Source organism: Diplotaxodon limnothrissa, linkage group LG3 (genome assembly GCF_057381915.1).
Source record: "Diplotaxodon limnothrissa isolate DT_005_m linkage group LG3, D_limnothrissa_male_GT1.1, whole genome shotgun sequence".
NCBI classification, from domain to species: domain Eukaryota; kingdom Metazoa; phylum Chordata; class Actinopteri; order Cichliformes; family Cichlidae; genus Diplotaxodon; species Diplotaxodon limnothrissa.
The window spans coordinates 6,449,163-6,521,251 of NC_140598.1; the positions used below are offsets into that span (position 1 = coordinate 6,449,163).

General features: G+C 41.7%; 3 protein-coding genes across 4 annotated transcripts in view; 2 read left to right on the forward strand and 1 right to left on the reverse strand.

Annotated features, from left to right (window-relative positions):
- Positions 1 to 18,501: 18,501 nt before the first annotated feature.
- On the forward strand, positions 18,502 to 19,899 carry LOC146634336 (phospholipase D1-like). Its single transcript, XM_085350424.1, has 3 exons — positions 18,502 to 18,723; positions 19,014 to 19,262; positions 19,686 to 19,899. The coding sequence occupies exons 1-3, from the start codon at positions 18,502 to 18,504 to the stop codon at positions 19,737 to 19,739; spliced, it is 525 nt and encodes a 174-aa protein (XP_085206550.1). The 3' UTR covers positions 19,740 to 19,899.
- A 23,952-nt stretch (positions 19,900 to 43,851) lies between these two features.
- LOC146634337 (general transcription factor II-I repeat domain-containing protein 2-like) lies at positions 43,852 to 44,595 on the forward strand. The gene has a single exon (XM_085349885.1). The coding sequence runs from the start codon at positions 43,852 to 43,854 to the stop codon at positions 44,593 to 44,595; it is 744 nt and encodes a 247-aa protein (XP_085206011.1).
- A 3,754-nt stretch (positions 44,596 to 48,349) lies between these two features.
- The window catches only part of LOC146634338 (protein NLRC3-like), a 31,412-nt gene continuing 7,672 nt past the window's right edge, over positions 48,350 to 72,089 (reverse strand). Inside the window, exons 6-7 of one of the 2 annotated variants that reach the window (XM_085350426.1) lie at positions 53,971 to 54,141; positions 48,350 to 48,542 (exon numbers count right to left, since the gene is read on the reverse strand). In XM_085350426.1, the coding sequence (XP_085206552.1) occupies positions 48,350 to 48,542; positions 53,971 to 54,141 (364 nt within the window). Of the gene's footprint in view, positions 48,543 to 53,608; positions 54,142 to 72,089 lie in introns of those variants that run through there. The other variant, XM_085350427.1, reaches the window with a different exon arrangement.

The following is a 72,089-nucleotide window of genomic DNA, read 5'->3' on the forward strand; positions in this document are numbered from 1 at the left end:
TTGAAGGATTCCCTAAAAAAACACCAACTCATCCACAGTGGAGTTAAAGCGTACAGCTGTGATCAGTGTGGCAGAGCTTTTACTCACAGTAGCCACTTACAGAGTCATCTAGTTACCCACTCTGGAATTAAGGCATACAGCTGTGACATCTGTGGAAAAACTTTCAGCCAGAGAGGGTACCGAAATACACACCTACGTACACACATGGAAGGAAACTACAGCTGTGACCAGTGTGACAAGAGCTTCAGGAATCTCAGTTCATACTCTGCACACAAACGATCCCACGTTACTAATAAACTGTTTCACTGTTACCAATGTGCCCAAACATTCACCTCATTGTCTGCTCTGTGCAAACATCAGCGCGATCACTTAAACTTGTGTTGAATCAGAATCAGAAAGGGTTTTATTGCCAAATGTTGAGCAGGTTTACAACATTAGGAAATTGCTGCGGTGCTTCAGTGCAAACATACTGTCAGATAGCGCTTAAATAGACATGAAAAAATAAAAATAAGAATTAAAAGTGCTACGTAGATAGATATATACATGATATATACATGAGTGCAGGTGGTGATCAGTGCCAAACATGGGATGATGTAGTGAACACAGCGTAGGGTCATGTGTTAGGGGTGGGAACAGTCATACGGTCATTGTTCATGAGTCCGACAGCAGAGGGGAAGAAACTGTTCTTATGGCGAGAGGTTCTGGTGCGAATGGACCGGAGCCTCCTGCCTGAGGGGAGCAGGTCAAACAGACTGTGTCCAGGGTGAGAAGGGTCAGCTGAGATCCGAGCTGCACGCCCCAGTGTCCTGGAGCGTGCAACCAGTTGAACTGAACTGGTTGCTGGGCTGAACTTCTACATAATACAGATCTACATGGGATCTTCTTTTCTGTTTTTTACTGAGTCAGTTTTGTCCTTTTTTCTCTGTCCTGGTTTTGCTCGTCTGTAAATGATTGAAACTCAGTCAAATAGTTCATTGTTCTCCAGCAAAACGTTTTGGAAACTCATGTTTAACCTTTAAAACTCTGACATGTTTTAGCACACAAGGCTTCATCGGGGAGTTCACTCATGATTGGACCATGAGAACAAAGGTTTTTAGTTCTTTCAAAGAGAGTCTTGGAGATGTTTGATGTTTCTGTTTTTTCTACATAAAGGAATAAACTATTTTTCTTGCTTCATGTAGTGTGGAAGTTTTTAATGTGTCTTCATCTGTGATGTTCTTGAATGTGTTCACGTGAAGATGATATAAATAAACTGTTGTCAGAGATTTACAGTTATCAAACAGGTGAATAAACAACACTGAGACAGTTGGAGACGGTTAACGTGCTGCACGGGTGAGGGCTCAGAGAGGACTCACACCGAGCTGCAGTAGTCGTTTATTATTTATAGCAGGGTGAAACAAGCATAGCAGTTTCCTCTAATCTTGCATATATATGTGTGTGTGTGTGTGTGTCTAAGTTCGTATAAATGTCATAGGGTGAACTTCCTCTTTCTATAAACAGAGCGAGTAGTACATTTTGTTCTTTTCCTATTAAGAGTAAAATATGAACATATACTTTAATGCAACATAAAACTCATAAAAGCGTTTCTTCTTTAACATCCCCTCCTGATGTTAATATTTTTCACTTAATCATACTTTATTATCAGCCAACAATCACTTGCTTATAACATTTTCAATTGTAGCATCATTCAGTATGTGTGTGTGTGTTTCTATACTAAATCTTCTTCATCCGGTTCACCTTCTAGTGGCAGTCCAACATAGGTAATTACTGTGGCCTGTACCATTTTGTCAATCATGGATCTTATGCATGGTAGGATACATGTAGAAAACAAGCACAATAATAGAAGCAGAACTCCTATCAGTACGAGTCCTTTTATCACGAGGGTCTTCCAGCTGCCACTCAGCAGCCAGGTCAGCCAGTCCTCATTGTTCGTGACATAGTCTTGTTGCTGCGCATTACTCAGTTGTCGCAACTTGTCTAGGGCGGTGGTCATGGTCAAGGAGTGCACGTTGTCCGGGATATAGGTGCAACAAGTGGTGTTGAATAAGACACAGAGGCCCCCTCTCTCAGCGAGAATCATGTCCAGGGCGACCCTGTGTTGCATGACCACTATTCTGATCGCGTCGATTTCCTCATTCTGAGCCTTATTTATCTTTGTTGAGCTGTTCAGGAAAAGTCCAAATCGGTAGTAAAGAGTCTCAATTCTTAACGTGTTTTTTCCAGTTCCGACCCATGGGAACCGTGAGTGCAGGACCTTCTGTCCGGTGGTCCACAACTTGAACTCCGCTGGTACATCACTGCCCCAGATTGGGTCATGGGGTTGCACGTCATCAGTGTTCCTCTTACGTCGTGGTTGGTTCTGATGGAATACTCTGAATGTGTGGTCTGACACTAAAATTGGGGCGCAGAGTCCGGTACTGTTGGGTGGGATGGTGAAGTATGTCCTTGAGCCACATGCCCATGCTGTACCCTGCACCCAATATGTGCCATTCAGGAAGCTTGTCTGTGCCTTTCTGTCCTGCAGCATTCGGAAAGTCTGGGAGCAGTTTCGGTTCCTTCCCAGCTTTCTGTTGCCGTGTGCAAAGTTGAAACACATTGGGTGTTGTATTCCTGGTTCCGTTCTGACGTTGAATGTTCCATTGATGGCTTTGGAATATACATAGGGCTTTGGGAAGGCTGGGTGATTTTCCATATAGGGTGGCTTGCATTGCTGTTGTTGGGAGGTGAGAACAGACGTAGCAGCCTGTGTGGTTGTCTTCTGCATGTACTCGGTTGTAGATGTACCGGTACCAGGCATTGTTCAGCCAGGGGTGGTTGTGCTCTTTGTGCATATCCTTCAGGTGTGAGTTGTCATATGACCATTTCTTCTGCAGGTGGTGCTGTGGGACCTCGTCCTTCCAGGTGAGTATCAATAGGCTCACTAGGAGCGCGATGCCAGCCACTATGAGGACAAGTTTCTTCATGATGACCAGGCACACCTAGACTTCTGGTGAGTAGACTACCAGCGAAGTGGAGAGGCGGGATATACCCAATCAGCCCTTCCTCCACCGGTAGATCACCTGGAAGCTAGGGGAACCGGCGTCTAAGCGTCTGGATTGTCACTCACTTTTTTACAGTGGCTTTGGTGGATCCAAGATAGTCTTTCTGCTATTTTGCAGGCGGTTGGCATAGTGAGTAGGACCTGATATGGGCCCTCCCTCCTAGGTGAACTCCAATTTTTCCTCTGGAGCACTTTGATCAGGATCCAATCTCCTGGTTGTAACCTGCAAGACACTGGAGAGATATCACTCGGCAGTTGGTTGTTTAGCACAATCTCTTTATTCTCAAGCAAGTGCTTAGGGAGGATATCTGACATTCCCCCCTTTCGACACACGTGTTAATCCGTGTGTCGCTAATGCTGCTGTCTTGTGTAGGGATTTTAGCAATACTGGTTTGCCATTACAGGTCATTAAGTCATTGTGTAGTTCTGCTCCACACTTTAGCCATTTCTTTTGCTCTGCGATAGGTGCGGCTTTGTTCGTCTTTAAGTACATCAAGTGGTATCAGCTGTGAAGTTTCAGATACTAAAGTTTGTATTGGTTGCTGTGCGGCCTTCTTTGCGGCTCGGTCATTTTGCCATATTTTTGCAAAATGATGCACTGCTGCAAAAACATATTGACTGTCAGTGTGTATATTTATGCACTTCCCCTTGTGCAGCCTGCACGCTCGCACAACAGCCGTCAGTTCCGCACTTTGTGCAGAGTTTGAGGAAGTTAAAGGCTTTGCTTCTATAACTGTTTTTAGATGCTGAGCCATCTACGAAGACGTCTGTAAAGGTAGACTGTGGTATACTGTAAATATCACTTCTCGGTTTCGTTTCCTCTTCCAGTTTTTTTATACAGCAGTGTTTTTCACCATCTACTGATGCGGGGAGAAGTGTGCTAGGGTTCAACTGACCACAATTCTCGATTGTAATGTGTGACTGTGAAAGCAGAATGCCTACATATGAAAGTTGTCTAGCATGAGTTAAATAAGATAAGTTTTCTTGTAGCAAGATGGAGGTTACAGCGTGAGGAACTTTGATAATCAATGTGTGTCCTAAGACAATGTCAGCTGATTTTTTAACTGCCTCTGCTGCAGCGGCACAAGCTTGTACACATGTTGGTAAACCGGAGGCGACTGAGTCTAATTTGCAGGAATAGAATGCAAGTGGGCGTTGTTTTTCCCCGAAAGCTTGCATTAGAACGGCTTTCATATAACTGGCCGCGCCGTCAACATGCAAATAAAAAGTTTTTTCATAGTCTGGCAATGCTAAAACTATACGCGTCTGCAATGCAAGTTTTAGATCATTAAATGCTTTTTCTGCTTCTGGTGTCCATTATATTTTATCTTTCAGTGCTAGATTTTTTCCATAAATTAAGTTTTGCAATGGTTCAGCTAACAGAGCATATTCAGGTATCCAGCATCTGCAAAAATTGCAGAGACCTAAATAACTCATCATTTGTTGTTTTGTAAGTGGTTTTGGAGCATTCTGCACTGCTAGTTTTCTGCTGTCTAACAGTGTTCTGCCTTCTCCTGTAAGCTTATGTCCGAGGTACGTGACCTCTTTGCTCCACAACTGTAACTTGTGTTGTGAGACTTTGTGACCTTGCTCTGCTAGATGTTGCAACACTGTCAGTGTGTGGCGTCTCCTGTAACGAGAATATCATCAACGTATAGAAAAAAAAATTGACTTGTGGCAGGGAGCGTGCATAATGACATAGATTTCTTTAATGCCTCTGCATACAGGGTGGGGCTATTCTGAAAACCCTGCGGCAGTCTGGTGTAGGTGTACTTTTCATTGTCAAAAGTGAATCCGAACAGGTTTTGTAAATCTGGGTGTAATGGCACAGAGAAAAAACGCGTTTGAGAGATCTACAACTGAGAACCATTGTTCTTTTGGTGTCACTTGATTTAAAATTGTGTGTGTATTTGCTACCACAGGTGGGATTGGTTCTGTTACCTCGTTTATTGCTCTAAGATCAGAACTATATTTTTCTGTGTTTGCTTTTTTCACTTCCTGGTCACTTGCTGTTCCTATCGTCTTCTTCCTCACTGTCATTCCTTTTCCTTTGCCTACACTCGCGGGCAAAATGCCCTTGTTTTCCACAGTTGTAGCAAATTGTATTTTTTGTTCTACGATCTGTGTTCCTTCCACCTGCCTTTCCCTTCCCTTTGTAGGGGCCTGGCTTATGTCTCATATGTTCACCGGAAAATGCTACAAATCCTGTTGCAGGATCTACGGTGAAAACTCCTCCTTTTTCTTTTTGTTTTTGTACTTTAACCGCATGTTCAGCGTATTGTAAGGCGTCTGGCAGACTTCCTGTATTTTGTGTGACCCAATGTTTCCCTACGTGGGCCCTTACTTTTGGGAGGAGGCCATTTAAAAATGCATTTTTTTTTTTAATTGTTGTTTTGGTTTTTTTTGTCCCGTTTGGATCTATAGCCATCAGAATTGTTGTCTTGAGGCCAAGAAAGATGCCAAGCGGATTTATTTTACCAAGTGGATCATCATGGCCTTGCCATATTGGTCCATTTGATTGACCTTTATTATAATTATGAATTTATTTTATTTTCAGTTGCAAACGGGACAGACATAACTGTGGGATAGGACAGGGGGAAAGAATGAAAGAAAGAGGGGGAGAGAAAGAAAGAAAACCAAAGGGGAGAAGAGATGGTGAGAAGGGGGGGAAGAGAGAAAAAAACAAACAAAACAAAACAAAAAAAAAAAAAAAAACTCCTGGGTCACCTGTATGGAGAAAAAAAAACAAACAGAGGAGACAGCAAACAACAAAGAACAACATAATAATAGAAAAAAAAGCACCATCACAATAAACTAGCTAGCCATAGATATCAATAGTTACTAAATAATAAACGATATTGTGCAACACGCAAGATAGACGGCGCACAGTGTGCTTTGAGGCAGCAGCCAAGAAAGCTGTAGTCCGCGTCTGTGAATACCCATGTGTACACCTGTGTGCATACCTGTGTGGATCAGCATGCTTGCATTCCAAAGGTTTCTCCATGTAATGATCTGCTAGGGAGTGTGGGGAGCCACAGCCCTGTCCTTTATGGTATCAAGCAGGTATGGAGGAGGAAAGGCAAGGCAAGGCAAGTTTATTTGTATAGCACAATTCAACAACAAGGTGATTCAAAGTGCTTTACAGAGACATTATAAACAAAAACAAATAAAAAGCATGATTTAAAATTGATTAAAACAAGCAAATAAACTAACTAACTAATTAACAAACAAACAAACAAAACAGTATATAAAATCAAAACAGATAAAATCAGAACAGTAGATAAAATCAGTAGTTAAATGTATGTTTTGAAATTTAAGCTTAAAAGTGTGGATTTGGTGCTTTATTCAAATGCAGCTGAGAACAGGTGAGTCTTCAACCTGGATTTAAATAAACTGAGTGTTTCAGCTGATCTGAGGCTTTCTGGGAGTTTGTTCCAGATATAAGGAGCATAAAAGCTGAATGCAGCTTCTCCGTGTCTGGTTCTGACTCTGGGAACTGATAAAAGACCGGATCCAGATGACCTGAGGGATCTGGAAGGTTCATACTGGGTCAGGAGGTCATTGATGTATTTTGGTCCTAAACCATTCAGAGCTTTATAGACCAGCATCAGGACTTTAAAGTCTATCCTCTGACGGACAGGCAGCCAGTGTAAAGACCTCAGAGCTGGACTGATGTGGTCCACTTTTTTGGTCTTAGTGAGGACTTGAGCAGCAGAGTTCCGAATGAGCTGTAGTTGTCTGACTGATTTTTTAGGTAGACCTGTAAAGATGCTGTTACAGTAATCAAGCCTACTAAAGATGAATGCATGGACTAGTTTTTCCAGGTCCTGTTGAGACATCAGATCTTTTATCCTTGAAATATTCTTGAGGTGATAGTAAGCTGACTTTGTTATTGTCTTAATGTGTTTTTCTAAGTTTAGGTCTGCATCCATCACTAAACCCAAATTTCTCGCCTGGTTTGTGGTTTTTAGATGTATAGATTGAAGTTCTCTGGTGACCTGTAATCGTTTTTCTTTGGCGCCAAAGACTATTACCTCAGTTTTGTTTTTGTTTAGCTGGAGAAAATTGTGGCACAACCAGTCATTGATTTCCTCAATGCATTTACCAAGAGCCTGTACAGGGCCTCGGTCTCCTGGTGACATTGTGATATATATTTGTGTGTCATCTGCATAACTGTGATAGTTTATTTTGTTGTTGTTTATAATCTGTGCCAGTGGGAGCATGTAAATGTTAAACAGAAGGGGTCCCAAGATGGAACCTTGGGGAACTCCACATGTGATACTTGTCTGCTCAGATGTGAAGTTACCTATTGATACAAAGTATTTCCTGTTTTCTAAGTATGTTTTGAACCAGTTTAGTACAGTTCCTGAAAGACCTGTCCAGTTCTCCAGTCGTTTGAGTAATATGTTGTGGTCAACTGTATCAAATGCTGCACTGAGATCCAGTAAAACTAAGACTGACATTTTTCCACTGTCTGTATTCAGACATATGTCATTAAACACTTTGGTCAGAGCGGTTTCAGTGCTGTGGTTCTGTCTAAAACCTGACTGGAAGGCATCGTAGCAATTATTCTGTTTTAAGAAGTAATTGAGCTGTTGAGAAACTGCTTTTTCAATGATCTTACTTAAAAATGGGAGATTTGAGATCGGCCTGTAGTTGTTCATTTGTGTCTTGTCAAGATTGTCCTTTTTCAGTATAGGTTTGATTACAGCAGTTTTTAGTGATTCTGGAAACACACCTGATAATAAAGAAAAGTTGACGATCTGTAACAGGTCTGACTCTAAAGTCTTTGAGACCTTTTTGAAAAAACTTGTTGGCAGGACATCTAAACAGCAGGAGGAGGAGTTCAGTTGACCTAAGATGTCCTCCAGGTCTTTGCTGTTAATAGGTTGAAACTGTTTCATGGTGTTTAAACTGTTTTTTGGTGGACACAGTACATATCCTGGATCTGCTGTTGATGTACCAATTGCTTGTCTAATTTTTTGGATTTTTTCTGTGAAGAATTTGGCAAAGTCATTGCAGGCCATGGTCGAATGAAGTTCAGCTGCCACTGACACAGGAGGGTTTGTTAGCCTGTCAACTGTAGAAAATAAGACCCAAGCATTATGGCTGTTTTTAGTGATGATGTCAGAGAAGTAGGACCTCCTTGCACTCCTCAGTTGTAAATTATAATTGTGAAGTTTCTCTTTATAAATGTCATAATGAACCTGGAGGTTTGTTTTTCTCCATCTGCGCTCAGCTTTCCTACACTCTCTTTTTTCATTTTTCACCAGTGTGGAGTTTCTCCATGGAGACTTTTTCCTTCCAGAGATAACCTTCACCTTAATGGGAGCAATGGTGTCCATTACATTTAACATGTTAGCATTGAAGCTATTGACGAGCTCATTGACTGACCCTCTGGACAGGTCAGGTGTTAATGGGAAGACCTGGTTAAAAATTGCACTACTGTGTTCAGTTATACACCGTTTTGTGATCACTGTTGTTGATATATTTGTGTGGGCTGAGATTTTACTTTCAAAGAAAACACAGTAATGATCAGACAGGCCCACATCAGACACAGTAACCTTTGAAATGCTCAGGCCTTTGGAGATCAGTAGGTCAAGAGTGTGTCCTCTATTATGTGTGGCCTCTGTTACATGCTGAGTCAGCCCAAAGTTGCCCAGAGTGTTACTCAGGTCTTTAGTCCCTTTGTCCTGAGGGTTGTCCACATGAATGTTAAAATCCCCAGCAATAATTACACAGTCAAAATCAACACAGATCACAGACAGCAGTTCACTGAGGTCATTAAAAAAGTCTGTGCAGTATTTGGGAGGCCTGTAAACATTAAGAAACACAACTTTGGATGGGGCCTTCAGCTGTAAAGCCACATATTCAAAAGACTGAAAACTTCCAGGAGATAGCTGCTTACATTGAAATGATTCATTAAATAAGACAGCAACCCCTCCTCCTCTCCTGCTCGCCCTGACCTCACTGATAAAACTGTAGTTAGGAGGGGTCGTCTCGATGAGAACAGCTCCACTGTTACTTTGGTCCAACCAAGTTTCAGTTAAAAACATAAAATCAAGGCTGTGCTCAGGGATTAAATCATTAATTAAAAATGTTTTCCCAGCTAAAGATCTAACGTTTAATAAAGCCAACTTAAGTGTTTTAGAGGTATTACTTCTCCCCTCGTGTTTGGGAGCAGTCTGTGGCACACAAGGTATGTTTACTATGTTTAAAGATCTTTTAGAGTGCACCTCTCTGTGTTTTGACCAGGCCACATGTCTCCTTCTGTCACCTAAAAGTACAGAAATTTTAAAACCTTCTAGTAAACAGGGTCCCAGCTTCTCCTGGGAAAAGTCACCACTGCCATAATCCTCATAGCCCGGACCCTTCACATATCACACATCAGACTGCGGAGACAGGGCATGAAGGTGGTAAAGAGGAACTAAGGGGGGCGAGGCTGGGCAATGTGACTTCGATTGCTCTGTTGAGGGTGGGGCTCGATGGCGAACCTTTGGCCGCTCTGGTGGGGGGTTTATGGGGGACAAAAAGGGATTGGGCCGGGGGGTAGATCTGAGCCCAGCATTGACCCCCTCCATCATCTCCTCAGTGAATTTCAGGTGTGGGGAGGAGGGAGAAAGGGAGGGGGAGGAGGGTGATGGCCTGTCAGGGGTTTGGGGGGGACCACGACCTGGGGAAGGTCGTGGTCCCTTGTCCTGGTCGTTGGTGTTGTTGAGAGAGTTGGAGGCAAATAGGGACCCCTCTTCTTGCCTTAGATGTCTCTCCTTTCTGAGGCTCTTCCTCAGATGCCTTAGATGTCTCTCCTTTCTGAGGCTCTTCCCGGGTGGGGGCAAATGGAGCTCCTCCTCAAGGTTTCTGCTGGGCTTTGTCTGTTCTTGGAGTACTGTTTGTTCCTCTTTATGAGATAACTCCTCGTTTATCTCAGCCTTGGCACCAAGCACAGATGGATAACGTATGGAATAAAACAAGTTGGAGGTGAACAGTTTCACCCCTGACTTGTTAAAATTAAATCCATTTGCTTCAAACAGATGCCTGCGTTCCCAAAAAATATTAAAGTTGTCGATAAAATGCACTGAGTGGTCAGCACATGCTGATATAAGCCATTTATTTAGTGTAAACAACCTGCTGAATCTCTTGTCTCCTCCTCTGACCAGCGGTACAGGTCCACTGATGAATACAGCTGCATTCAGTGTTAGGATGCCTGGGTCGTTGACCCAGGGTTTTTGAGTTTATTATATTATTCATACTTTCTAGTTTTTGGTTTCTTTGAGTTCTGTCTTATGGCTTAGGTCTCTGTCTTCTTTAGTTGCTCTGTCTCCCCTATCACCTGCATCCCCTTGTCTAGTTCGCGTCTATGTGTATCTTAAGTTCCTATATCCCCGTGTTCAGTCAGTGTTTTGTGTCTGCCCTGTTCCCACGTCTCTGTTCCCTTTGTAGTGCCTGCTTATGAGCCTTTGTCTTTGTTCAGTCTGTGTTATGCGTTTCCTGTTTTACTTTGAAGGTCTGTGTCTTATCTCAGTGTGTTCAGGTTACGCTTCTTTGGTCTCGTCAGTTCTGATTTGTCCCAGCTGTGTTTCCCTCCTGTTACCCATTCCCTGATTGCTCCCTCTGTGTATTTAAGCCCAGTGTTTCTCTGTGTCTGTGTCGCGATCTACCGTTTATTTTGCTGTGTGTTTTGCCTGTCCACCGGTGTAAGTTTATTTTGAGTTTTTCTAGTTATGTCATGTTGCGTTCAGCATTAAAGCTGTTTTTGTTTAAGTTCTGTCTCCGGAGTCTGCACCTTGGGTCCTATTCCTGTCTGCACACAGCCACACCTAACATTCAGAGAGTTTACAGTATTTAATAATCCAGTAAAGTCCCGTTTCAGAACCTCCGACTGTTGTTTGGACACATCGTTTGACCCTGTATGCAGAACAATGTTTGTCACAGTTGGATATTCATCTGCAATTTGAAGAATTCTCTCCTTCAGGTTGTTGACCATATCCTTAGGAAAGCAGAGGACTTTAGTATTCTTACCGCACATCCTTTGTACATCCTTTACGGCAGAGTCACCCACAATCAGAGTTTCAGGCCTAGCCTTTAGCTTTCCCTGTGGTCTTTTACTTTTCAACCGATTTTCAGACCGTACTTCGCTGCTTTTAGATGGATGGTTGTCCGATATAGATCCAGGGTCCTTTGATAGTGGAGCAAATCTGTTCTGCAGTTTCACATTCAGTTGTTTTGGAGGTTTGTTGTTATCCTTTCTATTCACGGTTGTCCAGTCCTGTTTCCTCCCGTATACAGGGGTAGAAGAGCTTCTCTGTCTCGTAGGAAGTGAAGGCCAGTCGGTTTCAGAGATTTCAGCTCGCTGTGCCCTGCCTGTGGTACGTCCTCCCCCTTCCAGGAGACATAATTTATGTCTTGGTTTTGCACCAAGACAGTCCAAGGGGGGATTATCACTTGAGGATTTAAAATAATGATGCACAGAGTCTACTTTCTTGGTCATGTTATCTGTGCTCCTTAGCTGTGTACTAGCTTGCTCATCGCCATTGTTTTGAATCAAAGGCAAGGTTGTTTCATTTCCACACAGTCCATTTACCTCCACGTTTACTTCTAAGGGATGAATTTTTGTCTCCACTACTGCAATCTTCTGCAGGAGGCTGTGGTAGTCATCTGTGGAGAAGGAAGGCATCTTGTTGCTAGTTAGCCTAGCGGTTAGCCCCTTTCCAGGCTATTGAGGCTGTTCGGTGCCCAGACGCTGTAATCAGGATTCAGCTGTGTCTAGGCCACAGACACACGGAGCGCTGAGGACAAGGTAACTATAAAAATGTTGCTGTTTCTGTTAAGAACACTTTAGTCCTAATGATCTATAAGTGTCCAGAAGCTATCGCAGGTAAGCTCATAAGGAAAAAAGGGGAAAAATCAGCATAAAAATCAATAAAAATCAATAAAAGCAAAGCATTTAAAGAGCAAAGAGATGAAGCGTCCACACTCACAAAAGGGTGTGGATGTCTGGAGATCAAAACTCCAGACATCCAGAGGCCCCCAGAACACAAGAGACCAAGGAAGACCCACAGTGGGGCAGCTGCGCCACTGTCCCAGTAAGAGCTAAGGAGAGTCCCAGATGAGGGCTCATTCAGCAGCCGCGGAGCAGAAGCCAGGGGGAGTTGCAGTGACGCGCCCGTGAGCTCCGCCGGCAGCCAGCTGTGCCTGAGTGACCGAGTCCCAGGCCCAGAGGCCGGGGGCACCCCACCTCCGAAATGGCCCGAGCGAGCCCCAATAAGCGGCCACCAAGGAGTGAGCCGGTGTGTACCCGGACGCCCACCCCCAGATACAAAGAACCACCAACGCACCGACACCTGGGGGAGTCCGCCACTGGCAGGGGAAGTGGTGGTGGGTGGAGATAGGCCTCCAAACCTTGGAGGGCCCGAGATGTCCCCAGAGAGGTGGCGTCTGATACCCAACCTGACATATAGACACAAACATACAGGCACACACAGACACAAACATCCATTCCCACCCTCATGCTCTCATGTGCACTTCACACTCAACCGACGTGGAGACAGACATAAAGAGACGCTGTATACACGATCACACTCCCCAAGCGTACTCTACAAACCGGGTCTAGGCACCCTTGCCCCTGGAGGGGGGAACCGCACCCAGACCCAGGTGGTGTTACCCTTTTCCCTGCGGTGGGGAGAGGCAGACCGTCCCGACTCCGCAGCAGCAGGGAGGCCCCACACCCCAGACCGCAGCCGGACGGCCAACTCCTCCTAGCCCCCCCGCTCCAGCAGGCCACAGAGAACGGGGGTGAGAGAAGACTCCAAACCTCCCTCCACCCGCTCATTGTAGTGTTGATGCATGTGTGCCCACCCCCAAGATCCTATATGTATGTGTAATGAGGGTGTGAGTAATGTGAATGTCTAAGTTGTGGGATAAAATTGAGGCAGAGGCAGCCAGAAGGGGACAGAGGAGGGGGGGGGGGGGGGGGGGGGGGGTAGCCTCCTCTGCACCCTACCCTGGTGACATACCTCTACTCCAAGGCCCTGCATGTGTGGGTGGTTGTGGTGGAGCGGGAGGAGGGAGGCAGCTGGAGATGGGGAGGGAAATTGCTGTTGATTAGATGCCAATGCATTCTAATTAGCTCAACTGCTTCTCTCCACGACTCAAAACCTTCATTTAATGGCAGAACGTCTTTCAAAACATTTTCACTTGAGGCATTTTCAGATACCTTCTAGTTTTTCAAAGAATCCACACATCTTACATATGTCAAACTTTGAAGTTAGGGTTTTGATTAAATGTTAGGGTTTTGTTTATATATATATATATATATATATATATATATATATATATATATATATATATATATATATATTTTTTTTTTTTTTTTTTTTTTTTTTTTTTTTTTAAACTTTACATTGCTCATAGCTCACAGCTCTAAAACTGGGCATTTGTAAATCGTATGCCTAATCACTATGTGTCACTGTGATCCACAAGTATTGGCACAAATTTGTTTCCAAACCAACAAAATAATCAAACAAAACAAAAACATACATGAGTCAGGACACAAAAAGACAAAGAAAAATGCTGCCAGAAACAAAGCAGAAGTGTGAGGGGAAACTGAGCTCACAGACAGCTGCATGTGTTGGATTTTAATAGCATGCAGCCTCTGCTCTAAAAAACAAATAAAAAAGAAAATGTGTAACATGCTCATCAACTTAGCGGTGTCCACATATTTAATTCAGCTTCTCAATCCTGTAGGTTTAGTTATTATCTACAGGGTTTGGCTTATTAGTTGTTATTATAGATGTGCTCTATATCTCAGTAATATTTATCTAGGATAAATGACAGGTTTTCAAGCAGTTTAAGTGCCTCTATGCACCTAATTGGTTTAGATATTTCCTTTATTTTTTTCATCTCATATGTCATTATACTGAGTTTGAGCAAACCTTAAGCTTGATGCAGACGACTTCATAACAATTGTCCATCTCACATCATAACTGACTAGGATACTTCTTGTTATTAATATTATATCATTATTAATATTATCATCTTTTTCTTTCTATATAATGACAATAGTATATTACAATATGTTATTAGTGTATATCACTATACTACTACTGAGCCAATTTAATAGTTAGGATCATCTTACTCAGCAAACAGATAAGTTAGAATTCATCCAATCTGTACAAATTTGCTTTTTCTCTGAACAGGTTTGTGCCCACTTTTAGACTGGTCTTCTGTTTGCCTCATCTCAGATCCAACCTTCAGTCACATTCATTCTCTGTTGCATGTCGAACCAAGCAATTTATTATTATATATTTTATTTTGTGTCCATCACATGCTTCGGGTGATCTGCAGTTTCATCCTTGTCCAAGCTGGAGACACACTTTCCTTGGCTGAACAATGACACAGCCTTAATGTACCTTATGCATCTCTCTATTTTATTTAAAAGGTTTTCATGTGAATTATTTCCTTCTATTTATTTTATACATTCTGGGCATGGTCGTCATGCCAACTATGTTTCATTGTTAATATAAGTTTACAGGTAGTTATCCTTCCTATTATTAGGTTCAATACATTAAAAATAAGTTCTAATGTAATTTTGTACTTCTTATATTTATATCTATTCGTTGGGGTCTGTTTCCAACCTATTTAAACTACTTTGATCTCTAGTTTTCACTTAATAAGGGTTTTATCATTCACTGCAGAGGGATTACATTTTCCCTCCCACACAGGGCGGTTTAATTTCTTTCGGTTCCTCCATCTATTTGCACTAATTTTGACTGGCGCCTGGACAATTTTCTCTAACCACTGCTCGTCAGCAGTGAGTTTTGTAGATTTATTACCCATTTTTCCTTAGTTTATAGATATATTGCGTTCTTACACACATACACACCCGTGATGCTGTCGCTGGCACGAGGAATGAGAGTGGATATTAACAACGGCCTTCGACTTTCAAGCTGCCTTGAAAGCGGTGTTAATTTTATGTGATGAAACACAACCTTATCCTCATTCCACCAGCACTTCAGCAATCAACGGTAAACAATTCAGTGGAGTAGTTCAGCCACCTTAATGTGCTGTTAAATCAACTCCACCAACAAAACAGTAAAATGACAGTTCATACGCGCAAAATTTGTACTGGACAGCTCTGGGTGTCTTATTAGTATCTTGCTACCAGCCCCTTTTTCAGGCGAACTGCTAACCGTTATTCTGCTTCCAACCACTGTTTCAGGCGAGCGGATAATTAGTTTTTCTATAGACTTTTGTTAGCGAATAGGTTACTGCCTATTTTTAATGTACTCAGACCACGCAGGCTGTCCCAGCCGATTGTTTTCCACGAAGTGTGTTAAGTGTGGAATATTCACCTGGCTTTGTAGTTGCCGGTCGGGCGTCCTCCTTCAAATCCCACCGCCGTGGACCTGTATAAGACGTTGGCCAGGACCCGCGTAATATTACTATTAATACCAGTCCATTAGCGGCTCGAAGGACCAATTAAATGTCAGAGATTTACAGTTATCAAACAGTCAGGTGAATAAACAACACTGAGACACTTGGAGACGGTTAACGTGCTGCATGGGTGAGGGCTCAGAGAGGACTCACACCGAGCTGCAGTAGTCGTTTATTATTTATAGCAGGGTGAAACAAGCATAGCAGTTTCCTCTAATTTTGCATATGTGTGTGTGTGTGTGTGTGTGTCTAAGTTCATATAAATGCCATAGGGTGAACTTCCTCTTTCTATAAACAGAGCGAGTAGTACATTTTGTTCTTTTCCTATTAAGAGTAAAATATGAACATATACTTTAATGCAACATAAAACTCATAAAAGCATTTCTTCTTTAACAACTGTCCTTTCAGCTTTAGCTCCTAATTTATTCATTATTTATGGATGTAGCACAGCAGCCGTCTCTTGATTAACACATGGAGGGCTCGGGATCTGATGGTGTCGTCTCCCTAATTTGCCCACTCAGTAAATCTCACTCATGGCCAAGAAATTGAAATAAACCTTGTTTCCCTGCTGGATAGTGATCCACTGTAACTCTGCTCCTCCTTCCTGTTTAGGATTTCTGTGGCTGAAGTAAAATTCCCTCCATCCATCACTTATCCCAGCTAACCCAAAGTGAAATAAAGTTTTGCTCGTCTTAAAAAAGCATTACAATAATGGGCATTACCAATGCAAACTGAATGATACAGAAGATGAAAGAAGAGACTTTGATCAGTTAATAAAGCTCATGATCTTGATTCATTGTGGCTGCTACACAGATACTTCTGGGTCACTTCTCTCAGTTAGGAACCTTCCTCACCAAACTGACTGTTGGACCACACCCCTGGTTTCATGAGAAATTGTTTCAGCCATGATTTCTCTTCCTGTATTTCAGAGTAAAGACTGAAGTGACAAATGGAAGCATGTTTAAAAACACAATGTGAGAGAGACGTTGAGGTCCTTAGAAGTTACCCTGGGTTTTTCTGTCACCCTGCTAGATGTTACACACCTTGTTATTGGACTGATTTCTACTGCTGGACTACTCCTGCGGAGAGTAACAATACTCTTACTAATTAGCTCCCTTTCACACCTTTGGGGATATTTATTTTTGTGTTTGCAGCGCTGTAAGCCAGAACAGCGAGAGAAAAATCTGCAACAGCGACGAGCCGAATGCTTACGTGAATCGCAGCAGCTGCACATGTGCTACGCTGAATTAGAGGATATCTTTGCTCTGGATTTCTATTTCTACTTTTTCATTTCTATATGATTCTTCTTGCATCTAAACAAAGATGATTCAATTTGCTAAATGTTGATGGCTCTTCGTGCTCAGGTGTAAATGAGACGTAATATTTGCTCTTGGTTTGGTTCTCCTGTACAGAACCTTGCAGTACAACAGAAACCTAAAAACATTATTTGTAGTTGTTATTCTTAGTTGTTCTGCTGCCTAAATACCACAGGGTCTGATTATGAAGTTATTGAGCTGCACATACTTTACGACCTGCTTAAGTTCGAGGTCACAGCGTCTGTAGAGCAGCTGGAACATAATGAAGTCTACAAGGTTAAAGTTTTCTCTTCAGTTATTGTTCTTTCTGCTGCTTGGTTTGATGGATCTGAGAGCTTTTGTTTTTATTATTGTTATTATAATTATCATGAATATTTTACTCTCTAGAAGCTTTAAAATAGTGTTTGTGTTTGAAAAAATTGATTTAAGAATTGAACAGAAACATCTGTCCTTCTGAAAATCGCCCAAAGGCACGGAGACAAAGTCAAAGGATGCAACCTGTAACTTTCTCTTCCTTCATGTCAGGACCATCATCCATGATTTATATAAAATGCATATAGCAACAGTAGCACTTTAGTTTGGACTTTATGATTTCTGTAACTGGAAAATATTATTTTGTTTAAAGACAGAAGTGACCGCATAGTTGCAACATCAAAGGGAAATATTAATTAATTAGCATCAAGTATATTTGTTGCTTAAGCGTTTGCACTATAACTTAAGTAGGATTATAACTTTTAAGGAAGGAAAGATTTCAGATATTTAGTTCACTGTTTCAGTTATTTTATATGAAATTAAAACATTTACGTTGGTCAAATATGATGCTCTAAATCAAATAAAAGTTTGAAAATAAATGATGTATTTTTAAATGCTGCAACAAATGTTCACAAAAAGTAACTATAATTAAAACCAGTTAAACAAAATCAAATGTTTGAATCATGCTTAACCAAATGCCAGGCTGGAGAGCTGAACCTAAAGTATACGTAGAAAGATTTCAACATCTGAGCAGTTTTTAATGTTTTTATCACATATAAATGTCACAGCAGTGGGTCCTGGCCCAATGCTTTGTGTTTTTGGTTTTCTTTGACTCTTGTTTTTCTTGCTTTTTGTTCTTCTTATTTATCAGGCTCTCAGTAATCTTAGTTCTCCCTCCCTCAGTGTTCATTTCAGCCTGTGTTTAGTTTCTGTTCCCGTGTCCCACGTTTCATCGTTTCATGTCGAGTCAGCCCTATCTCTCTGTTTCCTGTGTCTCCCCAGTCAGCCCCGCCTCCCTCGGGCACTCATGTGTGATACAGAGTAATAAACCTGACTACATTTGCTACACTCTCTTTATTACCTGTTACTTTAAAATTCATACACTAATTATGTCTGCCCATCTCTCTAATGTGAAGGTCAAAGGTCAACATCCCAGTGACATAAGAATAATCCCAAAGGGGCAAAGGCAGCGGTTAATTTAGCACATTTAGCATTAAGGGTACAGCAAGGATATACTTTTACTTATTGTGGCAGGGGTGTGGTCTCTGGCCTGCTGCAGTGGAGGCTGGTGGCGGGACGTTGGACGGCACAGGTGAGGGTGATGGAGCTCATGACTCTCCCCTTTATAGTGACGGGGGAGACTGGCGTGGGGGAAGCGTGTAGTGGAGGAAGCCGAGGAGAGAGCTGGTTTCTGGCTACAAAGACGGCGTCAAACCAGAAAAGATTGCTCGTGGTCAAATAATGTGTCAATCACCTGTGAATCAAACTGTGTGTGGCTCAGTTCATGTCACAGTGTTGTTTAGTATATCTTCACTTGTCTCACTCTCCTTCTGTTCTGTCCATCAGGACGATCCTCAGCGCTTACACAGATCCTCCATCGATGTTTTGGATCCAATCAGTGATCAGTTCTACGAGGAGGCCTGGATGTTCACCAGCGCTCGCTGCACCTCCATCTACCAGAAGGTGAGTGTACTCCTTTGTACTCAGATTAACATTTTACTTCTTAAAATACATTTTCATATATGAGCTTTCTATTATTTCATGGGCCATTTAATCAATATTAAAATTACAAGCATATCAACAAAGGTGAAGCTGGTTTTTTCCACTTGCTGTCACACAGTCATGGAGGAATACAATAAATACATAATCAGTCATAGATCCTGAACAATGACATTAAAAGAAAGTCTGTGGCTCTAAAAACTAAACAGTATAAAGACATGCTCCAAGCTGCTGTTTCTCTCCTCCTCCTCTAGGTTTTCCACTGTCGGCCATCCAGCGATGCTGGAGGGCTACCTGGCCAATGCTGGCCTACACAAAGAGGTCCCGGCTCGGAGGAGCTGAAGAAGATCCTTGCCTTCCTCGTCAGTTTCCTCTTCAGTTCCTATCCCAACAAAACCTTCTTGCACCTATTAGCTCCAAAGAGGCTATGGTGCCCGTGGAGGTCTGGACCTGAGGCCTGTGCTCATCACGTGGATAGAAAACACTCTGACACCATTCTGGAGGTCTGATGGGACTCTGACCAAAACACAGATGAAATAAAACTTGTGGCTGGAGCTTTTAAAATTACTTTTTCACCTCATAGATTAATGCTCATGATTGCATGTTAGCAAGACAGCATCTCCCCAAGGTGAAACTCTCAGGAGACGTTTACTCTTAAACTGTAATCTGGTTGAGACTACTTGAGGAGATCTTAGTAGCGAGTATGTGGATTTAGTCTCTTCACCAACAGCAGACAGACCCATGCCAAGAAAGCAGACATGTTCTCAAAGAAAGCCGAGAGCAGAGATTGGAAAAAGCTAAAAAGAAAAAGCTGCAGCTTCAGACGACTATCTGCCTGTAAGGCTGAAAAAGTCCAGTTACGCTCTATTTTGGGAAAGCTCCCAGTTTTGGTAACCTGGACTTTTATTTCCCCTCTTCTGCTACAGATGTTGACTGTGACCTCAGAGGCCAACTGGACCACACAGCTGCAGCAGGAGTGAGGGAGAGGAGTCTTCATCCAGCTTCAAAGAAAACATCCAGGTAAAGTGACGTGGATCAGCGGATAAAGCCGTCTCCACTTTCAAAGGAGATCCTCTGAGAGAGAGACTCTCTGAGCCATTTTAGCCTCAAATTATAGGACTTTATAGTACAGCAACACTTTTAAAGGACAAAAATAAGATAAACTGTGACTGTAATACAAACAAAGTATTGCATGTGTTTTTAAAAGTGTTCCTCCGATGGGCAGGATATCACTATTAGACTGTCCCACCAGCCAACTTCAACAAGAGAGCACAGCAGCATTCAGTGATCAGCACAGATGTTCCTCTAACACTCAGCATCTGATCCCTGTTGGTCTGTGTGCTTCTGCTTTTGCTCAGTTAGAAACCCTGCAGCAACCCGACCCAAAACTGTGTCTTCTTGTTGGCCTCAACGTTGAAGTGTCAAACGTCCAACATCTGGAAAGGAAACCACGCCAGTGTACTGTGATGTTTCACCAACATGTGGCAGACGCTGGTCCTGCCTTTCATGCTGACATCAGCAGAGAGCCCCGCCTACCTCAAAGCCTCCCCTGTCATGTATTGATCAGGATGATTATGAAGATGAGCGAGTGCAAATAAGACTGTAAAAGTCCACGAGCAGAATGTTTGGATGCTTTCTAATGATTCATGAATATCATGAGAGTGTTTGTGTGTTTTGTCTTTTCTTTGCTGACGTTTGTTACTAACAAAGACAATTTACGCTCTGTGTGTGTTTTCATCCTTACCAGCCGCACTCTAACTGCAATGAAGGAAACAAACTGTAGAAATGGTCGACTCAGTGACTTCATAAAATATTGAAGTGGTTCAGGTAGAGCCAGTTTTTAAATGACCATGAACACTGAGCGTATTGTATCTGTACAGCATGTTTTTCTATTAGACAGATTTGTAACAGAGGCCTTGCTCTCAGTAAGTTTGAAATCCTTTTCTGATTTATTTTGTAATCTCTGATCTTTGTGTATCCTGCTCAGTTTGCATGCTGCCTGTAGGAGTTTCTGTCTTTGTATTTGAAGAGAATTCATTGAATATACTCAGCTGCTTCCCTTTGGTGCCTCACACATCACTGAAGTTTTTCAGTGTCCAGTTATTTGTTTTTAATAGCTGTTTGAATTCTCTGTATGTTTGACCCTGTAGACTGTTTAATGGACTGCTCGTCTTCCTGTTTGTAACCACTGCCTGTTTAGGACTAAAGATTTGGATTTTTGACTTTAACACAGCCTCTGCGTGTCGTCCCTTTGTGTCCTCGTCCTCTGTGAATGTGTCACAGATGTTTCCATGATAATAACACAGCTTTCCCACAGTGGCTTGCAGCAGCATTTATTCACAGCACATTTGAGAAAGGTTCAGATTAACTCGATGAGTTTATATTCAGAATGATTCTGACAGTGGGCCACTGTGAATTGTGATCTTTCATCAGGTCAATGTTTAAGTTCAGTATTTCAAAGCAGGAGCTATGAACAGTCATCATGTTGGCATTAGAATTATTATTATTAATCATTATTAATAATGTCGTTACTCATGTATAACTTTGATTAGTATACATGAATTTTATCAATAGTAAAAATAATGAATAATTCATGTATAACTTTTATTGTGTTTTGTATATTAATTATATTTAAATAGAGATGTTGACCCTGTCTCTACAGTAGCATCAGTGTAACAGACATTATTGGTCCAAGCTGTCATAAATGGGGAGCCTGATCCTTTATTATGAAAACATGACGAGTATTTTTCTTGTCAGTTGGGAAGAAGTTGGTCTTTTTTTCCTTCTTTTTGCTCAGTTTGTCTTTTCTTTGATAATTGAAACTCTGATCAAACCTACTCATGTTCACAGCATGTAAAAGCAGCTGACAGTCCGTGGCATTGTTGTTTGTAGAGGTGCAGTGTAGTGGGAGCATAAATCAAAAGAAAACAGTAACATTTATGTAATAAAACATCTGAATGAAAATGAACAGGCCCTTTATGAACTTCAAAGGGATCTGAAAACAACACTTTTTAAAAGAGTATCTTGGGGTGCAGGTGGTCAAAATAGAAAACTGAGCTGAGACTCTAAGTTCAATCCATCCATTGGTTTTTACTTAGGAGGAAGAAATGTCAGGCTGGTGCAGGCTGGTTAGGAGCATGTGGTTATCTTTACCTAAATGAGTTCACTTTGTGGCTGCCAGGTTGGGCAGAAGTACCTGTCCCCTGTTAGGCTTAGCAAGGTTCTCCAGGAGTTTCTCCATGGGTAGAGCTTCTAGCTCCTCCAGCACATCTGTGGCCGTGCAGGCTGCCACTTTCTTGGTTGCTCTTTTTACCCCACTGGTGGATGAGCTGCAATGGTCTCCATTTGTCCCATATGTGTTTACTTCTTCTTCTTTTGCATATTAAACACATTATTCTGTTTCTATGTATTTGCTATGATTTGCTATTTGTTAAGTAACATTGCTTCACTCACTATGCCGGGTTTGTGTGTGGAAGCATTCAGTTGCTGGCAAATCAAACATTCTGCAAATGAAGCTGAATACTCAGTTACATGTTTCTTTACATTTTATTATGTTACAGATTAAGTCATTTGTTCTTACTTTGTTTGTCTTTTCAGTCTTCATGAGGGTCAGGTGTGGGGAAACGCCCGCCCGGCATTTCCTCATTTTAAAGTCCTGCTGATGTCACACATGACATCAGCAGGTCAAACCAAGTGGAGGGGTTTGTTTGTCCATAGAGATGCTTCCTTTTGTTTGTTTTAAGGTTTAAATGGATTTGTTGAATGTGTTTCTTTTCATCAATACTGCCATTTAGTTGTGTAAATGTGCATGTTAGAAGTGTGAAGAGGTTTTGTGTTTAGAAATTGTTAGCAGAGCTGCCCTGTGCAGCATTTATGGCATAATACTTTTAAGGGAGAATAAAAAGTCGACACATACATCTCATTCCTGACGGAGGACTCTACCACAACCCCTCTCCAGTCCATTCACAGAGTCATTGCATGATAAGACATGGATAGGATATGGGCGGGGCCTTTTACCGTCATTTTATTAAGGCACAAAGTACTAACACCTGTGGACACATAATCCAACACCCCCACTTGTACACAGGTTGGGGGGAAAAACAATCCTCCAAAAAAAACATCTTATATTCCAAACACGAATCCAGAGAATTTGTCTAACTTAGACTTTGAGACTGGTTTCGTCATCATATCTGCTACCATTGACTCAGTTGGACAGTAATCAATGAGCACTTTTCTTTCATGTACAGCTGACCTTATAAAATGATATTTCACATCAATGTGTTTACGTCTTGTCTGTTCACTGGATTCTTTGACAAAGCGATTGTTCCCTGATTGTCCTCCAAAATCATAGGTATTTCATACTCAAACTCATCAAGATCTTGAATCAAATAAGTCAAATACATACATTCCTGAATTGTTGCTGCTAATGCCATGTATTCGGCTTCACAAGTTGATAATGCTGTAGTTGTCTGCTTTTTGGTTTTCCATGATGGTAAATGGCCTGCATTTGTATAGCGCTTTTCTAGTCCATAGGACCCCAAAGCGCTTTACACTACATTCAGTCATTCACCCATTCACACACACATTCACACACTGGCGATAGCAAGCTACATTGTAGCCACAGCTGCCCTGGGGCGCACTGACAGAGGTGAGGCTGCCGGACACAGGCGCCACCGGGCCCTCTGACCACCACCAGTAGGCAAACACGGGGTTAGTATCTTGCCCAAGGATATTTGGCATGCAGCCAGGGTGCAGCCTGGGATCGAACCACCGACCTTCTGATTAGTGGCTGACCTGCTCTGCCACCTGAGCTACAGCCAGCCCTGATATCAAAGGACCATTTTCATTTAGGCTTACACAATAACCTGTCATACTGCGTCTATCAGAAACATCGGATGCCCAATCTGCATCACTGTATGCTTGTAGACCCAGTTTTCCACTTGAACATTTCCTAAAACACAGTTCTCTCCCTCGACTACCTTTTAAATACCTCAAAACATGTTTCACTGCTGTCCAATCATCAACAGTTGGCGCATTGAAATGTTGTGACAGTTTGCTGACAACATAGCTTAAATCAGGTCGCGTACAATGGCTCAGATAGATAAGACATCCTACCGCTTCACGATATCTCCTCACATCTGGTAATGTCTCGAATTTATCAGAATGAGTCCATTTCTGTTCACAGGGTGTTATCCGTGGCTTACAGTTTTGCATGTTAAATCTCTTTAAAATGTTCTCAATATATACTTTCTGTGACATTGTGACACATTCTTTTTCTTGAAGAAAATCTATTCCTAGAAAATGGTTAAGTTTCCCCAGATCTTTCATTTGGAATTTAGAAGAGAGCATTTCTTTCACGCCTGAAAGCACATTTTCATTGTTAGCTGCAATGAGTAAATCATCCACCCACACTATGATGATTACCTTTTCACTTTCAGTCTCTTTTGAATACACACAATGATCAGCAATATTTTGTCTAAATCCACAATTGCTTAAATAGTCATGTAAGGTTTGATTCCAGTTACGACCCGATTGCTTCAGCCCATAAAGTGATTTCTTTAGTCTGTACACCAGTTTATTAGTCTCACTTGATTCTATCTCAAAACCTTCTGGTTGTTGTATATATATTTCTTCATTTATTGGTGCGTGTAGATAGGCGGTTTTTACATCCATCTGGTGAACCAACATATCATCCTGAACCACTTTCTGCATCAAAACTCTCACACTCGATAAATTAGCAGTCGGTGAAAAAGTCTCCTCATAATCAACTCCTTTTGTTTGACTAAAACCTTAAGCCACAAATCGAGCTTTATATCTGTCTGATCCGTCTGAGTTCTTTTTAACGGCATAAACCCATTTACCCCCCACTGCTTTCTTTCCCTCTGGTAAAGTGGTTAAAGTAAATGTGTCATTCTCCTTAAGGGATTGAATTTCTTCACTCATCGCTCTTTCCCATTCTTTTGACTTGCTTGACACAATAGCTTCGCTAAATGATGTGGGTATTTCACACAACAATCTGTAGCAATAATCAACACTGGTTTGCATCTGTTCATTTTCACACTCTTTCACATCCGTGATATAGTCACTCAAATAATCAGGTCTCTTTCTGATTCTGGATGGATAACGTGTAGCTCCAGCATCTACTTTATCATCAGTTTTAACCTCAGACTCAGTTTGACTGCTTTCACTACCATCCTGTACACTTTGTGAAACTCTGGTTTTATGTTAAAGTGCTTTAGAAATAAAGTTGGTATGGTATGGTATCCTGAACATCCTCATCCTTCGTCTGTTTGGACCCACCATCTTTTCTGGATTCATAAACCTCATCTTCATACATCTGATCACTCTGTGTTTGTTGATCCATTGTCACGGGATTTAGTATTTTTATCAATCTGTGCTTTTCAACTTTCCCGGTTTTTGGGAAATAGATCAAATATGCTGGACTGTTTTTGTCATATCCCAAGAAAACACCTTTGTCGCATCTTGGATCCAGTTTCCCCCTATTTTGTTTATAAGCATAGCACAATGATCCGAATTTCTTCATTCTAGAAAGATCAGGTCTTTTTCCAGTTAACATCTTATACGCTGTCTGACCTGTGCGTTTATTAAAACACCGGTTCCGAATCACTCCCGCGGTTTGTACTGCATATGGCCATAAAGACTTTGGCAATTCGCTCTCAACTAACATGCATCTCGCCATGTCAAAAAGTGTACGCCAGTTCCTCTCTGCTGTTCCATTTTGATGAGGCGAATATGGCGCCGAAGTTTCCTGCCTAATGCCGTGTCTACTTAATAAATCTCTGAACTGTCTGCTTGTAAATTCAGTTCCATTATCAGAACGAATGCACTTGATTTTCCCATATGACGCCACCTCTGCAATAAATCTTTCAGTTGCCTGAGTTGTATCACTTTTGTGTTTCAGATTATATACAAATGTTGCACCTGAATAATCATCAACAAACGACAAAACATACTTAAACCCTTCTTTAGAGTTTGGCGTAATCGGACCAGCTAAATCCGTATGTACCAACTCTAATGCTGTCCTGGCCTTTTCATCGGGTTCTCGGTTCCTAGTTTGGATAAACTTCCCTTGTATACAGGCTTCACATTGCATATTTTTGTTGATTTTACCCTTAATGTCCATTCCATCGACATTTTGCAAATTTTGAACATCCTCATAATTACAGTGCCCTAGGATTTCATGCCACGTTTGCATATCAAAACATCCATTACATTTCTCCTCAAACTCTTGCACAGTATTTATAAAGAACAGTCTCTCATGTTCATATATAGGGAATTTTGTTCCATCAACATGTTTAAGAAAACTGTCCCCGTGTTTGAAAACCACAGTGGCTCCGTTACTAGTAGCTGCTTTTACTGACAAAATGTCCTGTGGAAATGATGGAATGTAGAGTGCTTGTTTCAATGTTACCTTGTGACTTCGTCCTTTACTGTCAATCATACTTATCTCAGCATCTCCTCGCCGCTTTGCAGCTCCTCTGCTCCGCCTTCCGTCAGCCAACTCTACACAATGAGCCTCGGGTCGAAATGTATCATCAAACGTCTTAAAACTCTCGAGCTTCGTAAAGATATGTGACGTCGCTCCCGTATCCACCAGTAGCTGATTGTTCAGCATCTCCCGGCCGCCGTCCGGGACCCTCTGGGGTTCGGAGCCCGTCTTGAACGCGTAGTCCTTCTCCATAACCCCTCTCGCTTCATCCCGTCTCAGCTTCCTTCTACAGGTCGCATCTTTGTGTGTACTACTCTGGCAAAAACTGCACCATACTCTGGATCGGCACGTTCTTGCAGTGTGTCCCTTTAGTCCACATTTAAAACACACAATCTCATTATTCTTTGATCTTCGGTCGTCTGCTCGCCAAAAAGTAGAATCCTGATCTAATTGCACTTTTGTCCTCATTACGTTGTCATCTGTTACAGCCGCACGCATTCTCTCGGTTTCTTCATAACTTCTGAGTTTTACTTTAAACTCTGAGAATGTGATTTTTGCTTCGCTCTGTGTAACGTGCACAATCAGGGGTTTAAATGTCTCTGGTAGTCCTTTCATTATCATTGCGATCAGAAGTCCATCAGTTAATTGCTCACCCGCATTTTTTAACGCTGTGATAATTGCTTCTGCTCGGATAATATAGTCCGTCACACTTTCATTCCTTTCATTTGTGAGAGAAGTAAGTTCGGTGTACAGACTTATAATCCGTGGCTTGCCCACTCCTGCATAATGACCTCTCAAAATTCTTAGAGCTTTCCGTCCGTCATCAACTGCATCTCTCATAACTAACGATAAACTTTTGTCATCTAGAAAGTGTATCAACTCTGCATATGCTTCTGCATTTTTGTCATCATCTTCACCTTTGGCTTCTCCATCACCCTCAGCCTTCAAGATGACATCTTTCAAACCTTGTAGTCTGAGATGACCAAGGAACTTTGTTTCCCATATCTCATATTTCCTTTCATCTCCATCAAACTGCAAACAGGAATATCGACTACCCGACTCTGCCGTGCGTCTGCTCATGATGCTCAAAATCGCTTACTCACTCAATCGTGCCAAACTTTTAACACCTGCCGGTATCTTGCGGTTTCAGGAAACGCTGCCCTTCCTTTGGCAGTTACAGGACCTCCTCTTTACTGCTGTCTGGGCCCATAACCTGTTAGCAGAGCTGCCCTGTGCAGCATTTATGGCATAATACTTTTAAGGGAGAATAAAAAGTCGACACATACATCTCATTCCTGACGGAGGACTCTACCACAACCCCTCTCCAGTCCATTCACAGAGTCATTGCATGATAAGACATGGATAGGATATGGGCGGGGCCTTTTACCGTCATTTTATTAAGGCACAAAGTACAAACACCTGTGGACACATAATCCAACAGAAATGTATAGAAACCAATCATTTACTGACAGCATGTCTGATGGAAATAAGTGCAGATTATGTATGAAGTCTAACTGCACACAGTAACTGTGTTACAATAAGGACTTAACAGCGCCCTCTGCTGGAGTGTTTCAGTACTGCGTTAACTAGAATACACCACCTCCTCCTCACACCACCTGCTACAGCTCTACTCTTCTATGACTACAGTCATCCACAGCACTGATGTGAGGTCACATGGTTCATATGTAAGGAGCACAGCTGACCTCAGGTCAGTTTAATGACTGTGAGCAGCAGCTGTGTTATTGTCACTGTGACAGGGAGACACTCTCAGACACAGCGCTCATGTCAGCTTGTTCTCATGCAGGAGGATCAGGAGCTCCATGTTTGTCTTTCTGTTTGAATCATGATGTGTTTGTGCCATCAGAGTCTGTCATGAGTACTCAGGGTTTCACAGCAGCTCTTCTGGATGCTGACGAGGACTCCAACCTCATGTTTCACCTCTCTGAGCTTCTGATGTCTGTGAACACTCGTGTTTCTTCTCTGGGCTCATCTGGACAAAAACACCTTTCTGTGTTTGGCTGCAGCCTCATTCTGACTGACAGGAAGTGTGTTATCCATGAGCTGCACTTCTGTGAGGAAGTTTCCTGCTGTGTTTCCTGTCTGTGGACAAACACGAGTGTTCCAGCTGAGGACTTGGTTCCTTCCACCTGTCCATACAGGACATCACGCTGTCTGCAGCTCTGTAAATGCAGCTCCAGGTCCTTCCACGTGCTGCTCTGTATTTGTGCAGTTTGTAGTGTGTCCTGGGAAACGTAGCACACATGGTGTTCTTCTGCTGTTTCCTCCTTTCACTGAGTGTGAAACACTGACGCTGTGCTGTTGTTCACAGAGGGGAGCTGATTCTAGCTGCAGCTGGACTCTGTCATCTAACTGAATGTGTTGGTGCTGATCACGGGGCTCTGAGGGGGGAGCAGCAGGAGGACTCTGGATGCTGACGTCAGTGTATCTGTGGAAGCTCCCACAGCGTGTCTGTCATTCAATATTGTGCTGTATATTGTATCTATGCAAAGATGAACAGACTGTGTGTTCACTGGTCTCTGTGCTGCAGCTGTGGAGCAGGGAAATTATTTTACTGCTATTGTTAAATAATTGTCATTATTACCATTGCATTAATAATATAATCTGGAGTTTATATTGCATTCAGGGGTTGAACAGTGTGTGTCTTTCAGAAAGACTAAGTTGCAGGCTGACAGGAAGTTGCAGGTTTGCAGAGTGTGCCTTTTGCAGAACTGAAACCGAAAGCAGAGTCTAAGTGCAGGTTATTTTGAGGAGCATTTGAGGACGAGACACAGACAGTAGGTGAAGAGGTGACACAAAGAGCATGTGAGGTCAACACATACACACACATTAGTTAAATTTATTTAGAGGAACCGTCCTTGTTGTCTCGGCAAGAAAGAGGAACAATTCATTTTAAGATAAGAACGGAAAGTACCAAGCCATGAAAATAGAAGATGATTTTCTAGGTGAAAAGTCATTCTGGTGTTGATCTGATCTATGTATAAAATGTACCGGTGACGCATGAAGGGGCGTCAGTAAACAAACCCTGATGCTATAAAATATCTGTTCATGCTTTGATTAAGTCGAGGACTACTGGCTGTCATCATCACTCCCTCCTCCACCCTCAGCAGTCCCAGCATGCTGCTGTGGTGCACCCCACCCTCACTCTACACCTGAGCCACAGACCACACCCTCCACCTCAATATACACCACAGTTTTCTCTGCTGTGGAAATGAGATCAGGAGGAAATCATCATTATTATTATTTAATAAACGCTCACATTAATGTGGGCTTATTTGTTTCATATTAGAAACATTAGTTGAGTGTTTTTAGTATAAAATGGTCAAAGTCCCTCTTTTTGCTCCTCCCCTCACCTGTGGATGGACGCTGCTGTTACCGTGGTGACAGCTTGGATCTCTTTCAGTCCTGCCTGGTTATCACTGCAGGAATCTTTACTTTCACATTTATTACAGGTAATAACTCTGATTTTTCTGTGTATTACGAACCAAATGTATCCTGATACACACAGAGGTGGATGAGCAGAGGTCACATGATGAAAGAACAAACATGGAGTCTTTGATTTATTTAGATATTTATTGATGAATGCAAACAAACCTGACACTGAACCATCGTCCAGCAGAACAAACCTGATCACATGACCTGCTGACCCAAACAGTGAAAAGCTCCATGGCAACAACAACAAACAGCCTCACATATGTTAACAGAGGCTGTCTTACAGTCTTTACTGTCTTTCTCCTGTTTGGACACAGATCTCTGCACATCTTCATCACAGTTACTCACAGACGTGCAGAGTGTGTGGATATCAAAGCTAAGTTTCCACCATGTTTGTAGTCTGTACTGGGACTCATGGAGCATCTCTCTATGAGCACTCAGTGCTTTAAACAGTGAGTCCCAGTTTAACCAGCAGCCTTCACACCACACATCACACAGACATGGAAACTTCAAACTTCAGACTGAAGACACCATCAGAAATAAACAGATTGTGATGAAGATGAAGAACTGGACCAGTTTGCTGTGGTTTCTTCTGTTCCTGTCAGAAATAAGAGTCTGGCAGCACTTTGCTCTCCTTCCACATGTTTAAGGAGGAAGTGAAGAAGAGCGAGTGAGTCGTCTTCCTCTGTGGGCCCAACATCAGGCAGCAGCCACGTATTTTTAAAAACCCAGCACACTGCTTCAGAAACACTGAGTCCAGGTGACCAGAGTCATGTGATCAGTGAGGTCTTCACTCAGGACGTCACTGCTTCAGGACCTGATTCAGAGGTTTATAAGGACGTGGATCATTGGTGCTGATGTTGTGTGAGAGCTGGTGAACCATGGGGAACATAAATAACAACCAGGCCATCAGCAGTTCTACCCCCAGCTCTAACACCTACATAATACACTATACATATAGTTATTGTTAAGGTTCAAATATTGAGGAAGGAGAGTACAAACAACCAGGTCCAGAAGAGCTTGGTCAAACAATTGATTTTAATGAACACAGGCGTGGGGGGACCAGCGCCGTACGCAGACAGCGCTGATCTCCGACTAATCAAAGCATAAACAGATATTTTATACCATCGGGGTTTGGATTTAATGACGCCCCTTCAACGTCACACAGATACATACATACATACGTCAAATCAAAACCACAATGACTTTTAACACAGTTTGAAAAGAACATTATCTCTATCTTCATGGCAGATGTTTCCTGTCAACCTTTTGACTGCCGCTTCTCCAAAACCACAGACCATGCTCTGCAGTAAGATACCACTTCTGCACGCCCGCAGTTGCAAGCCAACATGATTAACCTCTCACCTATAACTGAATGTATCTACTATGTGTGTGTGTGTGTCACGACCTCACTTGGCACTCTGTGTCACCTCTCACCTACTAACGCTCGCAGTCAAACAGAGGCCACTCTCAAATGTGTCAGCAGTTTACTAAAACTATATATGTAGTATATTGAATAAATGTTTTAATCAAGAACCTCTACTAGAAGCTTAATAAAAGAATATAAAAGTATAAAAGATAATAATGAACAACCTGGTTATTCAAATAGCATCATCCAAACAGCTCCTCAGAATAAGCTGCACTTACACTCTGCTTTTAGTTTCACTTTTGCAAAAGCACGCTCTGCAAACCTGCAGTTTCCTGTCAAGACTTTGCACAGAGTGTCCTCAGAATCAACAGAATCAGCCCATACACACTTAAGATTATAACAAGCATTCAAAAGCATTTAAGATCATAGATTCAACTCAACAGTTTAAAGTGGTTATAACTGCACCTGTAGTAAAGGCTAATTGGGTACCAAAATGTTTAAACATCTGAATGCAATATCAATGCTGTAGATTATATTATTAATGCAATGGTAATGATGATGATTATTAACAGTAGCAACAAAATAATTTCCCTGATCTCCACATTATATAGGTTATAGTATGTTCTATATAAACGTAGCTGAAGCAGTTTCATTTGTAGCTTCACGCTGCACTTCACATGTTTGTCCACCAGATGGCAGCACAGAGGCCTGTGTTGGAAAGCTTTGAGTAATAAGATAAGATAAGATAAGATAACCTTTATTAGTCCCACACGTGGGAAATTTGTTTTGTCACAGCAGGAAGTGGACAGTGCAAAAGTTATGACGCAAAAATTAGAATACAATAAGAATAAATACAGTACACAGCTGTACAGAATAGAATAAAATAATATACTATATACAGTAGAATAAAATAGAATAAAAATATACAATAAGATAAAAATAGAATACGAATGCTATATACAACTGAGTAAAAATACAACGATGCCAGAAAGGATTATTGCACTTAGTGTTATTGCACATGTGTGGATGTGTGTGTTTGTTCAGTTAAAGTCTTTGTTGTGGAGTCTGACAGCAGTGGGGAGGAAAGACCTGCGAAATCTCTCCGTCCCACACCGTGGGTGCCGCAGTCTCCCACTGAAGGAGCTGCTCAGTGCTGTCACAGTCTGCTGCATGGGGTGGGAGACGTTGTCCATCAGGGATGACAGCTTAGCCGCCGTTCTCCTGTCACTCACCACCTCCACTGGGTCCAGAGGGCATCCTAGAACAGAGCTGGCCCTTCGGATCACCCTGTTCAGTCTCTTCCTGTCCCCAGCAGAGATGCTGCCGCCCCAGCAGACCACACCATAAAAGATAGCAGAAGCCACCACAGAGTCATAGAAGGTCTTCAGGAGTGGGCCCTCCACCCCAAACGACCTGAGTCTCCGCAGCAGGTACAGCCTGCTCTGCCCTTTCCTGTAGAGGGCGTCTGAGTTATGAGTCCAGTCCAGTCTGTTGTTCAGATGAACACCAAGGTACCTGTAGCTGTCCACAGCCTCAATGTCCATACCTTGGATGTTCAGTGGTTGCAGTGGAGAATGCTTGTGCCTGCGGAAGTCTACCACCAGTTCCTTGGTTTTACTGGCGTTGATCTGGAGGTAGTTCAGCTGGCACCAGTCCACAAAGTCTTGAGTCAGTCCTCTGTACTCCTTGTCGTCCCCATCAGTGATGAGGCCGACTATTGCAGAGTCATCAGAGAACTTCTGCAGGAAGCACTGGGTGGAATTGTGGGAGAAGTCTGCAGTGTAGATGGTGAAGAGGAACGGAGCCAGAACCGTTCCCTGTGGGGCCCCCGTACTGCAGACGACCCTGTCCGACACACAGCCCTGAGTCCTCACATACTGTGGTCGGTCGGTGAGGTAGTCCAGGATCCAGGTAGTGAGGTGATGGTCCACTCCAGAGTTCTCCAGCTTGTCCTTCAGAACCGAGGGAAGAATGGTGTTGAAGGCACTGGAGAAATCAAAGAACATGATTCTCACAGTGCTTCCAGCGGTCTCCAGGTGAGCGAGGGAACGATGTAGGAGGTGAATGACGGCATCATCCGCGCCAATGCCAGGCTGGTAGGCAAACTGAAGTGGGTCCAGTGATGAGCTTGTTAGGCGCCGAAGCTGAGCCAGGACCAACCGCTCCAGGGTCTTCATCAGGTGGGATGTCAGAGCCACCGGCCTGTAGCTGTTGAGGTCCTTGGGGCGTGAAGTCTTTGGCACTGGTACAACACAGGAGGTTTTCCAGAGCTGTGGGACTCTTCCCAACCTCAGGCTCAGGTTGAAGAGGTGCTCCATCACCCCACACAGTTGGTCCGCGCAGGACCTGACGACCCTCGAGCTGATGCCATCTGGGCCCGCTGCCTTCTTGCCATTAATCCTCCTCAGTTCCCTCCTAACCTGGGTGGTTGAGAGAGACAGGCTGGAGCCTTGTGTTGAGTGTGTATTGGATGCTGTTGTTGGGGGTGGGGGGGAGTGAGCAGGGTGAATAGAGGAGGTGTGAAGTGTCTGAGGTGTCAGAGGTGGAACAGCAGCAGTGGGGGTGGGTGAGTCTGCAGCCGATGTTGCAGACTGTCTCATGGTTGAATCAAATCTGTTGAAGAAATGATTCAGTTCATTTGCCCACCTCACATCCCTCCCAGGCAGAGAGTTCTGCTGTTTGTGGCCTGAGATGGTTCTGAGGCCTCTCCAGACTTCACCAACGTTGTTTTGCTGAAGCTGGTTCTCCATCTTCTGCCTGTAGCTGTCCTTCCCATTCCTTATCAGTCCCCTCAACTCTCTCTGCACCCTTTTCAACTCCTCTTTGTCTTTGGATTTGAAGGCCCTCCTCTTCTGCTTGAGGACAGCTTTAATTTCTGGGGTAATCCAAGGTTTGTTGTTGGAGAAACACCGTACAGTCCTGGTAGGTACAGTGTTATCCACACAGAAATTAATATAGTCAGTAATGCATGTAGTAAGGCTGTCGATGTCCTCTCCATGGTCGTCACAGATCACCTCCCACACAGTCGACTCAAAACAGTCCTTAAGAGCCTCCTCGCTCTCCTCTGACCATCTCTGCACTGTGCGGGTGGCTGGTGGCACCCTGCGCACTAAGGGCTCATACACAGGGACAAGGTGCACCAGGTTGTGGTCAGATTTGCCCAGGGGAGGGAGAGGTGATGAACTGTATGCCTCTTCAGCATTGGCATACAGTAAGTCCAGTGTTTTATTGTCTCTGGTTGGGCAGGTCACATACTGGGTGAAGGTGGGCAGTGTGGAGTCCAAAGAGGCATGATTGAAGTCCCCTGATATTATGAGAAGGGCTCTCGGTGATTGTGTTTGCAGTCTGCTGACCACTGAGTGGAGAGTGTCACAGGCTGCATCCGCGTTGGCCGAGGGGGGGACATACGCTGTTATTGCGATAACATGCGAGAATTCCCGGGGCAGATAGTACGGACGCATGCTAACGGCTAACAGCTCAATGTCTCTGCTGCAGAGTTGTTCTTTCACAGTGATGTGCCCAGGGTTACACCATCTGTCGTTCACAAAAACTGCCAGTCCCCCTCCTCTCCTCTTACCGCTCTCTCTCGTCCTGTCCGCTCGCAGCATCTGAAATCCCGGTAGTGTCACGCTTGTGTCCGGAGTTAGCGGTGTTAGCCACGACTCCGTTAGCATCATGATGCTACATTGCCGGTACTCCCTCTGTGACCAGGTTAGCGACGTGAGCTCATCCATCTTATTGGGCAAAGATCTTACGTTTCCAATGATTACAGAAGGAAGAGATGGTCGATAACGTCTCCTTCTCGGGCGACGGCGCTCCTTCCCAGCACGACACCCCCGTCTTTTCCTCCTCAGCTCGCTGGGAATGTCGGGTCTGTCTGCCGGCAGTACCGCTGCGGGACGCAGCGCTAACAGCTGATCCTTACTGTAAACAAAGGATCCCTGCTCTGAGTCCCCAGACACGCGTGAAAAAAGTAGAAATAAACTAAGAAAAACGACCAGAACTAGCACAAAACGGTAGAACATGGTTGCAGAGTCTAATTACTGATACGTCAGTTATAAAAAATTACGAGAAGAAAAGATAAGAAAGAAAGAAACTCAGAATGAGCAGAGCTGCTGTAACAGGCTGCCGCACACGGGGGGCGCCGGAATGAAGCGTTTTCAATCCAAGCTTCAGAAAGCTTCATGTGGTCATCAAGGAAGCAACCAGGAAATATCTGCTGTGTGTAAAAACAGCAACACAAGAATCCAGGATGAAGACAAGAAACTCAAAGCTCACAAAACAGGTGGAGCTAATTTTGTGACGTGTTTCTGTAAAAACACCACAGAAGTGAATCATCAAAGTTTCCATGTGAGCTGATGATGCTGCTGCAGAGTTTCTGTGAACCTCCTGTGACCCCGCCTCCTCATACAGAGACATCTGATTGCTCTTCAAACTGCATCACGTGGACACATGTGATTGTGTGTTGTAGTATTGATCCCAATGCTGGTATCAGTCCTGGATCAATAACACTGGATGGATGCGTTCAGCATGGAGCCCCTGAGCTGTGTTACAGACAAACATGGAAACTGACAGGTCTGTGTCATTCACAGTCTGTAACACTTCTAAACAACAGAGGCTGACCCAAGTGCCTCAGAGCCAGGCACGCTCACATCACAGCTCTCTAAATAAGCCAGTTTCAAAATAAGAGCTGAAAGCTGTGTTTGCTTGTGTTAGCTTATTATTGTGGAGACTAACATTCAGTGATCATGTGTTCAGACTCATAATGATTACTCTCAGAAATCCTGATCTTTGTATTTACTGTGTGTTGGATCAATAACTGAGATTCATGGTATCACACAGCTGTGCTGCTGCTGATGTCAGCACATCTGGAACAATACGAGGTATCTGCTAGCAGACTGAGCAGGACGTGAGACCTGTGGACTGTTTAAAGCTGTCCCTCCACAGCTCACTCAGACCTGATCCACACCTCAGTGATATTCTCTGACTTCCTCAGTAGAGACAGAAACCATTCAGATCTGGGACCATCAGCTGACTGATGATGTCACACAGACTGTGTTTTTCAGGAACAGTGATTCTGATGTGAGCCTGCTAGCTGACAGCAGACCTGATGAAAGCACATGTTCACATCTGTGAGGACAGACTGGACTCTTTGACTGCACCTTGGTTCTCCTCAGAGGTCTGTACAGGAGCATGTCCACCCCCACTGAAGATCTCAGTCACTGTGAAACATAGAAAGCTGCTTGTGTGGCCTCTGCCTCACATTTAGATACAGCTACAGGTTTCTCTGTCAGTCAGACTGAAACAGTGTCCTGATGCTGCATCATTCAGCTCTGTGCCCCAGTCAGCATCACTGGGAGCTACCAGTGTTTCTGCCCTTTTCCTGTAACACTACACTCAGCACAGGCTCAGCTGGTATCCAGTGTTGGACTTTGGCTTCAGCTGCTGTGATAGATCCTCTAACATAGATCAGCTCTGCTACATGTTGTTAGATAAGTGCAGCTGCTGTCATGTCCTGATGTTTCTCTGGCTCAGCAGCTTCTCCATCAGAGGTTCACATGGAGCTGATCCAGTATCTCCAGTAACTGTGTTCTGTGCCTCACTGGTTCATCCTTCTGTCTGTGTGACGTCAGTCAGATGTTGAAGTTAAACTCTGTAATCTTCACTGTGTCACAGAGTTCAGTGAGTCCCGTTATTCACAGTATCAATCAGATCATCAGAGAACAGCTGATCAGCAATCAGTGGTGCCAACAGCGCCTCCTGTGGTGAGAGGATGCAATAATGCAATGTAGCATTTTTCCACTCAACACTTGCAGTCATGGAAACTGTCTGTTGGATCTGTGTGACGTTGCTTTCTTGGTTAGAGTTCCTCACAAATGTCCAGATGATTCTTCTAATGAGGCGTCGACCATGTTTGCAGCTCTTTGGAAGAAAACGTCGCCCTTTGCCATCCTTACTTTTCTTTGACTTCTTCAAATGCAGCTGAACTCCAGCTGGTATTTTCTTGGACTTTGCAGCTGTTTCTGGTCATCAGTTCATTCCTGCAAACCTCTGAAGCTGAACAACAATGATGCTGCATTGCTGGCTGATCCCAAAAGGTTGATTCTGTTCATCTGGACGTTTTCAGAAACGTTTGCTCACTGATCAGGTGACTTCTTCAGTCTCAGCTGACTGCAGCTTTACAAGCTTACAAACAGCACATTTGCACAATGACTGAAAGCAGCAGCACCTGATATATATGATACTAATATAATACATATACATATATAATCCATACTAATGATGAAGGAACTGAGCTCACAGTCCATTGTTCATTCAGTGAACTACTCAGTTTATTTTGGGCCTCAGAAATGCTCACTCTGTTTGTACATCACTGTCAGCAATAGACTCATTCTGCTGTGTGGACAGGAACACATGTGACATCACTTCCTGTTTGTTTGTGACTGAAGAGGAAGAAGTTTACAAGGAATCATTTAGAAGAGTTTCAAACATCAACTGATTGAATCCATGAATCTGAAAACGTGTTTGTGAGTGAAAGAGACAGACATGTACAGACTGAACTATCTGTTCAACAGTCAGAGTGTTTCTGTAACAGGAGACACTCTTTACACTCCACTCAGCACAGGGACACTGAGGAACCAGGAGTCCAGACTGTAAACCCAGGATAAAGAGTTTGAGTGAATGTGGTGTTGAAGGTGTGGAGGTGGATCAGAGTGTCAGAGGAGACTCTGTAGAAGGACAGAGTGCCAGCAGGACAGTCCACATACACTGCTGCTCTGTTAGAGACAGAGGAGGAGGAGGAGGAGGAGGAGGAGGAGGAGGAGGAGATGGATGTTCGACTGTAATTGTGCCAGACAGAATGAGGACCATTATAATCACAGTACAGACTCCAGGACTGATCATTGCATCCAAACTCACAGTCATCACTGTCTCCTTTCCTTCTGATGCTTCTGTAACTCACTGATATATAAACGTCTCCTCTCCACTCGACCTCCCAGTAACAGCGACCAGTCAGACCATTTCTACACAGCAGCTGACAAACATCAAATCTGTCTGGATGATCAGGATATGACTGAACCTCCTTCACACGTGTCACCTTCCTGTTGTTGTCAGACAGTTGGAGCTTTGGGTACACTGTGTTTGTGTCGATTGTGAGTTGACAGGAATCTGATGGAGAGAACAAACACAATCCAGCTGCAGTTATTGATCCATCATCTGTTCATTGATTGACACTTTGATGATGACTCCTGACATGATGAAGATGGTTGAATGTGTGCTGCTTTGTTTTCATGAATCCCATTAAAAACACACTTACACTTCCTCAGACCTGGTCTCAACCATCGGACTCCAGCAGGCTCCACCCTGAAAGGAGGAGGGGGGTCAGAGCAGCACAGTCAGCATGCACACATGGACATTACATGGCTCTCACACACACACTGTTACACACTGAGCTCAAAGCTCGGCTCCACTGTTTTATTCAAAGAAATCTACATTTATTTATCAGCACATTTAAAAACAGCTTGAGCCAAAGTGCTGCACAGAGTAGAGAGAAAATAGGAAACATACACAGTAATGACTATAAAGACTGGTCAGGATTGAAAGCTACAGAGTACAAATGTGTTTCCAACCGGCTTTTAAAAATGTCCAGTGTTGGTGACGACCTGATGTGAAGGGCGACTGTTCCAGAGTTTGGCTGCAGCCATCGATAAAGCTCACCTCTGTTTTTACGTCTAGTTCTGGTCAGAAGCTGCTTATCTGCAGACCTGAGGGCTCCACTTGGATTCTTTTGTTAAAGAGAGATAAGATGGAGCCAATCCATTCACAGATTTAAAGACAACCAGATCTGGAAGTGGATTCTACCACGTACTGGTAACCAGTGGAAAAAGCTGGTGATGGGTCGTCTAGCACAGACCCACCGCTGGAACCAGACAATTGATGAGGGAGAGAACTGTGACAGCGCCGTTCCTTCACTTGACCTCAGTCGCTCTCGTCTGCTCCCTCGTAACACTGCTCTTTATTGAGCTTACATGAATATGCACAAGTTCATTATGACGTCTTACACAGGTATGAACAAAGAGTACCAGTCTGTGCATAGTGTCTGTGTGTGTGTGTGTGTGTGTCTGTGTGTGTCTGTGTGTGTGTGTGTCTGTGTCTGTGTGTGTGTGTGTGTGTGTGTGTGTGTTCCAGATGTGACCCTGTGACCCCAAAGCTGGTGCTAAGAGTCCAGCGGTCCCCCTAACAAAGGGCTCTTATACTTAACCAGACACAGAGTAGGTGTCCTCCTACACCAGGGGTCTCAAACTCGCGGCCCGCGGGCCAATTGCGGCCCGCAGGACGATAGTTTTTGGCCCCACCTTAATATGAAAATGTAATGTTAGTTTGATAATGTATGACACTTTACAGTGTTGTGGGCGGAGCTGAATTATCCCACCAATCAGGGTGGGATATGGATCTCAGGGGACACCAGCCGGGCTTGATGCAAGCAGGGAAACATTTCTCAATGAGTCAAAGTTCCAGCAGCGTTGCCCTGGAGTGTTTCTTTCTTTCCTGTGCCTGGCTGGCTTCCTCCTTTCTATTGGGCAAACGCCGACATTTGCCCCAGCGCGCTGCGTTCAGAACACTTCAAAAAAAGTTGTTTTTTTTAAGTTGCTGCCCAGCGGGACATTATACGTATATAGATTTATACACACGTCAGTGGGATTTAAAGTTATTTTTCCACAGAGAGAGATCTCATATTAACTCTCACAGTGATGCGTAGGCGGCGGGATAAAAGAAAGTCATGAACTCAATGCAGCCCAATTTAGTCTGCAGTCACATAGCGACACCTGTTCATCGGCAACAACAGTCCCCGGTAACCCGGACTAATTATAGGGTCGCACCGTAATTTGTGGCTCGATGTTTTTATTTGCATCACTGCGTTTGCATTGCAGCAAACATGAACATTACATATATTTCAATATAATGTAAAAGCAGTCAAAACAACTAACATCAGAAACAGCTGATGTTATTTGTTATATGTCACGGTGTCATTTCCGCTTCTTTCTCCTGTAACAACAGCCCGGCGCCGTGAGCAGTCGCCTTTTTTGCGCTCGCTATCCCTGCACTTTCTACCATCTGCAAACGCCACGGTGTTCGTGTCGTCATGAAAGACATGAACATCGAGCGTAAAAACAAAGGAGACTGCTACCGGCTTTTTATCTGCCGATCGCCGTGCTACGGTTGCAAGAAAAAGAAGCAGAAATGACGTTCTCTACGCGTTGAGACGTTCCCCGTCCGTCGGCTAAACGCTTGATTGAAACTTCAATGCGACAGTGACACCAAGTAGAATTATAAATGTCACATAGCCCCAAACATGTCTTTTTCAAAGCCTGCGGTGAAGAGAAAGGTTGGTGATGAGCACCGACAATTTCAGGAAAAGTGGGAAATGCAATATTTCTTTGTTGAGCACAGGGGCACCCCGACCTGTCTTATTTGCACAGAGAAAGTTGCGCTGCACAAGGAATACAATTTGAAACGTCATTACAAGCTTAAAAAAAAAAAAAAAAACTTAATATGAGAAAAAAAATATCACATATGTAGCTTAAAAACTGTTTTTTACTTAAACAGCAAGGCAGAACAAAATTAGGGCTGTTTCAAGATACAGGGACTAAACCCCATTTCAACCACACCCAGAACTGATCCGGAATGAAAACAGTAGAATAACAGTTCAAAATCAGGACTACTTTAGGACTTAACCAACAAAGAACCAAAATCAAAACTAGATGACAGTAGCACTGAAAATCATTACAGATCTGCACTACACTGACAACACCTCTTTATTGTGGTAACATGAGATTGTATCTTCGAGGCTTGAGTTTTGCAAACCTATCAATGACATTTTCAGGGTCAACATTATCCAAGTACTCCTTTTCAATAGATAATATGGCCAAATCATTCAGCCTCTCTTGTCCCATGGTTCTCCTTAGCCACATGTGGAGACGACGCAAGGCACTAAAAGAGCGCTCACAGCTGCAGCTACTGACAGGAATGGTTAGTGCAATTCTAAAGATGACCTTCAGAGTTGGGAACATGTCCTCGTCAAGCAAGTGGAAGGCAGTTGTGATGTTGCAAATGTCCTCTTTTTCCATTTTTCTTTTCATGAAGTTTTTTGCCACAAGTTCTTCAGGCTTTATCGTGACATGGTAGTGTGCCGCAATGGGTTTTAAGGCATCTTCGGAAAGGAATGTTGGGGAGAATGGATTGCATGCCTGAATGCCCTCCATTATTTTCTGTCCTGCCCCAGAAAATCTGTCTGCTAGCTCCTGCAACATTCGATCCAAACAAGGAAAGAATATCTCGTACCTAAACTCTGCTGAGCTTGTGAGATTTGGTGTTGCACCACAGCTGGACTCAAGTACAAATCCTTCAAGTCTTTTCTGTTTGTGTCGTGCCCCCTGAGGAATCTGGATGTTGTAGCTTCCACAAATGTCCATGGCCTTCTCAAATATTTCTTCAGCAGCAGCCTCTGTACGCAGTTTACTTAGTGTATCAACTACCGACATCTTGTACTCCACAGCTTTGCTCATGTCTAGCCTTTCTCCCTGCAGGTAGCGGTGCAGGCCTTCAGTGGTGCCAAGCAGCTGTGAGAACATGATTAACATGTACACAGTCTTGGGTTTTGACAGCTTGGACAAGATCCCTTTAGCAATAGGAGTGTTTGTGGCTTCGAGAGTTGCAAAACTGCAGAAATGTTGTTGAGAAGGGCTTTGATGGAATTTACTTGGCAGGCCCATCTTGTCTTAGAGAGCTGAACAAGCTCAGATGCAAACAGTCCAAGGTCCTTTTGCAGTTCCTTAAACTTTGTATGGTTTACCAGGGAGGTGTTAAAAAAATGTGTAGACATTTTCCAAAAGTCCAAAGAAGTCAGAAGCAGCTGGAATAGCATGTATGGCAAAGGACAAGGTTGAGCTCATGTGCATAGCAGTGCACATATACTGCTTCAGGGTGTCTCTGTCTGAAACGGGACTGCACACCACCCACAGCACCACTCATGACAGATGCCCCATCATAGGATTGAGCAACACAAAGTAAGTCACTGAGCGTGTGATACTGCAACAGCTCCTCAATAGTGTCTGTAATGCACTGTGCATCAAACCTTTCTAGTTTCCGTAGACCAAGAAAACATTCTTTGACATGGCCTTTACATGACAAAACGTACACACACTGCAAGCTGCTCCGTGTGCCCATCTCTGGCCTCATCAGCCATAACAGAGTACATCTTATCTTCCTTCATCTCTTTAACTATATTTCCAGTTATTTCATGTGAAATACTGGTTATCATATCATTTTGTGAAAAATGAGACACATAGGTAGCATGTGAGACAGGACTGTAATTTTTCAAAAATGGATCAAATGTTTTCAGCAGCTTCAGGCACTCAAGGAAGTTCCCTTGATTATGACTGGTGGATTCCTGCTGATCGTGGCCACGGTATTCCTTGTTTTCCAAGGAAACTTGTTACAGCTAAGATCCTGTGGAGATACTGTCGTCTCTCTGAAATCTCTGCGGCGCTTGCTGATGTAAGTTGCTCAACAACGTCACCTTGGTTTTTTGTGGTCTTAAAGCTGTGCCAGCAGATCATAGAAGACGAATGGCTGGAACTCTTTCCGTGCTCCCTAAAGGCATTTAAAGCCCTCTTCCAATTGCAGAACCCTGAATGACTGAGGCCATCTTTTTTTAAAGTATTCTGCTTCCCAAAAATGCGACATGAAAAACAGAAAGCCAAGTTCCTCACAACAGAATACTCCAGCCATGTAAACTGTTCAAACCAACTCTTATTAAACACCCTCTGCTGACCTCCAAACTGGCTCAGCGGATATTGTGGGAGGACATTTTGTCTGGGACCACTTTCTAGAGTTCCTAAATGTGTCTGAGCTCGGATCATACCAATATAAGGGGGGGATCCATGCACAGTCGTAAATTCCCACAGTGTGCACTATGTGCTTCGAATATTGTGTGTACTTTTTGTTTTATACAGTTGTCAGCCAGGCATCTAACTATGAAAAAATTACACTCCAAAAGACCCTGGGCTTCTGACAAAACAACCCGGGCTTAAGCCCAGTAAGCCACCCCCACGCTCCGCCCCTGTATTGCAGGCTGCAAATATAGTCTGTCCGGGAAAGAAAGGTCAGTTTAGCAACATCAGCCTTTCTGCCAACACCGCAGCAGATCGCATTTCTGACCTGTCAAGTGACATTTATGACCAACTGTGTGAGAAAGCCAAATGTTTCAGTGTATACTCAGTCGCTCTTGATGAGACCACAGACATCACCGACACTGCCCAGCTCCCAATGTATGTCCGTGGTGTTGATGACAGTTTTGAAGTGATGGAGGAGCTGCTCACAGTAATTCCAATGCATGGCCAGACCACCGCTCAGCAGATATTTACAAGCTGTGTGATGCCATTGAGAATGTTGGTTTGCCATGGAAGAGGTTTGTTGGAATAACAACAGATGGAGCGCCATCAATGACAGGGAGGAAACATGGACTGGTGGCACAAAACAAACTGGAAGAGGAAGGCGTGGAGGAGGCCATTGCTCTGCACTGCATCATCCATCAGCAGGTCCTTTGCAGCAAATGCCTGAAGTTTGACAATGTGATGTCTATTGTTGTGAAATGCATCAACCAAATCAGATCCAGGGGCTTAAAGCACCGAAGGTTCTGTGCTTTTTTAGAGGAAATGGAGTCAGAATATGGGGATGTGCTCGACTTCACTGAGGTACGTTGGCTCAGCAGGGGAAATGTATTAAAGAGACTTTTTGAGTTGAGAGCAGAAGTGAAGCCTTCATGGAGAAGGATGGAGTTAGTGTTCCTGTGCTAACTGATCCCAAATGGCTCATGGACTCAGCTTTTCTTGTTGATATGACACATGAGCTTAATGTACTGAACAAGACGTTACAAGGCCAGGGGCAACTTGTCAGTGCTGCCTATGACAACGTGAGAGCATTCTCCACAAAACTGGCGCTCTGGAAAGCTCAGCTCTCTCAGACAAACCTTTGCCATTTCCCAGCATGCAAGGCACTCATGGATGCAGGCACACCATTCAGTGCTGACAAGTATGTTGATGTCATTTTGATGCTACAGGAGGAATTTGATCACAGATTTGCTGACTTCAAGACACACAGAGCCACCTTTCACATTTTTGCCGACCCCTTCTCCTTTGATGTGCAAGATGCCCCTTCTGTGCTTCAAATGGAGCTCATTGAGCTGCAGTGCAACTCTGAACTCAAAGCAAAGTTCAGGGAGGTGAGTGGAAAAGCAGACAAGCTTGGACAATTTTTGAGAGACTTGAGCCCTAGTTTCCCTCGGCTTTCCCGAATGTTCAAGCGGACCATGTGCCTTTTTGGTAGCACATACTTGTGCCAAAAGCTCTTCTCCACTTTGAACTTCAATAAGTCCAAGTACAGGTCCAGACTTACGGATGATCATCTTCGAGACATACTGAGGGTCGCAACTGCTTCCTCCCTCAGGCCAAATCTGGCTCGGCTATGCGAGAGGAAACGCTGCCAGGTCTCTAGCAGCAAGGAGTAGGCAAGAGAAGCCATGTTCAGAAGAACAGTTCATTTTCTACAGTGTTCCATTCATGTTCAGAAGAAGGTTATAGAACTGTTAATACAGACATTTCAATCTAAATACAGCAGATATAGAAGACTGAAAAATATCTTATTATTATTTTATTTATGTATTACAGATTGATTTATTTTCTTATTAATTCTTAATTTGTTTATTTATTTTTCATATTTTGTGTTAGAAAATAAAAATAAAGAGATTTGAGAAGATTGGAATTTTTTAACCATGTCTTTCTTGTGGAAAACCTAATGCGGCCCAGCCTCACCCAGACTCTGCCTGCAGCGGCCCCCAGCTAAATTGAGTTTGAGACCTCTGTCCTACACCATAAATCAGTAAGAGAGGGTACGACCTCTCTCATGGCCCCAAGTGGTGTGTGCATGCCAGAGCACTCTGGAAGGCACACAGAGTCTTTACAGACTACTAAGGATCAAACCTCTATCATCATGCAATCTATTATAAAACTCTAAGCATACACAGCAAATCCAGCATGTCCAAATTAACACTGTCGGATTTGATTTCAACACTATTAAAGTGTCTATATGGGTCCACACCAGAGAGTGTTAATTTAACTCTTTTTGGAGAGTTGGTACGTTAACTCTGATTTAGTGTTAAACACCAAATCTGTCTGGAGTTGATAATTTAACACTTAGTGTTAAGAGTTTATATATTAACTCTCAAAGAGTATTTTAGTTTAACTACTTAAGAGTTATCTTCTAATTCATTCCAAAAAGGGGGAATTTTACTGTTCTGAACTTCTAGAAATTTCTTTTGGAAATAAACATTTACTAAAAAGATGCAATGGTTTTTGAAAAACATTTATTCTGAACTGTGCACCACAATTTCAAAACATTTTCTGAAAGATATAACAGTATACATGTTCTCACTTTCATTAGAATTTTGTTTATCAAAAGGTCTGACATGGTAAATGCAAATAACAGCATTCTCATCACTTATTTCTTCAATACAATATGCATGTCCTTCATTCATCCCTTTGTGGAACTTCAACGCACTTCTGCTCTCCCCCATATTCCATCTTCACAAGCATATCCTGTGTGGAGATTGAATAAAAATTAGTTGACACTAATTAATGGCACAAATAATCCAGTAAACAATTGCAGCACAGTAAAAAAAAAAAAAAAGGAATCCTCTTTGAGCCATTACTTGTGTAAAGTATTTTCCCAAAAGACAAAGACACAGGAAACAGGTAATACTGAACTAAATGTAAAACCTCAACCTTTTTCATTTTTACCTAAACCGTGTGCACAAAACTCTGGAGGGATCTAAATGCTAACGTAGAACCCAGTCAGGACGTCTGCTACTGCTGTTTGCTCGTTTTTTGATTTTTTTTTATGGGCGATGGTTTTCAGGCTTCATGTAGCACCATTATACCAACATTTCACATTCTAGACATTGTTTTAGGTGTATTTGACCAAAAGTTTGACTGAAAATTCACATGCAAGCTTTTTTTCAAGGCTGTGGTATTTGCCCGCAAACAATACCTTTCAGCTAGCTAAAACAGAATATTATGCTATCACCGAGCAACATGGCTAATGCCTTTCACACAGCTTTGTCTCAACTCCAAAGAGCCACAGAAGTAAAAGCTCATGATAATAATTGAAACAATCTTTGAAAAAATGACTTACCAAGCATGGCAAACAACTCAAATATGTAGAGCAAAATGTTCTGAAACGGCTTCACTTCAGCTTCGATTGGAGCCGTGCTGGGGGCGGAGTCTGTGAATTTACTCTATTGGTGTCATAGCTCCTCTAGGAGTTCAGAGTTAAGAGGTCAAGAGTTAATGTTTCCATTGTAACACCTCCAGATTTGACAGAGAAACACTCATTTTTAACACTCGATTTTAACTACTATCATTTTACACCTCAGAGTTACATTAAAAGAATGTGACTCTGCTTAGAGTAAAATTAACTCTACTTTTGCAAGAAGACTATTAACACCAAAAAATTTAACACTTTTGAATTTGCTGTGTATATGAGTAAATGTTTCTAAGCATAAATGACAATCAACAATATAAACCTTACAGCTGGTTTTAATAACAGAATTCATTTGTTTCTCAAATGAGAAAGAGCTATTGAGAAACACTCCTAAATCTTTAGTTCTGAACTTTTCCAGTGGGCCAAGGTCAACATTATTAGATAATGCTAATTCTTTTCCCTTACATTATAACAATGTGAGGAGTTAATGCTAAGTATACTGCCATTAGCGGCTAATTCTAATTAGGGGTGAATAATTATTAGTAGCTAATGCTAATATCGTTTTCTCTTCCCTTTTAACAATGTGAACAACTAGTGCTAGGTAGGCTGATGCTAGCAGCTAATGCTAATTTGACGTGAATTAGCATTATATTAGTGAGGAGTTAATGCTAAGTAGGCTGCCATTAGTGGCTAATGCTAATTTTAGATGAAAAAGCATTAGCAGCTAATGCTCATATTGTTTTCCTTTGCTTTGTAAGAATGACAGCAGCTAATGATACGAAGTCTACCATTATTAACTATTGTTAATTTGATGTAAATTAGCATTATCTGATAATGGTAACCCTTTTCCCCTGCATTATAACGATGTCAGGAGTTAATCCTAACTAGGCTGCCATTAGGGGCTAACTCTAATTAGGTGAATAATTATTAGCAGCTAATGCTAATATTGTTTTCCCTTACTTTTTAACAATGTGAGCGGCTAATTCTAAGTAGCTACGCTCTTGTAAATAGCTAATTCTAATTTAGTGTGAATTAGCATTATTCAATAATGCTAACACTGTTTTCTCTTACTTATTAAAAATGATAGTAGCTAATACTAATACTCTTTTCCATTGGGTAACAACGATGTGAGGAGTTAATGCTAAGTAGGCTGCTTTTAGAGGCTTATTCTAATTAGGGCTGAATAAGTATTAGTAGCTAATGCTAATACCGTTTTCTCTTTCCTTATAACAATATGAGCAGCTAATGCTAATTTGATGTGAATTAGCATTATATTAGTGAGGAGTTAATGCTAAGTAGGCTACCATTAGCAGCTAAAGCTAATTTGAGGTGAATAAGCATTAGTAGCTTAGCTTATGCTAATACCCTTTTCTCTTGTGTTATAATGATGTGAGACGTTAATGCTGAATAGGCTTCCATGAGTGACTCCTTTACCTTGCATTATAAAGATGTGAACAGTTTATGCTAAGTAAGCTGCCATTAGCAGCTAATGCTAATACTGTTTTCCCTTTCTTTATACAACTTGAGCAGCTATTGCTAAGTAGGCCACTTTTCTCTGCTAAGGATTTGTGTGACCATGATGGAAACTCTGATAAGCTAATGCTGCTAAGCTAATGCTATTTATGGGCCCTGTTAGAATCAATATTTCATTCTCATTCTGTTGTTTGACAACAATAACAGAAAAATGTGCACTTGAGAACAAATTTATTGTGAATTCAGCTGTGAATGTACAGTTTGTCATTATTTAAGCTTCCATTTCCAAATGTTGGCTGACACTTTATTAGGTACACTGGTATCTATATCAGGTACACCTGTGACCTAAATGTTCCTGCAAACAGACTCCTTGGAGACCCCTACATAAATATCCATGAACTATCCAGCTAGACTAGTGTATCTGTCCTTGAAAATATTCCTGCATGTGTGATTGTTCATGTGTCATCTGCAGGAAACAAACAGGAAGTGAGTAAAAGACACAGGAAATGTTTCCAGCTCTTCCTCCTCTATCAGATTTTCTCTCCATACCTGAGAGTGTCCAGTCTCCAGCCTGGATCCTTCAGTCCAGCCGACAGCAGCTTCATTCCTGAGGGACCTGGATGATTGTAGCTCAGGTCCAGCTCTCTCAGATGGGAGGGGTTGGAGCTCAGAGCGGAGGCCAGAGAAGTACAGCCTTCCTCTGTGATCAGACAGCCTGACAGACTGCAGACACACAAAACAACAATCTATCTGTCAACAGTTGTTTTCTCTTTGTCACAATAACATCTATCCATCCATTGTAACTTTATTTATAAGTGACAATACCCAACAGACAACAACAGTCATCTGAAGCTGTTTAACAGTGTAAGGTAACCGCCTCCACTGTGAGCAGCACTTGGTGATGGTGGGAAGAAGAACTCCCTTTGACACAAAGATCCTCCCAGTGAAAACAGGCTCCAGGAGGAGCATCTACCATGACTGGTTGCAGGGTGAGGGGAAAGAGAAGAGATGAGCTCAGAGAGACAAGAACAAAACAGAGAGACAAAAGTTAAGGACATGCAGTAGTGACATATAAAAGCATCAGGAGTGAAAAGAGGGGAGAAGAAAGCAGAGCATCATGGGAAGTCCACCAACAGCCTGAGCCTATAGCAGCATAACTAAGGGATGGTTCAGGGTCACCTGATCCAGCTCTAACTATAAGTTTTATCAAAAAGGAAAGTTTGAAGCTGATCTTCAAAGTAGAGAGGGCGTCTGTCTCCTGAACTCAAACTGGGAGCTGCTGCCACACTCAGTCCAACATAGCCAGGCTTTCTTTGCTGCTCTGACAAAACCTCAAATCCCAGTCAGAGATGATGAGCATCATCACAGTGATGATCATTTCTCTGTAACCCAGGCTTTCTGCTTCAGGATCTGTGCACGCTCACAGAACAAGGAGACCTTTAAACATCATTTCACTAAATGGATGGACTGAGCTCAGCCTACAGATGAACTGGTGCCAGAGATCATAAAGAACATCAAACAGTCAAATTCAACACTTTAATGGAAATATGAGATTAATGCTGCAGACAATCATGAACCTGCTGAATTCATGAACATCAAGAATGCAGCGAGTGGTAAAATAAAGATTTGACCTCAGTGTGCTCAGTGTTCCTGTCTATTCCTAACATATTCCTAACATGATAGCTGCACTTTAGAGCTCTAAAACTGGAACTGACACATGTTTAAACTCTACATGTTACTCAGTACATTCAGTTCTGACACTCGCCCACAGTCCAACAAAGGAAACATGGAGATCACATCAGTTTGTCACCAAAGTCTAATTTTTAGGGCAACTTAACCTGTTATAATCTCGTTAACTCATTAACTGATTAACGTCAGCAATTATTTTAATCACAGTTTTTAAAATCATGATTATTGTGAAAGTGCTCACTGGCTCTGAATATAAAAGCCATGGGTCACAGGAGGGATGTTGATCAGTGCTGGCTTGAAATGGGCGTCATTATGCGTCTCAGCCAATGGGAGCATTGAGGGTGGGCCTAATACTACTGCAGCGCTCACATGACCCAGGACAGAGAGAAAGGGGCGGGGACAGAAACATGGAGACAGGTACAGATCTTTGACATGTTCATTTTAAACTGTTCCAGGAGGCAGTGTTGATACAACTAAAGTTATCTGTTGTTGAAGAAGTCGGTCTGAGGAACGTTCTTAGGATCAACAAATGACGGCATGTATGAGCCTCAAGACGCAGCGTCACAAGAAGAACACATGAGCTGTAGAAAAAGGAGAGACTACGAAAGCCACGGCGTTACAACATGAACCAGCTGTTGGTCTCTCTGGAGACTACTGGGCGTGGCTGTGTAACCATGGTTACCTGGGAGTTGCAGAAACGTGCAGAACATGTGATTCATGTTGCACAGCAGTGGGACATTTGAAATAAAGTCAGCACACTCAGTACAGATAGTGCATCAAATATGATGCTGCTGCCAGACGTCTGCCTTTGAACACGTCCCTGCATCGCGCACAACACCAAGGTTGCCATGGCAATCACAGCTGACAGGGACAAAGCGCACAGCTGGAAGCCTGCAGGTATATTTAACATGATGTATTTCTCAGTGTCCTGTCTGTGTGTGAGAGACAAACAGCCTCTGTATGTGTGTGTAAATACAGCATGAATATGTAGAGGACATGTTTGTGGATATAAGTAAATGAAAGCTCTGCGTCATTTGAATCTTTGACTCTTGTTTCTGTTGCAGGTCTGTGACTGAACTTCTGGGAGGAGAAACGTTGGTTTCATGCTCTGTGATTCTGTGTTTTGTCATCTCTCTCAGGTGATGGAGAGCTCAGATGATGACCCCGCCTACGTGGTCAAATTCAAGTCTACATTCAGAACAGACCTGGAGACACGCAAGCAAAATGCCAACATTGTATATGTGAAAACTGCTGCTGGAGCCAGATTCAAGGAGCTCAAGTGTTTACCCAGATCTTACTGAACTTACTGCAGGAACAGAGGGTTGTTGGAGGGAAACCTGTGGAAGCAACAACATCCGAGCCACCAGAGAAGAAGTTGGCCCTGTTGGTGCTTCATCAGAGTGTGAACAGGAGGAAGACTCAGCTGAGAACAGTGTGGTGGATACAGAGCAGAGCCCACCATCAGTACAGAGGCCTGTCCATTAGAGTGCTGCTCCAACATGCAGCACATGTACTTGGCCACAGCTGCAACATCTGTACCTGTGAAAGCTTCTTCTCTGTTGCTGCTCATATTGTGCAGAAGAAGAGAGTTTCTTTATCATCAGAAAATGTCAATGAGCTTGTGAGTCTTAGCAGCTGGCTCGGTGCAGAGGAGGAAGAACATGTCAGTCAGAGGAAGATAAATGCAGTTCATGTTGTCAACTCAACCTGGACTGTTGAAAGAGTTTTTCTTTGTCTGGTTTCTGACTGAGATTCTCCAAAGGAAATCCAGCACAAACACACACTTCACACACTCAAAGTCCTGCACAGTAAATGAGCTGATGAGCGTTTGTGCTGCTGCCTGATAACAGAACAATAGTTCTGCTGCTTCCTGTTCTGCAAACACACATTTATAAATGTTCACTTGCTGTTGATCAAAGGTATGTTGGTGGCTCTGGACGCTGAGGGAACTTTGTAAAAAACTAGATCAAATGTTAACGTCCTGGCAGAGGCAAAGAACTTTGATTTGATATTTGATTAGATTCATGTTTCAGCTCAGACTGACAGAAATATTTGAACTGCTGCTGTGTTAAAGGGAACACTGCTGTTAGAAAGCACCTGATCTGTTTCTGCACACTGAATGTTGCACTTCTCATACTGCAGTACTATTAAAATAAGTACACAATGCACTACTTTTGAACTCATGACTGAATGTTGCTGTAACAAAGCCATTAATGTGATTCAAAGTGTTCATGGTTTCCAGCACAACAAATGATTGCACAAGTGTGACTGATCCACTTTCTAATGTGTGTGTAGCCCACACTGTGTGTCACTGTGTCACAGGTGAGTCTGTGTGTCCAGGTTCTATGAGGACAACAGGATATAGTGACTGAGTCCAGCAGCTTAAAGTCTGACTCCATCCTCCATTTAAATAACTCACAGCAACAACTGAATAGCTTTGCCTTTGTGTAGCTGACACTTCATTTTAATGTCCTTCTATTCTGGTTCATCTGGTCTCAGTTTCTATAAGCACACAGGTTTCATCAGGGACTCTATGACCTCAGTAATCTTTGCTGGGCCTTAATGCTCTGAACAAAGCTGCACATCACAAGACTAAATAGAAATGAATCAGTCTTTCATTCTCACTGCTGTTTGACTTCAGCTCTCAATGTCCCACCATAACCCATGGAAAGAATTACTGTCCATCCAGGCTGCTGAACATGAAGCTGAAGAAGGTGGAGTATTGTGAGGGCTGATGGAGATGATGATGATGAATCCAGGAGCAGTGGGTGGATGGCAGCATCAGCATGAAGGATCAGTGTGAGAACATGAATGTATATTGTAATATACCTATATCACTAAAGCACTTCTGGATGGATGCAAACTGCATTTCGTTGCCCTGTACCTGTGCATGTGCAATGACAATAAAGTTGAATTCTATTCTATTCTATTCTATTCTAACACATCATCATCCACAAAGGAAACCAGTCTGAGTGTCTGACGCTCTTGTTAGAAAGACGCAGTCCCAGCAGTTAGCTTGTCTGCTAGTTAGCTGAGAGCTAACTCACTTGTACATTGAATACCAAACTGTGTAAACCAGGGGTGTCAAACATATGGCCCGTGGGCCAAATCCAGCCCTTGACATAATTTCATATGTCAAATATTGATGAATTTTCAGGCTTGCTGATAATCAATGTGAGCACGGCTGAGATGTTATTCTGATGAGCAAACCATGTGGCCAAACACTTTCAGAGACAGACTGGGATCATACCATTATGTGAAAGAGGACGGAAATGTCCCATAGACAGCAAGGGTAGTGGTAGAGACCAGTACACAGAGAAATGGGAGCTGTATTGAAATGCAAGCGTGTCAGGAAAGAGTGAAAAGGCAAAATGAGCAACATCTGGCTGCATTTCAGTGATATTGGAGACCACAAAGCTGAGTGCAACATTTATACAGGAGATATACAGGAGACGCTGAGAATAGAACTGATAAAATTAGGAGCTGGCTAAAGTGAGACCCATTTTTATTTCCACCCATTTTCCATTGTGGAGGACAAAAGGTTTCAAACTCGTCCAGGTCTTAAACCTCACGTGTTCTTCCTAATAGCAGTAAATGGATAAAAATAAGGCTTTTATGAAAACACTGAATAAAACTTGCTGCCTTTAAAAAGACTAAATGTACAGTTCAGTATTGAACACTACATAAAATAAACTATATATAAAGTGTGTCTGAATGGCAGAGATGCAGAACTATGTGCATGTAGCACAGAGCCACGGCTCAGTGTCTGAATGAGTCTCACAGACCTGAATGTGCTGTTGAAGCCATTTATAATTATAACGTAATTCTTTACTCGTTTGATCTGCTCCTTACCACAAGCCACCAGACGTAGAAGGTTTTGGACTTTTAACTATATTTTCTGAAGTTTTACAACTTTTCTTACTGTTAAAAACCTCGTTATGGCCATTCATGCTGTACAAAGTAATTAGACATGTGTGGTATCTACAGAAACGTCAGAATCTCAGCTAAAAGTTCACAAAACCATCTCAACAACCACCAAACAGCTGAAACAGCAGGTGAACAGATTACACAAAAAAGATGTAAACACAAATCCCCCTGATCATCTGTTTTTTAAACATGAAGCGTAGTTTTGGACGTTCATTTACTGCTGGTTCAGTGAATTTTGGTTGGACAGTGATGAAACCTGCAGCCTCAGAATCTGTGAGAAGTCTGCTTTCAGCACGCAACAGCATTGTTGTGTTGTGTGCTGTGGATCCACCTCTGCAAACTCATCACTGTTTCACCATCATGTTTCTACTTAGACAATAACAAAGGAAGCAGTTCCCAGGAACTACTTCCTGTCTTGTTAACATAAGAGTACGTTGCCCTTCAAAACACCTCCACTTCTCCTCTTATTAGAGGACTGCCTTATTATTAATCTGCTAATTCTGTCAGTTGATGAAAGAAAAATGCTTGATCTCACCTGAGAGTTTCCAGTGTACAGTGTGGATTCAGTCCTTCAGACAGAAGCTTCACGCCTGAATCCTTCAGGTTAATGTTACTCAGGTCCAGCTGTCTCAGATTAGAGGTCTGAGAGCTGAGACCTGAGGCCAGAGCTTCACAGCTTCTCTCTGACAGGTCACAGTGACTCAGTCTGAAAAATAACAGATAAACAATTACAAAAATAAAACACTTATGTTGAAGTGTAATGAGATACTATTATATTTAGCAATATTTCATCTTGTTTTGTCAGGAAACTGAGCACTGATGCAGAGCAACATGTGGAGAGAATCAGAGGAGAAGAAGTGAAGAAAGAACAGCAGTAAAACAACACTGAATTGTTCAGTGTGCTTTTGATATCAACAGAATGTGTCAAACTTCTTTATTTTGTATTTGTTTTAGTAGAATTGATGATTATCACTTAGATAACAACCACAGGCCAGGTCTAAATTGCACTTTGGTGACAGTTACACCCAGAAATATTTCAGAAACGTGGACAATTTGTGCTCCATTGTATTCAGTATTGAACAAACTGAGTACCGATGACCACTTAATATTTTTGATATTTTATTTGAGTTGTTCCACCTGATCTGTGTTAACTAGAATAAACATTTAAAAGCTAAAGCTATGATCACATATGTACTTACAGAGCTTTGTTGGAGGCTTTGACCACTGGCAGCAGCCTCAGAAGAGCCTTTTTAAAGGCTCATGTTCTCACTTAGATCATTTATTTCTACTTACATTTCATTCTGGGAAAAATGGGGATTACTTTGAAAACAGGAAGTATTTTCCCCAAAAATCAGCCCTGGATTAGTAAATCACTCCAACATGTTCTCAGGCAGAAGAAGCTGTCTTGTTATGAGGGAGAGAAGAAAAGCAGCTAAAATCAGGTCTAAAAGTAAAGCAGAGCATAGGTTGAATAAAGGACAGTCAAGGCTGGCTTGGAAAGGAATGAAGTCCATGGTGGGGATGCAGAACAAGGAGCAAAGATGAATGTGATGCTGAATCAGCAGAAGACTTGGACTCATTTGATTCCAGCTTTTTTATTTTTATTGACATTTTAGAATCACTATACAATACCATCAACTTCAGCTATCTTTCAGTACATATATTTTTATTTTTTTTCTATATTTAAACAACTAAAATATCCATACAATAAGAATGAAAGAAGAAGAAAAGAAAAAGAAGCAAAACAGGAAACAACAAACAACATAAAGAAAAAATACATAAAGAAAAAGGAAAGAAAAATAAATAAATAAATGTAGGGAGTGTGTTTTTGTTTCCATTAATGTAACTAATTTTTCCTCTAGTCTTCTAGTAGTTAACACAATTTCTCCAGCAAGCGGGAGGGTTACCTTCATAGTGAGATTTTTGGTGAGGTGTAATAAAATATCTTATCAGGCATTTCCACCCAAATTCCCTCCAGCTCTGTGAGCTGCTACATTTCCATTGATATGCCCACATTGTTGTCCATTCTTCCTCCTTTATCTCTATTCCTCCCTCCATTTCCCATTTTGTTTTGATATACAAGGTTGAGTGTAATTTCATATTTGTTAATCCTTTATAGAGGTCACCTATAATACCTCTATTTTTATTTGAACTGCCCTTTTAAATACGTCTAGCAGCTGTTTACTCAATTCAGCCTTAGCTTTTATCGTTTTATTGACAAAATGCCTCATCTGTAGACATCTATAAAAATCCTGTGTTTCTAATGAATATTTATCTTTCATTTTATCAAAACTAATTAGTCTGCCTTCCTCCATTACCATACATAAAGCTGTTAATCCTTTATATGTCCAATCTTTGAATCTGGTGTCCAATTTATTTGGAGCAAAATGTGTGTCATATGCACACCACTTAACAACTGCTTTATCCTCTTCTAGTTTATATTCGTTTATTACTGTTTCCCAAATTTTAAAAGTCAACTTGATCCATGGATTTTCAATAGTTTTTATTAAATTTTGCAAGCTTCTGTCTGCTATAATAGCTTATATGGGGATGGAGGTCAGACTCTCCTCAATAACTTTCTATTGAGCGTCATATGAAGGATTACATCAGCATATCATAGGCCTTAATTGTGCTGCCCAATAATATTCCCTAAGAGAAGGTAAGCCCCACCCCCCTATTCCTTTGTTAAGTTGAAGGGTTTTAAATCTAATTCGGGGCCTTTTTCCTTGCCATATGTATTTTGACAAAATTTTATCCCATTCATTAAACTGTTTCTGGTTAATTTCTATTGGTAATGCTTGAAATAAATATAATAATTTAGGAAGAATATTAATTTTAATTGAGTCTATTCTCGAATATAAACTTAAATATGGAATTAGATTCCATCTCGCTATATGTTCCTTAATTTTTTTCTGTATTGGTAAATAATTTCGTTCTAATAGTTCTGTAAGATCCTTAGGTATTATGACTCCTAGATATTTAAAGTACTCTGTTTTCCATGCTAATTGATACTTATTTTTAATTTTCAATTCAATTCAATTCAATTTTATTTATATAGCGCCAAATCACAACAAAAGTCGCCTCAAGGCGCTTCATAGATACAGAGAAAAACCCAACAATCATATGACCCCCTATGATCAAGCACTTTGGCAACAGTGGGAAGGAAAAACTCCCTTTTAACAGGAAGAAACCTCCGGCAGAACCAGGCTCAGGGAGGGGCGGCCATCTGCTGCGACCGGTTGGGGTGAGAGAAGGAAGACAGGATAAAGACATGCTGTGGAAGAGAGACAGAGGTTAATAACAGCCATGATTCAATGCAGAGAGGTCTATTAATACATAGTGAGTGAGAAAGGTGACTGGAAAGGAAAAACTCAATGCATCATGGGAATCCCCCGGCAGCCTACATCTATTGCAGCATAACTAAGGGAGGATTCAGGGTCACCTGGTCCAGCCCTAACTATATGCTTTAGCAAAAAGGAAAGTTTTAAGCCTAATCTTAAAAGTAGAGATAGTGTCTGTCTCCCGAATCCAAACTGGAAGCTGGTTCCACAGAAGAGGGGCCTGAAAACTGAAGGCTCTGCCTCCCATTCTACTTTTAAATACTCTAGGAACAACAAGTGGGCCTGCAGAGCGAGAGCGAAGCGCTCTAATAGGGTGATATGGTACTACAAGGTCATTAAGATAAGATGGGGCCTGATTATTTAAGACCTTGTATGTGAGGAGCAGGATTTTGAATTCAATTCTGGATTTAACAGGAAGCCAATGAAGGGAAGCCAAAACAGGAGAAATATGCTCTCTCTTTCTAGTCCCTGTCAGGACTCTTGCTGCAGCATTTTGGATTAGCTGAAGGCTTTTCAGCGAGTTTTTTGGACATCCTGATAATAATGAATTACAGTAGTCCAGCCTGGAAGTAATAAATGCATGAACTAGTTTTTCAGCGTCACTCTGAGACAGGATATTTCTAACTTTAGAGATGTTGCACAAATGGAAGAAAGCAGTCTTACATATTTGTGTAATATGTGCGTTGAAGGACATGTCCTGGTCAAAAATGACTCCAAGGTTCCTCACAGCGTTACTGGAGGCCAAGGTAATGCCATCCAGAGTAAGAATCTGGTTAGATACCATATTTCTAAGATTTTCAGGGCCGAGTACAATAACCTCAGTTTTATCTGAATTAAGAAGCAGAAAGTTAGCGGCCATCCAGGTCTTTATGTCTTTAAGACATTCCTGCAGTTTAACTAATTGGTGTGTGTCATCTAGCTTCATGGACAGATAGAGCTGGGTGTCATCAGCATAACAGTGAAAATGTATGCTATGTCTTCTAATGATACTGCCTAAGGGAAGCATGTATAATGTAAACAGAATTGGTCCTAGCACTGAACCCTGTGGAACTCCATAATTAACCTCAGTGTATGAAGAGGACTCTCCATTTACATGCACAAATTGGAGTCTATTAGATAGATATGATACAAACCACTGCAGCGCAGTACCTGTAATACCTACAGCATGTTCTAATCGCTCTAATAGGATATTATGGTCGTCAACAGTATCGAATGCTGCGCTAAGGTCTAGCAGGACAAGCACAGAGATGAGTCCACTGTCAGAGGCCATAAGAAGATCATTTGTAACCTTCACTAAAGCTGTTTCTGTGCTGTGATGAGCTCTGAAACCTGACTGAAACTCTTCAAATAAACCATTCCTCTGCAGATGATCTGTTAGCTGTTTGACAAGTACTCTTTCAAGGATTTTTGATATGAAAGGAAGGTTGGAGATTGGCCTATAATTAGCTAAGACTGCTGGGTCTAGAGATGGCTTTTTGAGTAAAGGTTTAACTACAGCCAGCTTGAAGGCCTGTGGTACATAGCCGATTATTAGAGATAGGTTGATCATATTTAAGATCGAAGAATTAATTAATGGCAGGACTTCTTTGAGCAGTTTTGTAGGAATGGGGTCTAAAAGACACGTTGATGGTTTGGAGGAAGTAATTTTTAAGTTAACTCAGAAAGATCAATTGGAGAAAAAGAGTCTAACTTACCATCAATGGTACTAAGAGTAGCTGTAGATAATATTACATCTGTGGGATGATTATTGGTAATTTTTCCTCTAATGATAAAAATTTTATTTGTGAAGAAGTTCATGAAGTCATTACTAGTTAACGTTAAAGGGATGGTTGGCTCAAAAGAGCTCTGACTTTTTGTCAGCCTGGCTACAGTGCTGAAGAGAAACCTGGGGTTGTTCTTATTTTCTTCAATCAGTGATGAATAGTAAGATGTTCTGGCTTTGTGGAGGGCTTTCTTATACAGCAACAAACTATTTCTCCAGGCTAAATGATGATCCTCTACATTTGTGACACGCCATTTCCTCTCCAGATTACGAGTCATCTGCTTTAGGGTAGGTGTTTGAGAATTATACCACGGAGTCAGGTACTTCTGATGTTGGGATTCAGAGATTCTTTTATTGCTACCATATAATCTGCCTTATGAAGAATGTATTAATAACATGTTTTACAGTATCATTTATCGGTAATATTTCCTGCAGGGTTTATAAAATTGCATTGAATATGTCTGTCATCACATTGACCTTTCTATTTTACAGGTTGAGTTCATTTTATACACAATGCATGAATGTGCTTGGTTAGAGTTGATGTTCCATTCTAGAAGGTTTTAAGCTTCACTGGCGAGAGTGTCCAGATGATACATGCTGAGGGGAGATGAGAACATAGCAGGTTAATTGCATGCACGCTTACGATACACATATTAATCTAGTAGCAGGTCTGAGCAAAGGCCTAAGCGTCTTCTGCTTCAGTTTGAGACTGGCTGCAAAAGTACTCTACTTAGTGATTAATGACGAGGGTCCATTATTAGCTCTCGGAGATGGTGAGACCTGAAGTTATTACCCTAAAAGGCAAGCAATGTAGAAAAGAGAAGTTATATGTCGGTGAAGGGTTATTAGAAGTGTACGTGATGTACCCTTGTCTGCACGGGTTGAACTTTTGCCCGTCTGTCACCATGTATTTTTGAACTGTATTGACGTAGGTGTGATATTTTGTCCTATAAAACCAGAACCCAATGTATTCTTGTCAGAGCAACACATTCCGTATGCTGACGGTTGGTTGTTCTCCTGTGACAATAAAACTCATCGTTTGATTGCACTTTTCCGGAGCCTCCGTACTTTGTTGTCTGGTCTAAAGTTGATCGATCTCGCAGCACTGCTCTGCTCTGTGTTGGTACAGGGCATTGGAGATGATAACAGTGGGTGGATTATATTCTTAAACTTAGTTACAGCACTTTCAGAAAGACATCTACTTTGATAAAGTCCACTCTCCACTGCTGTGTAATCAATTATTGTAAATGTAAATGTTATCAGGAAATGATCAGACAGGAGAGGGTTTTCAGGAAACACTGTTAAATGTTCAGTTTCTATGCTATATGTTAAAACAAGATCTAGAGTGTGATTAAAGTGGTGGGTGGGTTCTTTTACATTTTGAGAGAAACCAATTGAGTCTAATAACAGATTAAATGCCATGTTGAGGCTGTCATTTTTAGCATCTACATGGATGTTAAAATCACCCACAATAATTATTGTATCTGAGCTCAGAACTAAATTAGATATAAAGTCTGAGAAATCAGACAGAAACTCTGTGTAAGGCCCAGGTGGACGATAGATGATAACAAGTAATACTGGTTTCTGAGTTTCACAGCTGGGGTGGACAATGTTAAGCATCAGGCTTTCAAATGAATTAAAAGTCTGTCTTGGTGATAGGTTTGTAGCATAAACCTATTCGCTGGAACGTTGAAGAAAATATAATTACACCGCAAAGCAAGACACAAAGTAGGCAAGTTCTTCATGTTACTCGTGCACGGGAGAGAACCGGACAAAGCGCCGTCCCTTCGCTTGACCCCAGTTGCTCTCGTCCGTTCTCCCGTAACACTGCTCTTTTATTGAGGTTACATGAATATGCATAGGTTCATTAACATATGACATCTACACACACACAAAGAGTACCTTGCCTGTGTATGTGGGTGTGTGTGTGTGTGTGTATGTGTGTGTGTGTGTGTGTGTGTGTGTGTGTGTGTGTGTAAGAGATCTGTGTGAGGTCAAGATGTGACCCTGTGAAGACTCCCTAAAGCTAGTGCCAGGACGTCTAAGTCCATCTAACAAAAGGCTCTTATACTTAAACAGATATACGTGTGCTTGCTATACCATAAATCAACAAGAAAAGATAAACTCTCCTAGGGAGTGTGATCTATGCCAGGACACTCTGTGTAGAGGAATGTACGCACCCCCCTCTTTATGCTACACAGAGTTAATACAGACCTCTTTAGGATGAGACATTCTTTCAATCTACAATTGATTATACACTTCTAAGCATATATGAGTAAATGTTTCTAAGCATAAATGACAATCAACAATACAAAACCTATCACTTGGTCTTTCATTAATTAATAGGCTGGTGTGAAAAATTGCTGCCACACCTCCCCCTTGGCCTGTGCTTCGAGATGTCTGGTAGTTAGAATGACTCGGGGGTGTTGATTCATTTAAACTAACATAATCATCCTGCTGCAACCTGGTTTCTGTAAGGCAGAATAAATCAATTTGTTGATCAATTATTAAGTCATGTACTAACAGAGACTTGGAGGAGAGAGACCTAATATTTAATAATCCACATTTCACCGTTTTACTCTTTGGTTCAGATGTGGATACTGTATTGTTCTTTCTTCTTAATTGTTTATGTTTAAGTTGTTTGTTGCTGGTTTTTAGTTTGTTTTTTGTCTTTTTGGAAGCTGACACAGTCTCTATGGAGATGGGTTTTTGGGGGTGTAGCAGGAGGAGAGAAGCTGCAGAGAGGCGTGTAAGACTGCAACTCTGCTTCCTGGTCCCAACTCTGGATAGTCATATTTTGGGGGGTTTAATAAATTTGTCCATATTTCTAGAAATGAGAGCTGCTCCATCCAAAGTGGGATGGATGCCGTCTCTCCTAACAAGACCAGGTGTCCTCCAGAAGGTTTGCCAATTATCTATGAAGCCCACATCGTTTCTGGGACACCACTCAGACAGCCAGCAATTTAAGGAGAACATGCGGCTAAACATGTCGCTCCTGGTCTGATTGGGGAGGGGACCAGAGAAAACTACAGAGTCCAACATTGTTTTGGCAAAGTTGCACACCGATTCAATATTGATTTTAGTGACCTCCGATTGGCGTAACCGGGTGTCATTACTGATTTTACGTTTACCCTTTGCCAGCAGTTTTAAATTTCCTTCAATGTCGCCTGCTCTGGCCCCTGGAAGACAATTGACTATGGTTGCCGGTGTCTCTAGCTTCACATGTCTGAGAACAGAATCGCCAATTACCAGAGTTTGACCCCCGGCGGGTGTGTCGCCGAGTGGGGAAAAACGGTTAGACACATGAACGGGTTGGTGGTGTACCTGGGGCTTCTGTTTAGGACTATGCTTCCTCCTCACTGTGACCCAGCCTCCCTCTTTCCCCAGCTGCTTGGGATCTGCTGGGGAACAGCTAGCGGGGCCTACGCTATCTTCGCCTGCACCAGCTACAGGGGCCTGGCTAGCTACGGGTGAATGAAGGGTGCGAAGCCGAGTCTCCAATTCAGTAATCCTGGCCTCCAGCGCTGCAAATATGCTACATTTGTTACAGATATCATTACTGCTAAAGGAGGCCGAGGAGAAAGTAAACATCTGACACAATGAGCAAGAAAGTGCAGGAGGGACAGGTGAAGTAGCCATGGTGCTAATGAGTCGGCTACGAGCTAAGCTAAGCTAGCGAGACACTACAGAGACAGTGAGTGAATACTTTGGCTATAAATTAGGTAGTGAGTACACAGAAAGTGTGCTTCGGATGAAGCACGTGAAGATTATACTATGAAAGAAGAATGTATTTAAAAGTTGTTAATTAAATTGCTAAGCAAATAAGCTACTCAGAAACACCAGTGTGTTTGAGCAGGAACAGGAAGTGATACTCTACCACAGAGTGAGCGAACACCAAGTGACAATTTCTTCTGATGGAATATAGTTGTACTTAAGCAATTGTGTTTTACTCATATTAACCCTATATCCAGATAGTCGACCAAAGTATTCAAATGATTGCATTAATTTAGGTAAAGAGTTTGATGGTTGACCCAAAAATATTAAAATATCATCTGCATAGCAGGCTAATTTATGCTCCTTTTCATGGATATTAATACCTTCTACTTCTTTATTTTGTCTTATATATTGAGCCAATGGTTCCAGATATAACGCAAATAATAATGGTGAGCTTAATACTATTTGATAGGTAGCCATTAATTTTAATCCTTGCCGTAGGGTTATCATAAAGTGCCTGTATTGTCTTAATTATATTTTCGTGAAAGCCAAATGTATGCAAGACTCGGTAAAGAAAGTTCCAATTAACTGAATCGAATGATTTTTCTGCATGGATACTGATTACCATTGCTTCTATTTTATTCTTTTGAATATGATTAATAATTTGTAATGTCCGTCGTACATTATCTTGTATTTGGCGCTCTCGAATAAAACCTGCTTGATCATTATGAATTAGATTAGGTAAGAACTTTTCTAATCGTCGGGCCATGATAGATGTAAACAGCTTGTAATCTGTATTAACCCTTTACAGCCGATCGGAGCGGGCACGCTCTGTTTTGCGTAACTATTTTTAAATCCCGGTAGCTCTGCAACCACGTAAGCTAGCGCAATCATTTTTTTTGCATATGAAACTGGAGGAGTTGTACTTACATCTTATGCCATCAGCTTGTCCTACGTCACAGTTTCCTTCCACATATAGCTTTGCAAAAACTGCATAAAAATCACTTGCAGCAACAAAAACATGATATTCCAGAAACACGCTTCGCCGATCCGATCAGCTGTTTGTAACACTTCCTACGTCCATCAGCGCGAACTATCACATGACCGCATGACCTGCCCGAAACCGGAAGTGACGTCATTTTGCGGAAATGTAGTTTTTTTTACCATCGTGGCCTCATGAGCTTATACTTGTGTTTTTAAAAGTTATGTTTGACTTCATGACTTTCTGTGTCGTTTCTGGGATGCTTAAGACTCATATTGCACTGCTGGAAATAGTTTATTTTGATGCATATGCTGTTATTTTGCAAATTTGCACTATAATATTTATTTCCGTTTTTCCTGCAGTATATAAAAATTGGTGTATTTCAAAAATAAAACTATGAAGACACTTAAAATAAATTTCCTGTGGTGGGAAACTAGTTTGTGCAACTTTTTTGTATTTACAGTTTTGAGGGATAAGCCTCTTAAATTTCTCTAACAAGAAATATATGTTAAAAAAACAAAAACGATTTTCAATTTTTTTGTAGTTTATTGCACATTTTTGCAATTTATGTAATGACTATGCACCTAATGCAGACATATTATTAAAGTTTGGGCTATAATGGTTGTATTGATGTATAGCAACTTGAAATGCTCCCAAAAATGGCTCCACAGCATGTAAAAATATAAGCTCTGGCGGACTTGGTTCTATGGTAGGTCTTAAAGGGTTAAGAACAGATATTGGTCTATATGACGCACATTCTAATTTATCCTTGTTTTCTTTTGGGATGGCAGAGATAATTGCTTCTTTGCAGCTAGAAGGTACTTGAGCCTTCTTTAGGATCCAATTCATTGTTAGAAGCATCACTGGTATTAATTCTTCTTTTAGCTCCTTGTACCATTCTGCCGTATATCCATCTGATCCTGGAGATTTATTTATTTTAACTTTACTTATTGCTATTCTTAGTTCCTTTTCTGTTATATCTTCAATCAAAGTTTTATTCTGTTCTTCATTCAGTAATGGTAAATCAAGAGAATCTAAAAAACTGTTAATTTCAACTATACTACTCTCTGTGTTATTAGCATACAGAGTCTTATAAAATGTTTCAAATGCACTCTGAACTTCTATTGGTTTATTTTTTTATTAGTTTTGTCACTGGATGTTGTTGAAAATCTCCCAATTCTTTTAATCTTTGGGCTGAAGGAAGGACAATACTCGGTGTATAAATGCTCAATCAACAATCATTTATTTCCATACAATTAAACACTTAAGAGCATAAGAACGTCCGGACGGGAGAGATGCCTGCAGAGGGTCACAGCATGTCTCAAAATGGTGACGGGTTTCACAGCCTCTTATAGCTTCTGGCGACCCCCACCTAGTCGTAAAAGCCTAAACATTCACATTCTTTCTCTGTTACGGCGCCTAAGTTATGACCTCGGCTCCCTGTCTTTCTGCTCTCTGTAAGGTGGGGGTATGGAATGTGGTCTGTCTCTTCTAGTATCGGCACAAGGTCCTCTGCACCCAACATTCTCTTCATGATTCAGCAGCATGAAATGTCAAGAAACAGTGTAACACATTCAACAGTGTCAAGTAATACAGGTCAATCCAATAGATCTAATGATTTTCACACTCTTTTAAGTCAGAAGTATAATGCAAACTAAAACTACATACTGATCACACACTCTATATTAAAGGGTATAATATGATCTACAGCAGTATCATAATTCAACTACTTTGATTACATATATAAGGTAACATGATAACAGAATAATCTCACAATGTTTAATTTTGTGAACTGTATTATCTGCTATTTTCTTTTTTAGTTTCCAGGCTAATACATTCATTGCTTTTGATCCTCCCTCATAATACCTTTGTTTAAGAAACATTAATTTTTTTATAATTTCATATGTGGTCAAATCATTTATTTCATTTCTTGTTTTCCTAATTTCCTCCAATATATCCTGAGATGTTTTTCTTTCATGCCTTTTCTCTAATTCTTATTTTGTAGCTCTTCTAATTTCTTATTTCTCATCTTTTTCTTATAAGAGGATATTGCTATAATTTTCCCTCTCAGGACAGCTTTTAAGGCATCCCACAGTATAGGAGGAAACACCTCACCATTGTCATTAGTTTCCATATAGAAGTGAATCTCTTTCTTAATTTGTCCTTTAAAGTGAGGATCATTCAGTAAGCTTGAATTTAATTTCCAATTATTGAGTTTTGGTTGCACGTTTAAATCAACAGACAGGTATACTGGTGCATGATCGCTTAACTCTATTACTCCAATTGCACAAGTGTTTATTTTATCTTTATTTTTCCCAAAAGTTATGAAATAATCTATTCTTGTGTAGAACAAGTGCGGTGAGGAAAAATAAGTATAATCCCTTTGGTAGGGATGCAAGTCTCTCCATATATCAATTAGTCCCACCTCCTTCATCAATGTATTTATATTCTTAATTAATGTTTTAGTATTCTGTGCTTTTCTATTGGAAATATCTAGCTTTGGTTGTAGATGTATATTTAAATCTCCTCCGCAAATTAGGAAACCTACTGTCTCTGTTACCATCACATCTATAATTTTCTTAAAGAAATAAATATCGCTTCCAGGGGGTGCATATCCACTCCTCTCCTTCGTCCAGTTTTATAGGAAGAGGAGAAAACTGTTGTATAACCCATTCTTTTCAGTTTTTCATGCTCCTTACAGTCTAGATGGGTTTCCTGTAGATACACTATTTGTACTTGTTCTTTCTTCATTTTAGTTAAAATTTTATTACGTTTAATTTTAATTTAATTGGATTCGACAGGCCATTTACATTATATGATATGATTTTTACCTTATCTTTAAGCATACCCTTACTATTTGAATATTATTAATGTAACAACGACATGTACCATCAGACCACTCCCTAAACATACATAAGCAAACATTAATATTAACATTAACGCTGTATAAAACAACAGCTACAGAAATAAGATTTATTTTGACAAAGAAAAAAAAAGGAAAAGAAAAAAAAAGACTTCCAACTGTGGGGTCCCCGATATGACCCTAAGTAAGCCCCGATAAAAGAGGGGGCTTCGAGGGGGGCCTCTCTCACCTCTATGTGAGACAGGGCCTTCCTTAGCCAGCAGGCCAATGTCCATTCTACTAATAGCATAGGTAGCACGTCCGCCTATTTTCAATTTCTGCATTGCCACTTCAGTATATTATTTCGAGATAAGAAGTCTTTACCAGTGTATATGGCTATAGCTTGATTCCAGCTTTGATATCATTGATTTCAATGAAGAGCTTTGTGATTGTAGCAAAGGGCTGGTAGCTCTGAGAGTCCCACTGATGAGGTGTTTGTGAAGGTTCGCAGTCATCTAAAGAGCTTAGAAAAAAAGGCATCTGGACTTCTTTAAGTTTCTTGAAGACGTTTCGCCTTTCACCTCTCATCCAAGAAGCTTCTTTATTTCTAGGGTCAAATGTTGAAGAGTCCCAGATTAGCCTGTGTACAAACAGACTTCAGCCATATGAGAGTGAGTGTGAGTGAATGAGAGCACACACAGGACACTCTGATCTCTGAATGTGTGTGACGCAGTGAAAAAGAGGATTGTACTGGATATACTGTGACTGACAAACAGAGTTTAAAGAGAAAGGTGTTTGGATTAAAATGGATTATGCTAAAGTGAACGTGCTAATGAAATCTGAACTGACTGAAATGTGAAGTGAAGATAATTCAGATGTAAAAGACAGAGAAAAAGATAATAAGGTGGGGCTGGAGATCAGTGAAGGGCATGTAAACACCTGATTGGTTGACTAGATATCAGATCGACAGTTTCACAGTTTTCCCTGTGGATTATAACTTTAAGAAGATGTAACATTCATCAAGGAATCCTGCTCTCCGGATTATTTCCATGAACACTGAGCTGGATCACATCTACAGTGCTGGAAGTGCCCATCTCACCACCAACCTCTCTGTGCACATTCACTTTTCAACCCTTTGTGAGACACTAAAGGTGTAAATCTGAGTATTTATCTATGTTAGTGCGAACACCTCTAATAGGTTGGTTTAGTCTTTCCAAGTCATATCTTCCCTTAGATCTGCGGTCCAGGCTCCTAAAATCATCCTAGTTTTATAAGCACTACAATCTAGAGGAGAGCTGCACTAACAGGTGTGACTGATAAGATCTGACCTGCAAGGATACTCATGTTTATTTGTATCAGGACAAGCAGGGAAGACCTGGACATCAACTCTGTCAGGCTGCCTGAGTCCTCTCACCCACATCAGCTCAGAACTCTGCATTATCTACTGAGTCAGACTCAGAGGATCAGGGATCAGAAGTTCTACAAAGAGTAGAACCAGACTTCCTGTATAGAGGTGTGTGGGCCTACTGATCCACAGTGTTAGCACAACTTTCACATCATATTCATCTCAGCACAACTAAAACATGTGACTGACCTCAGAGTTTCAAATCGACATCGTGGATTCTCCAGAAGAACACACAGCTGCTTCACTCCTGAATCCTGCAGGTTGTTGTAGGTTCCACTCAGGTCCAGCACTCTGGGATACGAGGGGTTGGACTTCAGCGCTGCTGCCAGATAATCACAGCTGATCTCTGACAAATCACAGTCCTTCAATCTGTAAAAAGAATGAAAGATGTAAGTTTATTAGACAAAGTGTGAGCTTGAAATCATTCAGTGTTTCATCATCTGTTCAGAGCTGAAGAAGGTTCAGAATGTAGAAGTTTAGAAAATGGAAACTCCAAACAGCTGAAGCCAACAGGAAGCAGCTTCAAACAAACAAGAGAAAAAATGAATTTTTCACATTGAAGTCGTACATTTATCATAAAGTTGTCAAGTTTTGCCGTGTGAAATAAAAAAAACTGAACAGGAATCCTCAGAGTTGAACCCTCTGCACAGAGGTTCAGGTTCCTCTTCAGGTCCCAAAGTGCAGAACAACAAGGTTTCAAACAGCTTCGTTCCAGCAGCATCAGCCACAGAAATGCAGAGATAATTCTTTGGATCTCTTGGTTGTGTTGTATGATGCTGTGTTTGCATATCTGGTGTCTGTGTTGCTTTGTGAGGACGGATCATTTACTGCAGCTCCAGATAAACAGAGCTGGACCTGAACCTGGTAGCTTCACTTAGAAGACACTTGTGACGGGAACGTCAGGTCAAAAAAGTGCCCCTCCGACAGCCAAACCCATCTGTTCTCTGATTGGATAGTTACATTTGTGATTGACATGACATTGACCAATCAGATGAAAGGAAGAAAAATAGGGTCAAAATTCGTACTTGTAACTTGCAGGGGTTTTTTTTGGCTAAGTCCACACACAAATCTTTTTTTTTTTTTTTTTTTTTTTTTTTTTTTTTTTACACACACACACACACACACACACACACACACACACACACACACACAAATCTTTTTTACACACACACATTTTTTTCACGCACACACAAATTCTTTTTACACATACAAATCCTGATTTACAAGTACAAAATATTTATGACCACATTTTGAGCCCATACAAATGTTCTGCAGACGAGTCCATGCGCTCACAACAAAGCTCAGTGTGGACGACGCTGTGCACGCTCCAATGCTGATTGGTTAGAAAGTGGGCGGGAACAGGGAAGAGAGCGACAGCAGTGTTCAGCACAAACACGAAGGATCAAAGAAGAAGAACATGACAAGCTCAGATGGAGGCTGCAGTGGACACTTTTCATTGTTTTAACATTCGCTTTCACTTCAGCTTCACCAACAACAGTACAAGCAGAGCAGCCCACTGACTGCGTGGCCGTGACGGCGCCCCCTGGTGACTGTAAACCACTACAACATGTAGACGGCCGTCTGCTGCTCATTTCTTTGCCACCATCACAGGAGCTCTTTATCATGTTCTACACTCTCATTGGTTCTTTGTGTGCTTGTTTTTTACAACAGTAGTCATTGTGATTGTTCAAAGAAGACAGTCAGCTGTGACTAAATGTAGCTCCTACAGCAGTGATTGGAATAACTACTGAAGCTAATCCAGTATCAAAGCTCAGGAATCAGCAGCTCCCACCTCGTTTTCTTTGAACAACTATTTTTAGCTGCTGTGTTTTTGTGTTTCTGCGGACCTCAGACATCCTGCTGCTCTGGAGAACTGAAGCTCTAAAGGCTTCAGCCTTTATCTCCAAGAAACAAAGCTGATCATGGAGACCCAGCAGGTCAGCTGATCTGTGGACAGCACCAGCATCTTTAAGTAAGTCTGAGAGGTGAGCAGTCTTTGGAAGCCTTTACTGTCTGATAGTCTCAGAGCAGGATTTGGATCATTATTTGGCTTTTCTTCTATTATTATGTTTAGTTTCTGCTTCACAGATATTCTCTGAGATGTTCTCTGAAATGTTTCCCACTGTTGGACAAACTTTCACAGTTTCTTCATAAAGGAGATCTCCTGTGCAGTCCATCTGTGATAATATGTTAAACACTGAATTATGATTCATATCTGAATGTAGTGACTGTTAATTATTGATGAGAACATTATCAGTAAATATAAATATGTTTGAGTTTGGCTTTGATGAATCAGAATAAAAGTAATAAAATAATGATTTTAGAGACAGGCCTAACTCAGGCCAGCTGACAGCCTGTGTACAAACAGACTTCAGCCATATGAGAGTGAGTGTGAGTGAATGAGAGCACACACAGGACACACTGATCTCTGAATGTGTGTGACGCAGTGAAAAAGAGGATTGTACTGGATATACTGTGACTGACAAACAGAGTATAAAGAGAAAGGTGTTTGGATTAAAATGGATTATGCTAAAGTGAACGTGCTAATGAAATCTGAACTGACTGAAATGTGAAGTGAAGATAATTCAGATGTAAAAGAGAGAGAAACTGATAATAAGGTGGGGCTGAAGATCAGTGAAGGGCATGTAAACACCTGATTGGCTGACTAGATATCAGATCGACAGTTTCACAGTCTTCCCTGTGGATTATAACTTTAAGAAGATGTGACATTCATCAAGGAATCCTGCTCTCCAGATTATTTCCATGAACACTGATCTGGATCACATCTACAGTGCTGGAAGTGCCCGTCTCACCACCAACCTCTCTGTGCACATTCACTTTTCAACCCTTTGTGAGACACTAAAGGTGTAAATCTGAGTATTTATCTATGTTAGTGCGAACACCTCTAATAGGTTGGTTTAGTCTTTCCAAGTCATATCTTCCCTTAGATCTGCGGTCCAGGCTCCTAAAATCATCCTAGTTTAACAAGCACTACAATCTAGAGGAGAGCTGCACTAACAGGTGTGACTGATAAGATCTGACCTGCAAGGATACTCATGTTTATGTATATCAGGACAAGCAGGGAAGACCTGGACATCAACTCTGTCAGGCTGCCTGAGTCCTCTCACCCACATCACCTCATCAACTCTAAACAGGAACGAGCAGCTCATTTCAAAATAAAAGGTTGGAATTGTAAAGAAAACAAACAGAGCTCATAAACTGAAACTGATTTCATTTTTCAGCTGGAACATTTTAGTTGTTCCTTTTTCAATACATACATAATTATATTTACAGTAAGTCTTATCATTCCCCTTTTCCATGCCAGTCACCGCTAATGTTCCCTCTAATGTTTCATGTGTCTGAGCGAACACACAAACTCCCTGAGCGGACACTTGGACCACTGTGAGCAACAGCAGACGTGTGCACTGTGGTCACGCCAGCATCTTATCCATCCAAGTTACATGGTTTATTAAAGTAATCAAATTACAGCATTTACATTTATGTTAGACTATTATGTTATGTTATCATGTTATGATCCCCTACATTATCCTACATTCAAATATATTCTCCAGCTACAATAGTGTTTGTGTTCCTAAAAGGATTTCATGAATGTGTTATTGTTCATGTCACATCTGTATGAAACAAAGAGGAAGTGAGGTTTATCCTTCATGATCACAAACTGTTCCAGCATGTAAACCTGAGATCTGTGTGGAGCAGCTGACCTGTACGATGTGCTCAACACAAACATTATTTACCATCAGTTACTGTGTGACTGAACCACGTGGGTGTATGAAACATCGCTTTCAGTTTTAATAGCACATGGCAACATTCAGACGTGAATCTATACAGTAACACTTTGATTTGTTACAGTGAGGAGACTGTTGAAGGAACGATGAGGGGAAACTGTAACAGCAGCAACAGAAACCCAGGAGACAAAGCTGAGGTCTGGGTTCCTCTATGCTACACACAGCCTCCTGCTCCTGGACTTTAGTAAACACATAAATGTCTCCAAGTACACTTACTTCAGAAACTCTATTAAACTCATTACAAGTTTACTTCAGCTTTAAATTACTCACAACATCAGCACACATGAGTAAACAAAGTAACTCACACAGCTACTGTTCAAGTTTAGTCATCTTTAATACAAATATACCTCATTATTATGAATCTCACAGCTACCTGCTCATTGAACTGAACAATAATTCTGTTTGACCATTAAAACAAAATATGTGACTGTAAAAAAATCTTCAGACAGTAATTAAGAATCTCCTAAGCAATCCAAAGATAAAGAAAAGTTCACCTGCCAATTCTATAAAGCTTGGTTGTTTGTACAATAATATCATTTAATGATATGTTTGGATCCTGACCTGACAGTTTCCAGTGTACAATGTGGACTCTGCAGTGCAGCAGACAGAAGCTTCACTCCTGAATTCCGCAGGTCATTGTTACTCAGGTCCAGCTCTTTCAGACTAGAGGACTGGGAGTTGAGAACTGAGGACAGAGCATCACAGCTTCTCTCTGAGAGGTTACAGCCACTCAGTCTGGAAGAAAACAAACAAACAATTAAATCAGTCAAATGAAACATTTTTAATGCCAGCATGCAATACA

What these genes read in the sequence shown, in the direction of transcription:
- LOC146634336 (XM_085350424.1), top strand. Translation starts at nt 18,502, where the DNA reads ATGTGTCAATCACCTGTGAATCAAACTGTGTGTGGCTCAGTTCATGTC. An exon ending in GCACCTCCATCTACCAGAAG is followed by an intron (nt 18,724 to 19,013) that starts GTGAGTGTACTC and finishes CTCCTCCTCTAG; the next exon opens with GTTTTCCACTGTCGGCCATC. An exon ending in ACTCTGACACCATTCTGGAG is followed by an intron (nt 19,263 to 19,685) that starts GTCTGATGGGAC and finishes CTTCTGCTACAG; the next exon opens with ATGTTGACTGTGACCTCAGA.
- LOC146634337 (XM_085349885.1), top strand. Translation starts at nt 43,852, where the DNA reads ATGGAGAAGGATGGAGTTAGTGTTCCTGTGCTAACTGATCCCAAATGG.